This window comes from Triturus cristatus, chromosome 1_2 (assembly GCF_964204655.1).
Source record: "Triturus cristatus chromosome 1_2, aTriCri1.1, whole genome shotgun sequence".
Classification (NCBI taxonomy): domain Eukaryota; kingdom Metazoa; phylum Chordata; class Amphibia; order Caudata; family Salamandridae; genus Triturus; species Triturus cristatus.
In genome coordinates, this window is record NC_140580.1 from 900,744,947 (window position 1) to 900,817,035 (window position 72,089).

Below are 72,089 nucleotides of genomic sequence, written 5' to 3' on the forward strand. Positions count from 1 at the left end.
CTCTTTGGAAAACGTACTACCTTGAAGACTTGGATTTATTTATATTATATGAATAGAGTGGTGCATTTGGTGCTGTGTTTTGACCTCTGAAATTGAGTTTGAGTTTTGTTTGGCCCTTCTAATTTTGGACGGTGAATACAGGGCCAGAGGAAGGTTTATAAAGGGCATTCGTCCCCAAGCTGGAACATGTATTTAGAGATTTTAGATGAAACCGCCCCTGTTTAACAAGGAAGATGCAGTTAATGCTACAAGATAGCACCAGATGTTGTGTCTGTGTGTCTTACCTTTCCATGCAGGGCCTGTGTTTTTAATCTTAGAAACAGTTGCTCGTCGTATGGGAGGCTGAGTGACATGCCCCTGCGAATGATCCTGTATCCCATGCACTTGGTGTTTCCCATATGGCAAACTTCCTTCCAATGAACTAAAATGGTACACACTGATTTACCTTTTTTTAAATATACCAACATTTCTTCTATTTTACTGTACCAGAAACTAAAACGTTTATGATATTTCAATGTTTTTATTCCAAATAATAAGTTTGATACACTGCGTTTTCAAATGCCAAGTGATTCACTCTGCCTCCCGCAAACTGAACGTTGTAGAGTTGTTTAAGGGAGTGCTCTCATCCAAACGAGTGGTTTCAGAGGGTGGGAAGCTGAGAGGTAGGAGGCAGATGCATACTTAATTTTTTATGTATTTAGGAGTTTGGTAAAGGACTGGATATGTAGCCTTGCGATCACTACAGAGCGCTGAGAGGCAGAGGAGACCAATGGAGCGTGCAATGATAGATTAGAAACAAACCTTCATATCCCACTACAGCATATTGCTTAAGGGAAAGAGTAAACACCCATTTGGGCCCACCTGCACTCAATCAAGAAACTGATCCATGTTTTTGAAAAAAAGTTCCCCGGAAATCCATAAAAACATCAATTGTGTCCCTCTTTTGCTGCTTAAAAAGATACAAGGAAGTACATATATTTTACTCAATTTTACATAAGTAACTGAAGCAGCTAATGTCAGGGTGAACACTGCTGTCCTCTATATTATTTCAGAGGGTGCAAATATGACACAAAATATTTTTTTCCTATTCATACTCTGACAATATTTGATGCATCCCGTGACATGGGTGGTACTACTAACCCTGGCACTAAGGGTCTTTATATTTTTTCTGTCATTCTTTTGGCCCCGGGTCAGCAGGAGTTGTGTCACCTGGATTAGTCAAGGTCTCCTGTCGGAAGCTCTGAAAGTAGAGGTGCACGTTAAGTTCTGGTCTGCACATTATGATGTAACACCGCGGCATGAAGTAGGCCACAAGAACACCAAAAACACTTATTAACCCTGAGCCGACTTGGAAGAATGGGACATTCTTCCCCTTGGATGTCACATGGACAGGGATGAAAAATGCCCAGGCAATGAAGTAGATGAGCATGGAGAAGGTGATATTCCTGGTCGTGGGGTAGGTTTTACCTGGGCTGCGTCCCATGAAGTTCAGCATGAAGCAGGTGATGGCCAGAAGACCATTGTGAGCGATCAGAAGGCCGAACCCGGTTAAGGAACCCTCTTGGCACTCGACTAGAAGAGTGGATGCTGAAATGTTGGGGTTTTGAATCACGACGGGTGGATTCCAGAAGTACCAGGAGAAGCAAAGTCCCACCTGGATGCACAGGTTCATAAGAACAGAGACAAACATGTAAGAAGGGCCACAAAGGCAGGTTCTGGGTAAACTCATGCTGGACACCTTCAGTGATTTTGAAAGAAGCACTGAGAGACAGACGGCAAAGCTTCCGGAAAACAATGGCTGGCGGATTCGACACTGGAGAAGACTTGGTTCACCAATGAAGAAATAGAAGCTGCAGCAGACACATGTTAAAGAGAAGAGCATCAGGAGTGACGGGAGGCATCCTGCGCTGTGGACAGCTGGTGTGTGGCGGTTCCGGATGAAGATGACTGCGATGGCTGCAGTGAGCAGAAGACCAAGGGCTGTCAGGATGGCCACCAGGATGCTGGCAGCATCCTCCCAGCCTGGATACTCAAGGGTCCGATCCCGGCATTTGGTGCTCTTCTCATCAGACCACTGGTGGGTGGGGCAGGGAGTACACCTATGCGGGTCTAGGAAAGACACAAATGGAAGGAATTTAAATAATGTAGAGTATTTCATGGATAATCCAGTTATGGCAATACTACCTGGATAATTCAAACCAATCAAGCTGCTTTTTTAATATTATTTAATATATAATTTTCATAGAACCAATGACAACTTCAAATTAAATGTCAGATATGTAGCAATCTCGTATACAGAGAAAAGTTTGCAAGTCATTCAAGTATATTTCGTACAAAAGAGTCACTTTATATACATCTTGCAAATGGTGTCAATCCGTCTCCCTCTATGTCATAGCATCTGCAAATATCAGTGCAATGGATTAAGCTTCACACAGCAACATAATAGTTGTCAGATTTCTCTACCTACTCCAGATGTGTCCTCAAGTATGTACGCAATATACACCATACAGCTACTGATAGGGATCTGATGTGGAGAGATACGTTCCATACATCCCAAGGATGAATATTGTCAAGATGGATGGAGGAAGTTTGTTGCAGAAAGCAACATTTCCAATCTTGTAGTATTGTGGAGACATCTCTACCCTAAGATCGGCCAGAAGAAGCACCCGAGCCATCAGTTTTCTCATTGGCCTTGGTACCGCAGCTAGAAAGCCCAGTAATGCACCCAGAGGAGGGATGGTGACCTTAAAATATTTTGACATGTCACCAGAAATATTGATACAATAGTCTTGAGCACCAGGACAACCTCACTACAGATGTAGACAGTCAGGCTGCTGAAACACACATCTGAAACAAGCGGACTCCTCACTGGATTGTTACTGTCATTCGCGTCAGTCATAGAACACGTGTGTCAGAACTTTGTAATGCAATAATTTATGCCTGTAATTCAAAGAGATGCATTCAGCCTGGGACCTCTCAAATGTTCAGCCCATAATTTCCGTGCGGGGTGTGTAATGTACAGACAAACGTTCACTAACAAACTATACAGCTAATACACACAGTGCTGCCTGTATGGGCCAAGTATTATTTATGCTAATGGGGTTTATTTAGCAGGTTCTGCAGGAACATTGCAGCATATGTCCCTCACTGCCTATTGTACCTGAAATTTGACCATCATCTCGAATGGGACACATCTAAATCACCCCTTCAACGATGAAGTGACAGAAATAAGACCTCCCCAGACAAATTGTCCAATCTAGATCATTCTCTTTTTTCAGTGCACCCAACACTCTTTCCACAATAGCCAGGGGAACATGGAATTACCAATCTGCAGAACAGCTGGAGAATATGTAGAGCTGTAGCCTGTTTTGCTGCCAGCTGATTTCCAGGTCCATGCAGTACATCACAACATTTGCATTAGCCAGGCTGGTTTGGGGAGCTTGTCAGCCGCCATGGATTGAAATGTGCCAGTGTCTGATTGGTCTTCAACAGACAGATGTGGATTGCATCTATATGGACGATAACAGTATTTTGCAAAGTGGGTTTATGCAACAAGATAATATTATTTTAGGTCTGCCACCAAAAATCCCTCCCTTTTGAATGGAAGCGATAAGCTGGCCCGCTTAGGGCATGATTGTTTATCTGCTCATTTTCAACCTTGATGAGGAGCATAGTTTTTTTAAATGCACTATTCTGCAGGGTTGGTAAATTGATAAATAAGTATAGAAAGGTTGGCACTCTCACCATCTTAAAGATAGTAATTCACCTTGCTAGGGAAAGCGGGAGCTTGATCCAGTGCTCTACTTGGGATGTGAATTGTTCCAGTGCAGGATCATAACTGTCTGATAAAACCACTTCCTAGTCTTTATGTGCACTTTGCTAGGTGTCCATCTCTATGATTTGAAGTGATGGCTCACTGTCAGTAATTTTGTCTTCAAACCCACGTCAGAGTTCCTACTGGGTCTTTAGCCTTCACCGAATCTATGTGCCTCTGTGTCTTTACTCAAGAATCTTACCTCAGGGTCAGTTGTCCCTCCAAATGACAGATTTGTCTGACTAATTTCAGCAACTGTGGGGCTGCCATGTTTTTCAAACACGTCTGAAGATCAGATACAAGCTTGTCTTGACAATTCAGTTGATCCCTAATGGATTTAAGTGTTCGGGTCCGCTTTTGCAAACATATTCTGAGAATATGCACCCTGCCACATCTAGCAGACTCTCTGCCTCTGATGGAAACCTAAACCTCACCAGCAGGTAGGATCCCTAAAGTTATTCCCTTGTACAGTAAGACGGGAGAGTGATCCGAGAGTGTATGTGGCAGATAAGACACACCATCCACCCATGGTGAGAAGTGTTCTGCCAATCGCCACATATATACCCTCGAAAATGAATCTTGGATCAATGACTAGAAAACCACACATGTTCTTCTCCATTATGTGGATTCCACATGTTTTCTAGATTGAACATCACTATCAACAGAAGGAGGATGCCCTGCACCCTGGTGGGGTGTGCCACATGTGTTGTGATTGGTCACTGTTATTGTCCAATATAATATTGAATATCCCAAAAAGTATATGAGATGTATTATATTGATGGCTCACATACAGTACCTTGTCAAACGATTCTGCCAAGTCTGTTTTTAGAGAGTAAATTGCAAGAAATATGATGGGAAGACCTCAGTCTTGTCTTTTATCAACAGGGGTTCCTGATTTCATCACCTAAAAATGCTACAGAAAGTGATCCCTCTGCTCCCGAAAGGGAGTAGAAGATCGGTGAGTTGTGCTGTTTTCTTATCCTGCTGCACCTCTTTGTATTTAGGACTTCCAAACAATGTGGTTCAAAGCTTGAAACAGATACAAAATGTTGCATTTAGAGTGCTGCTAAATTTATCTCCGGAGTGCAGTATATCAGATCATTTAAAGACCCTACATTGGCTCCCTGTCCAAATAATTATTAGGTTGAAGAGTCTTTGCTTGTATCATAGAGTTTTGCCTGAGAGTAGAGTTAGGGCCTGATTCACAAAGGTAAACTTAGAGCTGGCTGAACTCTACATATAGACCTGAAGTGTAAGTGTAAACTTGAAGTCGAGGTTTAGACCTGAAGTCTACGTAAGTCTACGTTTAGATCTAAAGTCTAACAGTCCTGCCTGTGCTTATATTAATTTTGTGTTTGCTCACAATTCAATGTATGACTTTTAAACTGTGACCAGTGACCCTAAAAGGTAGTTGATGACCTGAAGCTAGTTCTTACCGGTGCTTACCATCACTGATGTTCTGGAAGAATCCAGCCGGACAACTCTCACATTCGTAACAACAAGAGTTGTATTCCTTCACCCTCTTCATCTGGCCTGGCTGACACTTTTGAGAACAATTGGATGGAGGGGCCTCAGAAAAGAAAAAGAAAAAAAAATATTTATGTTATTATCAACAAAGAAAGCACATTAAGTTACACTCAGTATATGGAAAAACATACTTTGCACAAACCATTCTTATATTTTTAGTAAATTCACATGTTTATTTAAACATTCTTTTTAGGTCTCGCCTGCGACAGCACATGCACTGCATGCGCTCTCGCTTCCTGGAGATATTGTATACAACAAGGGGCTTGAAGCCTGCCTACTGCTTAACATTCGTTGGCTTCACTGTCACTCTTATTTGCTGCATTCTAATTGGCCAGTGTGTGGTGGCTTTACTTCCTCTCCTTTTCGCTGGAGCATGGACTGAGTACTGATCGCTTCAGCTTGATTGCTGTCTTTCCTCTGAGCGCGTTGTGATTGTGGTGTCATTTTCATTTTTTCTTCTTCCCTGTTGTCCTTGTTGAACCTCTTGCCATTTCTGGCTATGTTTTACAATGCCACACACACTTCGAAGAAGCTGTTTTCTCCTTTGAAATGGATGTTTTTTGTTCCAAAAAATGTTATCTGTTTTTATTGTGACAACAGATGTTATCTGCTTCCAAATGTACTTTCACTAAGACATGGACATGGGCGCAATTGCTTTCCTTATGTCATAGGACTTTTCTGTTATGGAATCTTTTGCCAAATGACATGGTTATTTTTCTTTTTCATGCAAGGGGAGATTAACTGGCTTGCTCAGAATTACCAAGGTGTTGGGCCGAGATCTAACAAGAAATGGCAAAGCAAATAGATCTCGCCTTTGAGACTACTTTCTCTGCTATTGCCTTTTGTTCCTGTTGTACAGCATGGACATTGCTGACTTTGGCAATGACTTGTAGCCATGCAGTATAGCAGTCTGGCTGCAGAGCAGCATGGCTAAAATAGTAATTAAAAAAGAGACTATGATGCATCCAGCGCTAATGCGCTTTAAAAAAAGTGCACTAGCCTTGACTGCATAATAGTGCTTTTTAAAATTAGTTTTGGCTACACTGCAAAGCAGTCAAATTGCAGAACAGCATGTCTACAAAACATTGCCAAATCCAATAACTCTCATAGTTGAGACCAATTGGCTTTGCCATTGCTTGGTTATTGAACTGACTTTGTCCATCCTTGACTCTTTGCCCCTTACAAACCACACCCCCACGAGTAACAACTACCAGTCCAGGGAATATGTTTCAAATTATTCCAGACCGAAGTGGCTATGCCCAGTAGCTAACAATTCACCCAGCATTTTCTCACAAAAGAATACCATATACCATTGCATTCCACTGTATGCATGGCAGTGGTTAATTTGTAAAAATAAAAAGTGCAGGGGCTCTCTTCAGGAGGCAACTTGCACCAGCCCATTTCTCTTGTTAGCGCCGCCTAAAACAGAACTCCCGTGCCTACCAAAAATGAATGTGTCCATGCTCCAATACCTCTGGCTCGAGTTTGCGCTATAAGCGCCGGCGTTCATGATTAAGCGACGGTGCTGAGCACTGGACACCTCCAGCTCAAATTAAGCACTGATGCATGGCCAACTGATGTTTCAGAGAAAGCATAATGATGTATTAAACCACCAACGCAAAAAATCTTACTCCAACATAGTTTTGACCATATGTTAAGAATTCACGGTAAAGCATGTGACCTAGATGGTGGCTATCCTTCTGGGGGGGGAAACATCGTTCACATCGCGGTGTTTACACCGCAATACCTTTACAGCGCTGATATTACAACGTATGACTTGCGCTGGATGGCGCTCTAACATAAGGAATAGTATGATTTACTAATCCAACACCTTCCCCACTCTACGTAGACTGGAGTTGGAATAGTAAATCACACTAATCCTAAATCCAGCGCCCTCCAGCGCAAGTCGTTGTAACGACTTGAGTTGTAATGCCTGCGTTGTAAAGGCATCGCAGTGTAAACACCGCGCTGTAATGTCATATATTCTTCTGGGGTGGGATGTCCCCCATGTGCTTTAGATGGGGAAAGACCTGGAAGTCCCAAAAGGGGAGTAGGGGGAGCCAGGATTTCCTATTAATCTAGAGGCTGGGAGGGGGGGGGGTGTCTGGTGTCTTAATTCAGTTTTTAAAAATAAGTAAACCCAATCATTCCATCAGCACTCACCCATCCTAAAAAAACCTTGGAGGTGTATGCTATGGGACAGCTTGGCTGCAATTGCGGTTTCTCGAAGCGGAGCCTTTTACTTGGTCTGAGTATGGCAGCACAAAATGGAACCAGGGAAGGGCATGAAAAGCAGAACAGGATAGTCCAGCTCTTCAAGGGGTGTGGCTCAATCATTTTGTGCACGATGCAGAAGTCAATGGACTGTAGATTAAAACGGAATGTGTAACAGTGGATTTCGTAAACTGAGTTCACCACGAACAAGCAGAGATTTACAAAGGATGAACATGGTGAAGTTTTACAATCATTTGAGTTGTACTATTCAATTACCAGATTCTTACTTACATTTATGTATGTGCTAGCCAATGAATGAAGGATATTCAAACCTTGAACAAAGATGGATGACATTATCATCAGCATCTGTTTTGTTGGCATGGCTCCATCGAAAGATAATCATGATGCCTCTGGGTCTGGAGCACCTGTACAGGTGATCACCATAGAGATGGCTTTCATTCAAAGCACCAAATTTAACGTAAAGATTCAGGGCCTTATTTATGAGAAGTGACGCATCGGTGCGTGAAAACAGCCATGCGTCACTTCTCAGTGCGCCCTCCTTGCGACATGATTGATGTGTCATATTTACTGAATGACGCATCATGTCGCAAGGAATGACAGATACGTGAGTATTACTGACGTATTTGTTGGCGCAAAACTGACGGAAGCGTGACGCAACTCCAGCAACGCAGAGGAAGGGCTATGAATATAGCACTGCTTCACCCTTACCCCTGCTGTGAGGCAGGAGTAAGGATTTTACACAATGGCATCCTAGAAGTGGCACACTGAAATCTTATAGATTGCAATGCACCACTTCTACGAGGCTTGGATGCGGGGCAACGCCCACCCTGCATACATTATACCTGAGGCAGGTATAATGTAGCGCAGGGGTTTACAAAGTGACGCATCTGCCTAGATGCATCACTTTGTAAATAGAGTGCAACATGGCACATGTTTTACGCCACCGGTGCGTCCCAAAAATGGACGCACCGGTGGAGCTAAAGTGTTGCGAGGTCTCATAAATAAGGTCTTCAGTATTCCACTGAACTTCACATAAAGGAAGCCATATAAGTTGTAAAGAATAGAAGAGGGAGTGGAGTAACGGTCTAGGGGATACGTTTACGTTCAGTGCTAAGGGATTTGTTTACAGTCACCCCAGTCAGTGCTAAGGGATTTGTTTACAGTCAGTGCTAAAGGTCTGAAGATTAGGGTAAAGTTCAAATCAGGATCAAGGTCTACAGTGTGCAGAAGTAGCGTTAATGGTATGGCTAAAGTTTAGGACTCATCCATGTGGTACTTCTTTGACTACAGAGAGAGAGAGCAATAGACAGAGAGAGAAAGAGAGAGAGAGGAAGATAGAGATAGAGAAAGAGAGAGAGTAAGAGATTTTTAAAGTACAGGATAAGAATTATACCCATCTCTACAGGGAGGTCCAATGTTTCTAAGCATGGCAATATAGTGCTTTGTTAAAATAATAAAGTGCAAAGTAATACATTCTTCTACAGATTACTATGAACCTAATTTCATCCTCAAACATCTCATTATAGAAAAGAAAAGCCCATAACTTTTTAAACAAATTGCACAGCCCCATCCTTTTAGAAAAACATTCCCCACAATGTATTGGTGCGGTCATTTTTGCACTCCGTCTGTCTACAGGAAAACCTCAGATGATATCAATTACTAACTGGCTAATTACGAGTTAAACCCATAGTGGCAGTTCGGCTAGTTGGGTTGTTGGACTGCCATAGGACCGCTGCTGGCATTCTTGCAGTGGTCTGAGGCCCACAATATGCTTGGCGGTGCCGCTACGGCACTGGCAAGTATATTGCGAGTTTTCTAAAGCCACAGTTTTCATGTCGGTGAGTCCGCCATGAAAAGTGTGGCAGTGAGGAAACTAAGAGGCCCCTACTGTTTTCACCCCCAGTTCCAGCAGGGCAGGGACTGCACAGGCCATACGGTGCTGGAACGCACTGCGGCTGTGCCTTTCTAAGGCTTACATACAAGCCTTTGAAAGGCACCTCCATGGAACCACCACCACAGGACTGCCCACCAGGATTCTACTCGGAATACAGTGGGCGGTCTGCATACGGTTTCGGCAGTCTTGGAGCGGGGCGCTGGCATGGCGGCCCACTCCAGGACCGCCAAACTCATAATCAGGCGCTAAGCGATTACAGAACTTGCTACTAGGGATCCCTTAAAAACGAAATAGTCTGATTCTCTTTGAATTACTAGAAGAGCTACAGCATCCCAAATTCAAGTCAATCTTTTCTCTGGTGGGATTGTAATCCAGATGCTAACTTGGAATAAATCTTTGTCCCAAAATTTCTCCAACAATGGACAAAAAAAAATGTGTTTCCAAGACTCAGATGCCTGCCTGTATGAAGTGCATATCTTGGGAGCTTGCCACCATTCATGTGCACTCTTTCAGGAGTAAGGTTTAATTGACACATGGTTTTGTTCTGAATCCTCCTTAATTTGTTGGCACTCTGTACCATGTGCGTATCCAGGAGGACTCAGCTCCATTCCTGTTCAGTTATTTGTATTCCAGATTTATAATTGATTTAAGCACTTAAGGTTCTGGGAAATATTGCTCTCTTATTGATTTTTTAAAAAGTTGGTTGTACATATTGGTATTTTGCTCAGTTTCATGGTTTAGTCCAAAATAACGCCAGAACTGCAATTTAAAAGAAAAAAAACACACACACTGAAAGGCTCCTGCAATGCAGAAAAAGTCGAAAAACTCCCAGGAGAGGGGAGGAGTGCCCAGGAGAGTTCAACAATTTCCCTAGTTCCCCAATTCTCAACAGCCGTCTCGGAAGGAGATTACGTTTCTTCTAAAGGAAGTCCATACCTTCAAACGTTCCCAGCTAATGTCATCTGTAAAGGTGCAAAAATATTGAAGCACCAGAACTTGCCAATTTTTCAAGCATTTGAAGCTCCTAAATCTAGCCAAATTCACAATGCTACACCATCTGCTGCCAAACATTTTTATAATGACACTATTAAATGACCAGAAACAACACCAAATAGCAGCCTAAATTAAATACTTTACTGAAGGTATTATATCTGGCGTGTCCATCCTACTAAATTGAATACCCTTTTAAGCTTTTGTAGGCTGATGCACCAGCTCTTCCTACCTAAAAAAGTGTTCCTGGGACAACCATTTAGCTTATGAAGAAATAAGGATTTTAGATGCACCGGGAGGACATGGAAAAAATTTGCATTTTGCTCAATAATATTTTTAATCAAATTAATCAATTGGTCTAATGAAATATAAATCTTTTCATTTAGAAATTGTACTTAACAAAACTTAATAATTCATATGTGCAACTTTTGAACAATTTTGTTAACTGCGATTCCCTGACATTTAATGGATTTTGAATAATCCGTTTGTTGGAGAACACCTAGCAGATCACATTGCATATATGGAGAAGGATACACTTGATTTTTGCTATATTTATACTGTACAAAAGAATATCCTTTTATTTGTTTAAATATTGTGGAGGGATTGACTCAGCCCATATATAAAAAAGAGCAACATTGTTTGCAAAGGACCTTTCATGCCCCTATTAAAGTAGGGTTACGGTGTATTATAGGATCTGTGCAGATTTTCCTGCCTAAGTGACTAATGAAGGAAGAAAATAATTAGGGAAAGAGTGGGCATCCCGGATAGCTCCTTCTTAATCTTAAAACTACCACAAGATGCTGTTAATTACCGATATCAGCTCACCAAGTCTGTGGGTTCTTCTCTCACTTTTATTGCTATGAACGAATCTACGATATGGGTGGTTCAGACTTTCAGTAGTTCTATGAATCTTTCATGCTCTTTATCAGAATTGTTTTATCCCTCAAGAGGCTCTTTGGATAATATGCAGGCCTGAACAATTACTACTCACATACTATAAAATGCTATTTAAAAACTACATGGGGAGGTGCCCTGTGTTTTCTATGTGGACATCTCTGCCTGATTACGTAGATCACCACACATGTATGCCTATGTTTTAGTGGTAAACAGGAGTGTGGGAAGAAAATGGGGCATACCTACACAAAACTTTAGGGATTAAGGAAAGGATAAGAAAAGGGTTTAGAGAAGGGGTTTAGGGTAAGCCAAAAACCCACCCACAAAATGATAAACCCATTACTAGTTACAACTTGCACATCTAAAGGAACAACAACCAAAAAGAAACAGTTAGACGGTCATAAATGTGTTCCAGCTCAGACCTGGAGTAAGTCTCACACTGACACATGGCTACTCATAGGTCCTGCAGCACACTCCCAGAGCAAACAATAAAGAAGGGGCTTTAAAATGACAACCCATGGGAAATAATGTTACATTGAATATTTCAACTTTTAAACTATTTATACATTTTAGTTAATGTTAAACAAAACTATATATAATTAAAAAATGCAAGATTTTTTATTATAGTTTTTTAAACCTTTATAAAATGTAAAACTAAATTTAGCCTAATTATTATAAATGTTTGTTATTAATTTAAATTAATTCTATACATAACCTTTAGTAATTTTTAATATGTGTTAAATAAAAATAAATATTTTACCATAGGTAAGAGTAAAAAAAAAAAATATATATATATACAATAATTAAATATTCAAACTAATATTCAAACTAATTATTGTTTAATATACCTTTAATATAATAGTGCTGCAATGTTTTTTTATTTGTCCTAGGTTTAAAAGAAAACTTTTTTACTTTTCCTTATAATTTACCATAGGGAGACCTCCGCCTACAGGTGAAAAGATACTAATATAACTTTACACTCGTAAATTTGGCTTCACTCCCTGGTTTCAGAGGGTGGGAACAAGCACATGTAGTAACGTTACACTCGGAAGAGGTGAATAGCTAAACATAGTAACAGTACTACAAAGTGTAAGAGTGAGTGTGAGTAAATTTACAAGTGTAAATTTATCATCAATGTTTCCGTCTTCTTAGGCTTGTCTTAGTAGAAAAGAGTCATATTCTATTTTTGTATGTGGATCAAAACAAGCGTTGAGCGTTGTTACAGCCATTGCTAAGTTGTCATTTTTTCTTGTCTTTGGAAGCCTTTTGAACCATCTTCAAAGCATAATGAAGGAACCTGGATCTCTTCATGGTGTCTTTAACATTTTCATGCCCCTTAGGAAGTTATTCAATGTTGATGCAACAGAATCCACTTGACAACAAAGGTAGAATGTGGGGGTGTAAAAGCTTATGCCAACAGGCCTCATGAGGTCCTCTTACCTCCAGCATCATCTTCCTCAAAAATAGTTACTGTGGCTGCAGGTGATATGGCCTTGGAACATCACAACACATGTGCCTGCTGGTCCTCAGGTCAGGCAAGTGGCTGGATCCTCCACGCCATCACCGCCAGTTACTACAATGTGCGAGGGCTCTCAAAGGGAGACATGATACCTCAGGGGGAAGATGAGAGAGCTGCAGGCAGCACCAAGAACATATACTGGGTACAGTTTGTGACTGCCTGAATGTGTACAGCAGTCTCTTTGAATGAGATAATCTGGTAAAAGTGCTTTATTTGAGCCGGTGGTTGCAGTTGGGGCTCATCGGCACTCATTTTTGGGGATTGGCACTTATTTTTTCTCTTCAGTCTTCCACTCACAGCACGAGAGAAAAAAACTCCAAACGGCGAAAGAAAAAGGAATAGAAAGAAGAAAAACAGTCACAAATGGAGAAAGCAGGATTGAAAAATAAACTGCAAGAGTAAGGTAAAGGGCCACCGAGGGTCTGGTGTTGGATGAAAGAGGCATGAGGTGAAAACAAGACTTTGCCGTCCTGGTACTCGGTATTCGTAGCTCTGGCCGCCGGCTTCTGAGCAAGAGTTTGGGCCCCGGGTATTTTGTGGGCATCAGTTTGCAGTTGTGATTTCCTCAGTAGCTGTGCGATCATCATTAAAAGTTGGTCTCTGGTATCAGCAAGTACAGCGTAGCCCTTCAAGGCTTTGCAGAAAACTGCCTAGGGAAGAGTGAGTGTGCCTCAGGTCAAATGTGAGCCTGAGGGCTAGTTTGCTGAAGGAGAGAGAGAGAGAGAGATAGAGCGAGAGATAGCTCACCTTGAAGCAGTGTATTCAAGTTAACTAACAAGCACTCTGTCTCCGCGTAGTACACACAGAGTGACAGAGTGAAAAAGAACTGTCTGGACTGAACCGAACACTCTCAGGTGGATATGATGTCGGAAAATGCTGTCCATGTCGACACTACTTAACCTATGAAGATAATATGCGCCTACTAAACAAGTACTGGTTATTCTAACAACATCATATTGCACAGTCATCAGAAGATATTGATGACCTCTCAATCTAGTCTGTTTCTTCTCACCTCATCACTTCCTGTGAACCAGCGAATCCCATCTCCGTTGACCTGCAGTGAGTTCTGCGTTGAGTCGTATTGTCCAACCACGTGAAATAAAGGCACGTGACTCCTTCCCCTCCAATCCCACATGATGAGGTCATAGCCCACTGGCAAGTCTCCATCCTTGCTGAAGTAGACGGGTTGCGAGCCAATTGTTATGTTCACCTTGGCCAACTCCACTAGTAGCTGCAAAAGAAGAGGAATATTGGAATAATAAAACAAGTGCTTATACTGTTTTTCCAAGCAGTGCTACTGTATACAGCCAGGGCCGGACTGGGCGTAGCGGGCATCGGCCTTTTTCCTGAGAGTCTGGAAGGGTAGGGGTCGGTCTCAGCAGTGGAGCAATATTGCCACCAGTAACAAAAGCAGCAGGCCTCCACCCTTCGCACCCCCCCCCCACTCCCACCTCTCAGGGGCTGGTCCTTCAAAATATAAGGGTTGCTTTGGGTTCCCAGTTCGCCCCCGTCCACAGCTGCATGAGGGGTTATATTTGGGCCATCTCCTCATGTAGTGAAAAAGATGAGGAGCGGGCAGCTGTGTATGCGGTGGACAGACAAAATGCATTAAATACTGAAGTAAAGCTGCAACCAAATTTCTGAGTTGTGAGTTGTTACCAAGGACTCTGGTCAGCAGATAGGCACCCTGCAAAGTGAACCTCTGCAAATGTTCGCAATTTATCAAACCAGTAGAGAAAAGCTGATCCCATAGGCTCACCCTTGCCCACGTGCCTGCTAGGAGTCTAGATCAGTCTGCCAAAGTGGTTGGTATCCACTCTTAAAATCACCAACTAGACGAAGATGGGTATTCTGAATGTTTGTTTATCTTCTTCACTTCTCACATGATGTGTAATCCCTGTGCCTCTGCTCTGTATCTTATTTTTATGTCTAGCCTCAACATGAGTCTCAACAGTACAAAAACGTGTCTATAAATTGTCATTACAAAGAAATGAATAAAAATCCAGTGAATTCTTCTGTTTGAAACTGAAAAGCTAAAGTAGTAACATGTTTCGGCTGCAATGCAGTAATCTACTTAGACGCCTTCTTGAGGACACACTTTGCTGTCCTTTTCAAACCCTACTTCCAAATATTTTTTTTAAAAAGCCATTACCCAAAAACAAAGAACAGCCGTGCTCATCTGATATGCTGAAAAAGGTAATTTAGGTATTGGCAATCACCTCCCCCCACTGACAGAGATCACCACGCCCAATTATTGTACAAAATCACCCATTAAGGGTCCTCACTTAAAAAATGTTTTTAGTTTTGAACTTTGGTATGAGCGAATCCTTACGTGCTACGGAAACTCTAAACCCTCACTTGACCTCATCATTTCTTTCTAGCTTTCATAAATGGAAAATCTGCTGTGAGTCAACTAACTCCGTGGGTCAATGCACCAGCTGCAGACCGCTGTCTGCAGTATGTGCATCAAATATTCAAACATGGGCTCAACACTTGTTATACATTAATTAATGAAACAATGAACACTAAGGGCCTCATTACGGGTTCGGCAAACACGTTGTGGCGGGCAAACCACCGGCAAACTACCGGACCGCCTGCAGTATTACGACTCTGGCGGTCGCACCTCCACACGACCACTGCAACTGCAGGGGATCAAGGATACCGCAGTGATCGCGCAGCGGTCAGGAGCACTAATTTGCTGGCGGTGCCACTGCTGCAACACCAAGCATATGAGAAGTTGCCTGTCCACTGCCCTTTTCATGCCTGTGAGCCCGCCATGAAAAGGGTGGCAGAGAGGCTACAAAGTAGGCCCTAACAGGGTCCCCTGCCATGCCTGTGCCTGGGGGTGCATGCGGGAGGCACATGTAGTGCCCCCCTGGTTTTGCACCCTCATGTCCCACATGGTGTGGCAGGAAGGTGCAGTCGAGGACTGCAAAAATCATAATAAGGCCCTATGTAATAACAACATCTGCTGTTTGCGATACCTTTACCAACATTATAACAGTCCTGAATGGCAACCCTAGAGACTCGGTTAGAGTGAATGACATTCTCTTGGAATCCTTTGACTTAGGGAATGGAAAGGAAATGTTATCCACTCTGACCAATCTTATTATTGGCTGCTGTAGAAGCACTTCTATCCCAGTCTCAAACGCATTTAGATATATTAAAATTTGAGACAAAGCATACAAACCGGAGACCACTGTGGATGATATCCCATTATTCACACCTGACACATCATATTCTATCTTTATATCATAATAAATAGTGAACGACTAGACAGAAGACTTGGCATATGCCCTAAATAAGGTTAAGACTTGGGTCCCTATTCTAAACACCCTCTGCACGTACAATGTGCTTGGAAACACTGCCCTTAGGTCAGTGGTCAGTTTGCAAAAAAATAAGTGCTGGGGTTCTCATCAGGAGGCAGTGTGCACAAGCCCAATTCATCTGTTAGCACTGCCTAAAACAGAACCAACTACTAACAATGAAAGTGAAGAGAGGATGTGGTGTAATGGCCAGAGCTGCCGACTTCGAAGCTGGAGAACCAGGTTCAAGTATCGGCATCCACTCAACATCCTGTGATGATTCTGGGAAAATCACTTAATCTGTGTTGATGATTAAGTGCTGGTGCTGAGCACTGGAAACCACCAGCTCAAATTAAGCACTGCCTTAGGTTAAATAACTTAAAATTCCTTGGAATATGGTGCACAACTTGACCAGGCACAATGAAAAAGAGATTACTCAAAACATTACGCATTTGGTCTACCAAGCGTTTATCCTCTTAGTGCATAGGTGACGTGATTGATGTAGCGCCTAAAGGTTTTGAAATTTGTAGGGGTGCATCATATTCACTGTTAGTTGGCATCCGCACATAATCAATGTATATTTAGATGTGTTGTGCGAAATGTATTAAGAAATGTATTAGCTATATCGCAACATAGAAGTGTTAGAGATGTGAACACATATTGTGAATGTATTCAGTAAAATGCATGACGATTAGTTTCCATTCAATGCAATGTATTAGGTTAAACGTGTGACATGATTAACCCCTTCGGTGCTCATGACGGAACGGTTCCGTCATGAGCCACGGTTGAGCTGTGCTCATGACGGAACCGTTCCGTCATGACCACGCCCGCGCAAGAAACCGTCAGCACAGCGGCGGAATTTGCGCAGCATGGAAGGGGTTAAAATTACTCATGTAGGTCGCTTATTCATGTATATGAAAGTAAAGCACTAATGCTTAGAATGTAATTTAATAGTGTGTTTAACCGAGTAGAGGCCCGAATGCACATATATCGTTTAGAAGAAAGGCCTGTTATTTCTTATGTTAGCTGAACGCGGTAGGCCGCAAATGATTTATTCTGGTAGAGGTTTTGGGCTGCAGTAAATTGTAAAGTTTAAAGATGCGAAGTATTTTTCCATCCCATGATCTCACCGCAGGTGCAAGGACAGTTGGTTCGTTAGTAGAAAAGGTCTTTGTCTAAGAGTTGAATTATGGGGGAAGCCAGGCATGGGAGTACTTTGGAATGTGCCAATCGCAACTCCTAGTGCGGACGGTGTCTGGGACCCAAGGCCAAGCTGATGGACGATGGAGGATGGACAGCTCTGGATGGAAAATTACTGGAAGAAGACCTGGTCGAGGAGGTGTGCCGAAGGGCGTGTTCTATGATTTGGGGTTTTGTATTAGGGACAGCGCCCCGTGGGTTGAGCAGAGAAGAGGTGGGCGAGGAGCTAAAGGAGCATTTTAGATCAAGCTCTCTCTAAGTGAAGACTTCTTAGGAAGTTTTACTTCTGACACCTTTTCACGATTTCTTGGGTCTTAAGGGAATGTTAAGCAGGGATGTCATCTAGCATAGAGTAGGGACAGAGATGCTTTTGTTTAATGATTCCTAATATCGACATTGGCTTGGTAGTTATCTACCTCATGCTTTTAGAAGTTGTACTTTTGTTTATTTTTTAGTCGAATGCGGATTCTTCGTAGAGTAGCATTTGTGTTAGTGCCTATTTACCTGTTGTGCCTTGTGCTAAGGTGCTTGTATCTGCAGATGTTTTTGTTGATAATAAAATCTCGAGAGAAATAGAGATTGAGTTTCGAGTCCTTAATTATGTCAAATTGCGGAAAATATTCTCTGATAATTGTGTTTGCTCCCTCTACGCTATTGGGCAAGTAAAAAGGTTCAATCGACCAGAGTGGGTTCTTGGAGATAAATGGAAAACAAGACAATTGGGCCCCAGCAGTTGGTAGCAGAGTCGGATGGTTACTTCCGATAGCGAGGGACGATTAGAATAGGATAAGTGATCCTTGAGACCCATAGACGATAAGTGATGGTGAATCATCAGACTGTGAGCAGCAGACGACGGCGGATGATGAACATTGACGGCGAGTAGCAGTGCGGCAGGAAGCAGCAGTTCGTGGAGTATGAATAGGATGAGATGTTGTAGATTGCGGTGTTGATTTGTTGTGTGATGTCTTGCGGAGTTGGAGTGAATGTTGAGTGATTGTGAGATCAGGCTGTGAGCGCGCGCAGCCCGGGAATTGTGGTGTGGAAGACACCCGTGGTAGATTCTGTTGACCCCCCAAAGGAGATCGTGAGGTACCATCGATCACCTGGACCGAGATAGGGGGAGCGAATGTGTGAGTGCATGACAGCTCGACGCTGGTCGTGGGTTGCTGTGTGTGGATTTGGGTATTTGTAACCTATCAAGAGGCGATCTGTCTGGCCGGACGGGGACAGACAGTTGCCAACTGAGGTCAACAATTTCGAGAGACTGTGGACGAACAGTCAGAGGCTGTGGACGGACAGCCAGAGAAGTAACTTGTTTGGGACAAACGGTTATTTCAGTGTATGAATGGGACGAGTGCAGGCGTGAGACGTAAAGAGTAAGGAAAGGGAACTGCTGCGAACGAAGGAAGGTGACGTCAGAGAGTGTCGCGCTGTTATAGGCTGGTTGGTGTTAGTCGCGCTGTTATGAGAGGGTTCGACATCAAGAGGTAAACAGAGTGTGGGATCGAATTTTGTCAAACATGAAGTGTTTTCAGGTTTTTCGAGAACTGTGTAGAGGTGACAAACATGTAGTTTCTCGAGGAGGAGAAGAAGCTCCTCCTGAGGATACTCCAGCACATTACATGGCAAGGAATGTGGGATTGCATACAATAATTTGGCTTGAGAATTGGCATAAAATGACTCAAAATGAAGGAGAATTAGCATTCCCGAGGTATGGCTCATTCAGGTTAGCAGTGTTGTACCAGTTGAAGTCCGTGATGGCGGCTTTACGACCTTTGCCAAGGCCAACACAATTTGAAGCACTACATGCGTGGATTAGAGCAGCGCATGATAGAGAAAGAGGAAGAAATCAGGAAAGGGTGAAAAGGTCGATCAGGGCTTTTCAGGATGCAGCGGAGAAAAGATGGAGAGTACAGGCAATAGAGGGAGATAAACTGTATCCCTTATTGATCACTTCGGAGGGGGTAAAGAACGTAAAGTCAGAAGATGAGGATGATAGTGATACCGATGATAGCCTATTGGAGAGGTTGTTATCAGAGAGACCACCTCCGTATAACCCAGAGGTCCCAGAAGAGACGTTGGTTCGGATAGAAGAGACTAGAGGAGTAACAATCCAACCAGAGACGAGAGTAGAAGGAAGGATCTCGATAGGAACAGAGAGTACAAGGAGCCAGTCTGTGGCTAGCGTAAAGGTCGAGAGAGATGTGAGGTTACCGGATGCTCTAAAGGTACCGGTCACTATTGGACCTATTGTTTCGATTTACCACCCAGATTCAGAGGAGGTTGCGAACCCAGACCAGACAGCCGAGGGGGTAAGGAGAGAGGTCGCAGGAAGGGGCCTAGTGGGTGGAATGGCTCGGACTCCGGACCCTATAGAATGGAGTACACCATTGCCAGCCATGTCAGACTCATCTAGGGGACAAGGAGAACAGAGACCAGAGAGGCCGAGGTCTCTGATGGAGTCGAGATCAGATTTACGATCATGGGTACCACCAGTGAGAAACCAAAGCCCAAGAGTGATGACAGCAGAGAGAGAGCGGGTCATTTTCATGAATCGGTCCGCTCCAATGGGTATACCAGAAGAGAGTAGGTCGCAGGAGCAAGAATGTGAGGACAGCGATAGAGAAGGGGTAGTCTGCCGAGAAGTGCTGAGAGGAGCCCTGAAAGGGGGGATGATAGATGTAGTTAGGTTAAAGGCGGAAGTGGATGAAATAATAGGTGGAAACTTACCCCTTGAGAGAGTATTAATATATGGACCAGATGAATTACTCTTCGTAGCGAAGGATGTGACTCGGAAGGCACGAGTTGCACATGAGAAATTGTCAGAATTGGCTAAGCGATATGAGGTGGATCTGTCCAAGATGAAAACATTGCAAGGAAGTCATAGGTTACATTACAGTGACCAGGAATTGGAGGAGAAAAGGGTTACCGGACTGAGGACCCATATCAGAGATCTGATCACAGCCATGCGTGCATGGATGATGCTTGATAAATGGGAAGAAAGATGGTGCAAGAAGAAAAGCTCTAGGAGAACGATAGGAGAGACCCCACCTCCGGGTGGAGGGGTGTCGGAGATAAGGAATTTCCCTTTACGGGAAGTGCAGAATGGAGGATACGTGCATGTACCCTGGAGCAGGGGTGATTTGGCGGCGTTTACCAATGATTTTCCCCGGCTTAGGGAGAAGCCCGCAGAGTGGTATAAGCAGGTTGACCGCTTTGTAAAGATCTCGAAGGTATTGTGGATCGATCTGAATACCTTATTTGATATTGTGGTTCCGGGAGATTTGTGGGCAGCATGCAAGATTGCCGTTGAGTGGCCGACTTACGAGCCTGAAAGAAACGCGATCACGAATGGTCCGTCACCGCTAGTGATGAGGAAGTACGAGCAAGTGATTACTTAGTTGAAGTCGAAAGTCTCACCACAAGACATCGATTGGGTGAAGATAGACAGGACAGTGCAGGAACCTAAGGAGACGGTACATGAATTCTATGAGAGACTCTTGCAGGCTTTTAAGCAGTACAGTGGCCTAGATGCGTTGGACACGAAAGATATGGGACAGTTTGTTTCAAAGTTTGTGTTGGGATTGAGGCCAGAGGTTAGTCTCATGATACAGCAGCATTTGATTTGTTGGCAGAACAAGCCTGTTGATGAGATTTTACGGTACGCCCGATATTGCACAGATGAGATTGAATCCAAACATAGGAAGTTGAAAGATAACTTGATGCTTGTTCAGATGCAAACCGCTCAGGGACAGCCTAATGGGGGAGCGTTGGTAAGGAGACAGGGAAATTATCAGGCAGGAAATCAGAATGTTCAGGGGCAGGGAAGGCCAAGACCAATAGACCCTAGAACAGGTATGGATGTGGCGACATTGAAAAAGACTACAGCATGTCATCAGTGTCACCAGGTTGGACACTGGAGACGCGAGTGTCCCCTGAACCCATGGAATCAGATACAGCCGGAAGGAGAAGTAGTTCAGGTCCCTGGGGCAGAGGCGGTACCGACAGTGACTAGACCCAGAACGATAAAAGGGGGGACTGGTGTTCCGCAGATGCAGGTTCCCCAGCCACCCAGAATACAGAATGTACAGCAGGGAGCTCGAACCTATTTGCAAATGCCAATGTTTGAAGTGAGTGAGGAAAACGATACAAGCCTGTTGGCACGATCATGTTCAAAGAGAGATAAGGATTGCATGCTTAGAGCCATCCTAGAGGTAGATCAGAAAGGACCCTTTGTGGAAGCAGACCTTGACGGTCACCCTACAACCTTCTTGGTTGATACGGGGGCTACCAGATCGACTATAAGATCGGCAGTGGTTCCAGGTCTAGCTCTTTCTGGACAAAGTATCCAGGTTGTTGGTGTGGCAAATAAGAAACTGATTAGTCCACTGACGGAGCCAATTCCAATCAGGATAGGAAATTTCAGTGATCGACACCAGTTCGTGGTGTGCGATTCTAGTCCGATTTGCCTGTTAGGGAGAGATCTATTGTGCAAACTCAACTGCACGATCTACTGTACCCCGAAAGGAGTGGAGGTACAGACGAGAGACGATGACGCGACCTTTAAGGTTGCAAATCAGCGTGTGTGTGTGGAAATGTACCCAGCATTGACGGTGGAGGAGCTTCCACTTGATCTGAGGGACTTAGTGTCTATTGACGTATGGGACCTTAGTGGTGAGGAGATTGGTTTAGTCAAGGGAGTAGACCCAGTGAAAATCCAGATTAAACCAAACATAGAGTTTCCGAGGACACCCCAGTATCAGTTATCTCCTGAAACTATTGCAGGGATTAAACCTGTGATTGAGTCTATGATCAAGCAGGGAATACTGATGGATATTATGGGTAGCCCATGTAATTCGCCTATCATGGGACTACAGAAACCAAGTGGGAAATTTAGGATTGTGCAGGATTTGCGAAAAATAAACGAAATAGTTGTTCCATGTTGTCCAGTGGTAACGAATCCATCTGTGATCCTATTTCAGATCCCATGTGAAGCTGAATGGTTCACAGTGATTGACTTGTGTCAAGCTTTTTTCTCGATTCCTCTACATGAGGAAAGCCGATTTCTTTTTGTATGTCGGCTGGAAAATAGTGTGTTAACGTGGTGTCGTATCCCACAGGGGTATACAGAGAGCCCATCTATTTTGAATCAGATCTTGAAGAAAAATCTTGAAGGTCTTGTGTTGCCACAAAACTCTGTGTTAGTGCAATACATTGATGATCTGCTTGTTGCGTCGGAGACGGAAGACGCCTGCAGAATTGATACCGTTGCTCTGTTGAATTACCTGGGAGAGAATGGTCACAAGGTGTCTCCAAACAAGCTGCAATACTGTTTGAGCGAGGTACAGCATTTGGGGCACCGAATTGAGAAAGGCGAGAGAAAGGTGTCTCCAGATCGCATTGATGCGATTCTGAGAATGCCGGTTCCCTCGACTCAGAGGGAAGTCAGAATGTTTCTGGGAATGGTGGGCTATTGCCGCCAGTGGATCCCAAACTTTTCCTTTGAAGCGAAACCTTTACATCGGCTGACGCGTAAGGATGTGAGTGATCCGGTACCATGGGATGATGACTGCTTAAGGTCATTTTTGAGGCTGAGAGAAGCTTTATGCAGCGCGCCAGCTTTGGGAATGCCAGATTATAACAAGGCATTCGCCTTATTCTGTTGCGAAAAGGAAGGTTGCGCATTAGCAGTGTTGACTCAGAGTCACGGAGGTGTCCGTAGACCAGTTGCCTATTTTTCAGCTACTTTAGATCCAGTAGCTTCTGCGTTGCCCGGATGTCTCAGATCCGTTGCTGCAACAGGTGTCAGTATCGAAAGATGTGAGAGCATTGTGATGGGTCATCCGCTTACTGTTCATGTGCCACATTCTGTTGAGTTGTTGATGACTAGGACTAAACCACAGCACCTCACAAATAATAGGTTGACTCGTTCTGAGCAAGTCATCCTTGCTGCAGACAATGTGACGCTGAAGAGGTGTTCTGTTTTAAATCCTGCTACACTGTTGCCTATTCCAAATGTAGATGATGATGAAGATTGTGAGGACCATGATTGTCTCGATGTGACGGAATTATGCACCAAACCGAGACCTGACATTGTCGATGAACCGCTCCCAGTTTCAGATGAGATTTTCTTTGTGGACGGTTCATGTTTAAGAGACAGTGTTGGTCGACTGAGAGCAGCGTTCGCTGTGTGTACCATCACAGGGGTGGTTGAAGCCGCTTGTCTAGAAGGAGTAAACTCCGCACAGGTGGCTGAGCTGATTGCCTTGACCCGTGCCTGTTTGGCCGCTGATAGGATCCGTGTAACGATTTACACGGATAGTCAATATGGGTTTGGTGTAGTTCATGATTTCGGACAGCTATGGTCCCAGAGAGGGTTTATGACATCTTCTGGTTCACCCATCAGAAATGGGGATTATGTACGACAATTGTTGGAAGCATTGCAAGGCCCAGATGAAATTGCTGTTGTTAAATGTTCTGCACAGACTAAAGGAAACGATTTTGTGTCACTGGGTAATAATTACGCAGATGAAGTTGCTCGATTTTGTGCAGAACAGGGATGTAATTTTACTGAGAAACATGTTGTGGAAAGCGAAGAAAAAACAGATTACAATGTGATGTTAGCTATGGCAGTCTCATGGGAGGAACTGAAGCAGCGGCAAGATGGAGTCTCTGATCAGGAGCGGGACAGCTGGATACGAGCTGGATGCGAGAAGGGAGATGTGGATATATGGGTTTCGAATGATGGACGAGCTGTGTTACCGGAATGTTTGCTGAATCCCATGGCGAGGTTGATACATGGTGCTGTACATCTTGGCAGAGATGCAATGATGCGAGTGTTTCGCCAGACGTGGTACAATCCGAAGTGTCGGACAGTAGCTGAAGCTGTGTGCCAGAGGTGTGTTACATGTCAACAGATGAATGTAGGAAAGAGGACCGCTGTAACGTTGAGTCACATAGGTAGGTCAGTTGGACCTTTTAATAGAATGCAGCTGGATTTTATTGAAATGCCGAAGTGTAATGGGTTGAGGTACATATTAGTCATAGTATGTGTCTTTTCCAGGTAGGTGGAGGCTTACCCGACACGTAGGTGTGACACACTACCGTAGCTAAGTTACTATTGAGAGAACTAATCCCGAGGTACGGTTTTCCGACCTCTTTTGAATCAGATAGAGGAACGCATTTCCACAGTGAAATCATGAATCTGCTTTATGCTGCCTTGAATGTAGACCAAAGATTGCACTGCAGTTACCGACCAGAGGCTTCTGGGATTATGGAGCAAGTTAATGGAACTTTGAAAGCCCGAATGGCGAAAGTGTGTTCTTCGACATCTTTGAAGTGGCCAGATGCATTACCTTTAGTTCTCATGAGTCTCCGTAGTGTCCCTGATAGGAGGACTGGATTGTCACCCCATGAAATTCTCATGGGAAGGGCGATGCGCTTGCCAGCAATACCTGCCACTGCTTTGATTAACATCACCGATGATATGATTTTGGACTATTGTAAAGGCCTGGCTGACGTGGTCCGTTCTGTGTCTCAGTAGGTGCAGACAGCAACGGTTCCAGCCGCAAGTGACCTGTGCCACGACTTGTGCCCAGGGGACTGGGTATTGGTGCGCAAACACGTGAGGAAGAGTTGTCTGGATGCTCGGTAGCGTGGGCCATATCAAATCATTCTAGTTACGAACACAGCAGTGAAGTGTGGAGGATTGCCGAACTGGGTACACGCCTCCCATACCCGTAGAGTTCCAGCACCCTTGGAAGAAACAGCCCCTCTCGAGAACGAGAACTCAGCTGAGGTGGCAGAACCATCTGAGAGGGCAAGTCAAGCTGTAGGGGTTGCTGACGCAGCTGGTTGTGCACTAAACCAAGCCGAAAGGGAACGTGAAAGTAACACTGAAACGGACTCGGAAGAAGAAGAAAGAGCTGCAGTGGGCAGTACCGAGTCGAATTCTGCTGAAGAAGAAAGCAGTGCACAGGGTACCAGTAGGGAGAGTGGAGGTGCCACAGAAGCAGAAAGGGTTTGGCCTGTGAGTCAGAGACGGGTAAACTCGAGATCGGCACCAAGAACAGATCTCGCCCCAGTTTCCGAAGAAGCAGAAGCAGAGCAAAGTGACGAAGATCGACCCCAAGGTGCTCTGAGAAGATCGAAGAGAACAAGAGTGCCGAGCCAAAAGTACGCCTCACCAGAGTGGGCATACACAGTGACTGATGCCAAGTTTACTGAACACGGGAAGGTTGAGATCGATCACACTGGTCAGCAGTTTCCCTTTTCCGAGAGTGGAAGTGTTGTTGAGGATTCCAGGATTGGAGATCGAAGGAATATTGACCATCAATATTCCGAATCCGCCGCTTTTGAGCATCATCCGTGGTCTGATTTTGGAAACGCTGGACTTCCCAACCTTTGCAGTCATACCAGCTCCCCAAGAACTGACAACCCTTAAACTTGAAATTTTGCAGGGAGTCCTGGAGCTGCTGGGATCGGCAGTTATTCTGGACTGATCATAAAATTGCTGTATATGAAGTTTGAAAAGAAGATAACCTAGGCCCGAGAGGAAGAATACATTTAGGGATTTTCCGTTGGAAGGCGAAGAAGAACTAGGGAAGTCTTCCTGATCCAAAGAGATGAGAAATTTAACTTTGTTAGAGGTTTCCCCGGTTTAAGAGAGCAGCTGAACTGAATTGCTGGATGAGAAAGAGACTTGTGTCAGCAGAGACTGTACTGAACATTGAGAACATTCCAAAGATGGCGGAACCTGGAAATACACACCGTAGAGCCAAAATAGTGATAGGCACACTGTTAGGGGTAGTGATAGCTGTTACATTTGCAGTAGTAGTAACTTCGTACATGGTGGCCCATAGACAGGAGGGGGAGGTTCAGGGAACACCCACACCTACCACTCTAGGACAGGGAGGGGTCACTATTAGAGATCAGAGAGCTCGGACGCTTGAGGAGAGTCGTATGTTTCATATAGATTTGTCTAGAGCTGATTTTAAACTTAATGCTTATGCGAAGCTGTTGTATGAGTATGTTGATGCGATGGATGCAAAGGATTGTTATGTGTGCATGCAGTTGCCTGCTTCAGTAGACAAAGGTATTAGATATCATCATCTCCCATTGACATACGGGATTTCTTGTTGCCTATTGCTTAGTTTGTTTTATGAAAGGAAACAGTTTGAGTATTTCTTTTCAAATTATGATACAGTACTTCCTGAAGTTCCGGCATATAAGCACTTGAATAAGTATGATTATTACAAGTCAGAGGATAGACTTCGGAAGTATTTCATACCGACTGTGAAGCTAGATACAGCTTATGCTCATAGACATAACTTGATATGTTGGTTGTCCGAAACGGAAAATAAATTCATAGCTCAGATAGAGGATAGGTATAGAAAACTGACCCAGACACGAGATACAGGAGATAGTCCAGTGAATTGGACTGATGAGGAGAGATTGCACAAATCTAAGGGAAGTTATGGACCGATTGCATTAGATGAAGTACAAAAGGGGAAATTGTGTGTTGCCCGTCCTCAAACACCTAAGGAGAAGGTTCCAGTGGGGCATAGTATGTGTGATCATAACTTTACCATGGAAGACTCTGCTAAGAACTTCTTGCAAGGTCCGGTACAGGTGATTCCGACTGTGTATTATGTATGTGGGAGGAATGCATATGTGAAATTGCCTGCGAATTGGTATGGCACGTGTTATTTGGCTATCATATTCCCAAAGATTTATCATGATGAAGATTTGAATCTACTAGAGACGGGACGTCATTCTAAGGTGCGTAGAGCTGTAAGTGCAGGAACGGTGATTGGTGATATATTCGGAGTGACTATACCTAGTTTGGGTGTGGTCCTGAATGATGTAAAAATAAGAAGATTTGCGACTGTGGTGGATGAATTGTCAATGAATTCGGCGAGGTCATTGCTGTTGGTGAATGGAGAAATGTTATCGATACGGAATATGGTTTTACAGAATCGACTTGCGTTAGATGTATTATTGGCAAAAGAGGGCGGAGTCTGTAAATTACTGAAGGTCCAGGAATGTTGCACGTATATTCCAGACAACAGTAAGGACCTGGAGAAATACATAGACAACATTACCACAATCCATAAGGAAATAGTAGATTTGACAGAAGAGAATGTGTGGGAAAAGATTGGTCAAGGATTTGGTCGAGTGGGGACTTGGTTTGCGAACTTGGGAATGGGATTTCTTGGATCTGTGTTGAAGCCAATAATAATTGCTGTGGTTTGTGTGATCTGTCTGTGGGGACTCGTAAGAGCCTGGAAATGGTACAGAGGGAATAGGGTCGAAAGAGCCCTCAGAGCGAATGAGCAGAGAATGGCGAAATTGCAGGACCGTCAATATCAGAATCTTAAAAGGATGGAAGGGATCCGAAAGAATAGACTGGTAACAAGTACCGTTTAGATCAGCTTCTTATTTCAGGAGAAATGAGAGTATGAAGGTGTGATGACAGTTGTCATCAAAGGGGGGAACTGATGTAGCGCCTAAAGGTTTTGAAATTTGTAGGAGTGCATCATATTCACTGTTAGTTGGCATCCGCACATAATCAATGTATATTTAGATGTGTCGTGCGAAATGTATTAAGAAATGTATTAGCTATATCGCAACATAGAAGTGTTAGAGATGTGAACACATATTGTGAATGTATTTAGTAAAATGCATGACGATTAGTTTCCATTCAATGCAATGTATTAGGTTAAACATGTGACATGATTAAAATTACTCATGTAGGTCGCTTATTCATGTATATGAAAGTAAAGCACTAATGCTTAGAATGTAATTTAATAGTGTGTTTAACCGAGTAGAGGCCCGAATGCACATATATCTTTGAGAAGAAAGGCCTGTTATTTCTTATGTTAGCTGAATGCGGTAGGCCGCAAATGATTTATTCTGGTAGAGGTTTTGGGCTGCAGTAAATTGTAAAGTTTAAAGATGTGAAGTATTTTTCCATCCCATGATCTCACCGCAGGTGCAAGGACAGTTGGTTCGTTAGTAGAAAAGGTCTTTGTCTAACAGTTGAATTATGGGGGAAGCCAGACATGGGAGTACTTTGGAATGTGCCATTCGCAACTCCTAGTGCGGACGGTGTCTGGGACCCAAGGCCAAGCTGATGGACGATGGAGGATGGACAGCTCTGGATGGAAAATTACTGGAAGAAGACCTGGTCGAGGAGGTGTGCCGAAGGGCGTGTTCTATGATTTGGGGTTTTGTATTAGGGACAGCGCCCCGTGGGTTGAGCAGAGAAGAGGTGGGCGAGGAGCTAGAAGGAGCATTTTAGATCAATCTCTCTCTAAGTGAAGGCTTCTTAGGAAGTTTCACTTCTGACACCTTTTCACGATTTCTTGGGTGTTAAGGGAATGTTAAGCAGGGATGTCATCTAGCATAGAGTAGGGACAGAGATGCTTTTGTTTAATGATTCCTAATATCGACATTGGCTTGGTAATTATCTACCTCATGCTTTTAGAAGTTGTACTTTTGTTTATATTTTGTCGAATGCGGATTCTTCGTAGAGTAGCATTTGTGTTAGTGCCTATTTACCTGTTGTGCCTTGTGCTAAGGTGCTTGTATCTGCAGATGTTTTTGTTGATAATAAAATCCCGAGAGAAATAGAGATTGAGTTTCGAGTCCTTAATTATGTCAAATTGGTTGCGGAAAATATTCTCTGATAATTGTGTTTGCTCCCTCTACGCTATTGGGCAAGTAAAAAGGTTCAATCGACCAGAGTGGGTTCTTGGAGATAAATGGAAAACAAGACAATTGGGCCCCAGCATGATCAACACTATGATAAAACTAGTGTGTAATTACTTGGCCAGGGTGTTCCCAATATACTTTTTGGATGCATTTCTGAAATTGATAAACAAGCCAGTTTGCAAAGTCATCCGGAACGACATACAGCCCTAGAATCTCCCTTCTCAAACTGGATGTAGGTAAAATTCTTTAACAATAAGACTTCAGGATCCCAAAGGGAGGGTAGCCCCACGACAGAAAACTTAGATCACTACAAAGTTCTGGCACACGGTGGCAATATCTTTCTACCTCCGCCTTATTGCTCATAAATTCAGAAAGCTGGCTGATGGGAGAATAGTGAAATAGACGTTTTCTGAAACCTTGTGTTTGACTAGCTTGAAGGAATAATCTATGAAATTCCCACAAGTGATTCACCCATTCCATGGCCGAGGTGCTCAGATTCACTAAAAGCCGACCACTACACCTCTTTGTGAACATCTGCAGCGCTGCATTCCACGAATGAGAAAAAATAGTGAAGCACCAAATTTACAGAGTTGCATGCCGATGGTGTAATCATTTGCCCTTCTCACAAAAAAATGCCTTTACCAGGGTGCAGAGGCAGTGAAACTGTGCATAATGTTAGGATTTTGCTCACGCTATACATTCCAGTATAAATGAGTACGCGCTGACTGACAATCGTTGAAGGACAAGGTACATAAAATGCATAAATGCCCAGAAATTACACATGCAATGCATGGGAATATCACTTGATATTCTGTCTGCCTATTTGTTGTGCCTGGTTCAAAAGGACTGTGAGCTCCTGCTACGCCAGGTCATGCTACTTCAGTAGATCTGCCTTGCCTGGAATCATCTGAGCGTTTTCTAAATGCAAACTGTTTCAGCCGTGGTGCTTGTACCAATTTTTTAAGCAAAACAGGTTTTGCCCACAAATGTTGCTTGACGCTGCCATTTGTGCCCACTTTGCATTGCAAAGTCCCTCTTAAGAACAGATGTACTGGGAGTTCACACAATGCAGGGTAACACACAAAGTTGTTGTGCTGTGTTGCATGAACTGGAGAAAGCATTACTGCACTATATATATGATGGAGCAGGTAGTGCAAACTTTTGTATACCTCCTCTATTTTGCATGAAAATATTAACTGAATAACCTACTTATTATAATTTACTAATTGTGTGCTGTGATTTATTAAAATTAACCAATTTGCATACACAAATTACACGTGGGAACTTGCTATACGCATGGCAAAAATAATTCTAATAACTAAAATATGTACGCATACTAATTGTAGTATATGTGGTAATTAGATATCGCATGATTTATGTTGCTTTCGTGACGTTTACATCTTCGTGGAGTACCGAAAAGGTGAATATACCGCTTTAAATGTCGCTATATGCTAGGAAAATACTAATACATAAAGGGATTAGTGATGGTATAACATTAGCAGCATCATTTCTTTGTATTAATTTCTCTTTTATGTTTAAAACGTTTTTTATTGAGACAAAACAAACCATGGGGGAGGGGGATAGGAGGCAGGGTACATGAAATACAGTCAAAGAAGAAGGGATGCATCTCCAGAGGGTTGGCAATAGGTGGCGCGGTGGCTCAGAGGGAAGAACACAGTAACTGAACGCCAGAATTACAAGCTGTGGAATCCCACGCGCGTATCCGACACCCCAAAGCTGAGCAAGAGCGTCCCCCCCCATCAACACCTCACCAGAACACAATCCCCCCCCTCCCATCCCCCATCCTCCCAGTAACAAAACAACAACCCTCCCCCCTCCCCCCCGTCCTATGGTCCCGCATCAAAGTAGCCCTAACCAGGAAGCCCCGCCTCCCCCCCCCTCCACGGGGGTCCCCATCTCACATGTAAGCTAGTCCGCCGGGGTCATCGGCGGCCTCAGCCTAAGAAGCCTAAGGTACCTCGGGCAGGTGAGCTCCCGGAATTCAGTGGACAGCAGCGCTAGAAAGGGTTGCCATAGCTCTTCAAATTGGTCTATCTCCCCCGCAACCGTGAGCGACAGCTTCTCCATCCCCAGCACATGCCAGAGCCTATGCAACCAACCGGTGATGGAGGGGACGGTGGATGTGCGCCAGTGGATCAGAATGTTCTGAACCGCAGACCCCAGCGCTATTGCAATTTGCCTACCCCTGCGGGACTTCAGTGGGTACATTAGGTCATTGGGGAGGCCCAGCAGGACATACGCCGGGAGTCGCGGCAGCTCTATCCCAAAGTGCTCATCCACCTCGTCCAAGACTTCTTTCCAGTAGGCGGTCAGCACTGGGCAATCCCATAGAATGTGTGTAAGGGTACCTTCCTGCCCGCAGCTCCGCCAGCACCCCTTGTCAGTGTGTTTATGCATTTCATACAGTCTCTCCGGGGTGTAGTACCAGTATGTGGACACTTTAGTGAATGTCTCCGTAAGGCCCGTGTGATATGCAGAGTGCCGAGCCCGATACGCAATTTGGTCCCATTCCTTGTGGCTGAGTGTCCTACCCAATTCCCTGTGCCAACGCTCCCTCCCCGGGTTATAGTAGTGAAACGGCGGGGGTTGGAGGTGTTTATACAGATCAGTGATCAGTTTAGCGTCGGAGGTCCGAGTAGCCAACCACCGCTCGTACGGTGTAATTGGACGGGCAGCGGTGGCACGCACCTGAGGCTGGAGGGCCCAATGCCGAACTTGCATGTAGCGCAATCTGTCCAGCTCCGTCAGGCCGAACTCCTGGCGGAGTTGCTGAAAAGGAACCACGCCTTCCGGGCCATAGATCTGAAAGAGTGCCCTGCAGCCCGCCCGTACCCAGTGGGAGAAGACCCCTGGCTCCATCCCTGGGGAGAAGTCCGGGTTGCCCGCAATGGGCGTGAGCGGCGAAGGGAAGGTGGTGAGGCCCCGGGTTTCGCAGACCGCGTCCCACACACGCAGGGGGACCCGCGTAACAAAGGAAGCGTAAAGATTAGGGGGGCGATGCGTGCGGCGCAAGAATGGAACCTCTTGTAAGGTGCGGCCCGCCACTGCCTGGTCTTGAAAAAGCCAATGTTTGTCGGATTCCCACCTGCTCCACTCCACCAGATAGCGAAGCTGTGCCGCCTGAAAGTACTTACGGAGGTCCGGAATGCCGAGACCCCCCGCCTCCGGAGCAAGCGTGGAGAGGACCCTCTTCATGCGCGGCCTGCGGCCCTGCCAGACAAAGCGGGAGATGTCAGCCTGCATTTGTCGGATCCAGCCCACCGGGGGTTGGAGCGGAAGGGCTCGGAAAAGATATAGTATCTGGGGCAGCACCGTCATTTTGACCGCCGCGATTCGCCCCAGCCAGGACAGCAGGCCTTTGTTCCATCGGCCAAGCTCGTCCTTGATCTTCCTGCTGAGGGAGGCATAATTGGCCGTAACCATCTCCGATAATGTAGGCGCCAGCAGAATCCCCAGGTACGGCACCGTGGACGAGGACCACTGCATGGGGAAGAGCCGTTGAAGATCCCTCCTGGTTTCCGCAGCCAGGGACACGTCTAATGCCATCGACTTGCTCATATTCATTTTGAAGCCGGCCACCCCCGCAAAGGCGTCCAGCTCTCGGAGGCAAGCAGGCAGCGACCTCCTAGGGTCGTCCAAAGTCAGCAGGACATCATCCGCGTAGAGACTGACGGTGTGGACGTACTGGCCCATCCGGACCCCGACAGCATCCGGATTATTACGGATCCTCTGAGCGAACGGCTCCATGTAGAGGGCAAACAGGAGCGGCGAGAGAGGGCAGCCCTGCCGCGTGCCGCGCTCGATGGCGAAGCCACCAGAGCTACACCCGTTTACCCGCACCGACGCTGAAGGATGCTTATAGCAATTAAATACCATGGTGCGGAACTTATCGCCGATTCCCAGTTTTTTGAGGACCCGCTCAAGATACGGCCAGTGAACTCTGTCGAAGGCCTTCTCCGCATCAACGGACAACAACATCCGCTCCCCCGAGATCCTGGAGGCCTTCTCCAGAACATGCGTCACTCTCTTGGTGTTGTCAACCGTCTGTCTACCGGGCACAAAACCAGCCTGGTCCGCCTCCACCAGGTCGGGGAGGTGTGGACCCAGCCTGGATGCGAGAATCCCCGTGTACAACTTGAGGTCGACATTCAGGAGCGAGATGGGCCGGTACGAGCCGCAGAGGGCCCGGTCCTTCCCAGGCTTCGGGATTACCGCGACCGTCGCCCTCAGGAGATCCGGAGGGATGGCTCCCGGTTCGGAGAAGGAGTTAAACAGCCGCGTAAGGACAGGGGCCACGGTCGTGCAGAAAGTCTTGTAGAATAGCGACGTGTACCCGTCCGGGCCCGGGGCCTTGCCATGTTTCAGCCGCGCGATAGCCAAAATCACTTCCTCCACATGGATGTCCCGCTCCAGGTGGGCAGCCCGAGCCGGGTCCAGTACCGGGAGGGTCACCGACTCCAAATAGCAATCGGCATCCCGTGGCGAGGAGGGCTCCTCAGCATACAGCGCCTCGTAGAAGCCGCGGAAAGTCTCCGCTACCTCCGCGTCCCCGGAGACAACCCCCCCGTCCGCACCCACCAGTTCTTTCACCACGCTGCGCTGTTGCGCGACCCGGAGCCGGTGTGCTAGGAGCTTGCCACATCTGTCCCCCCCAGTGTAGTAGGCGTGTTTCAAGCGTAAGGCGGCGTACTCCGCTCTGTCAAGGTCCAGAGCCGAGAGGAGCTTCCTCGCTGCCTTCAACTGCCTCCATACCCTCGGCGCTCCCGTACGGCGGTGGACCTGCTCAAGCTCCCGGACTTGAGCTGTCAACTCCTCCCTCTTCAGTTGCCGCTCCTTATTCTCTGTAATAGTGGAAGGCCAACAAGGGATTTTGTTTAAACAAAATTCTATACAATTGTACTGTACAAAGTAACCATTACATAAGTACTAGAGGGAAGTTCATCCAAACGTAATTCAGTTGGATACAGTAAATGATAAAATATAATGCAAACACACACGGGGTATTTTTTCAAGTGAAAGAATCACTGATTTTTATCTAGAAACAATTCATAAAAAGGAGTACACAAAACAAATAAATGTATAATGTAACATGAAGGGAAAGAAAGTTCAATATTATCCACAAATCATGACATTACAAAAAATCCAATCCAATAACTATAACAGAGATATATCTCGTGGTTAGAGAACAATCAGCTGTGCAGCTATGCTGTGGAAATGGACCATATAGTCGACGTTTCGGTCTGTTGAGGCGTCAGTCAGTCAGACCATCTTCAGGACAGATGAACAGTACAAAAAGACTCCTGCATAAATATGATATCTATTAATTACATGAAAAAAACCATAAAATTCTCTTAGTGGTCAATAGAGAAATTCAGGGGATAGCCCGTGTGTGAAAGAGCAATCTTCTTTAAGGGGAATTGTGGGAGAAACACCTTAAACCCAGGAAGAATAGCGATGTTATGTTACTACATCATTCAGTGAAAAAAAAAGGGGGGTGCTTAAATACATTGATAGTGGTGTCTACTTAAGTTAGACTGAAAAAACGAGATGCGCTTACTCGTAGTTTGGTGTGGTATTTTAAAGGAGTAATCACTTCCTCATTAAGCATAGATTGTGCTTCATCTAGAAAGCGAAAGACAGTGGTCATGATGTGCCTTTGAGCCAAAAAATGTATGTATTTATTTATTAAGTATATCGTACCCGATCATATTTGGATAAGCGTATACCAAGTGAGGCCTGTAGCAGGACAACAGTGGACTTCAGAATGTTGCCTATTCTGGTATTCTATGATTTAGAAGGCCAAGCGGTCCTTCTTTTGAGCGATTTTTCACTCCAGGAAATCTAGAAAATTGAAGTCAATCATAGTGAGAATTAGATCATCGACGGGCGTATAACGCTAAAATTCTGTATACAGCCATTAATGTTTGAAGGTATACTAGCGAGGATTTATAAAGAATTAGCCAGTAATTGAGAAACCAGGAACTGGGCAGAATAATACATGACACGACCCATCTATATTAACATATGCTTTGCGGGGGAAGGCAATTGATGTAAAAATTAACATGGTGGCGATTACGTCCAGTCTACTATGAGGTGACATTTTATCAGGTCAGTCAAACGCACAGACAATGCATAGAGCCATTGGCATTGGGAATGTGCTGTTTAAAGATTAAAAATTAAAAAAGGGCAGTTAGTGACTGAACCAAGACTGACAGAACAATACATTCAAAGATCTACCCATATTTAAAAAGTGCAGGCTGGGGAAGGTGATCTAGTTAGAGATTAATAATCTCGTGATTCAAAGCAACCTTCTAAGCGACGTGGTCAAACTTGACCCTACATTATGGGATGGTCAGGACCATTACTTACGGTTTTAGTCTTACAAAGCCGAGGAAAGGTTAGAGTGCCATCCGTCGGTGGGAGCTCGGTCAATTTCCAAAGTTCGGCGGCGTGTATTTAAAGGCGGTTTAGTGACCACAGCTGTTAACAATTAGAGTGTGGGTTAAGCTAATCAAAAGCTAATCGAAATAAGGTGGACATCTTGTAATGTCTGAATAGATAGAAGCAATGGATATTTTAAACTTTTTATAATTTTTATACCATCATTGCGAGTAGCGTCTACAGTAAATTGCAGAATTGTTAATCAACGCAATCAGTGACGGTTAAGATGAAGAGTGTGAGGTATAATAATTCTGTATTTTTAGAATTACTCGAGAGAGGCGCCTTACATGGCGGACATCTTGGAACAGTTAATGTTAGGTAAACAAGGTCGGAATAAGTTCAGGAGAGAAACCCGAAACGGCAGACATCTTAGAGCGGTGGCAGTGTTGCGGGAATTTAACTATTTAAATCATTACACATAAGGAATTACAATATGTGTTATGTGTTTTAGATGACAGTTGTTTATTTTAAATGACAGTGTAGAGCGAATCATCGCTTGCCTATTATTAAATTCTTCTGTCTTTGGCTAAGGATCAAACTAGAAAAGAGCAAGACTAAATGGTGAAAAAGAGTAACAGAAGGCATATTAGCAATACAGAACAATGATCATTGAAGATCTACTCAACAACAGACCTAGACCGCATGCTGTTCCAACTGAGTTTATCACTGAATGTATTAGGATTTCACTATGTGAAAACTTCTTTTTATACGAACGTACATTTTACCAACAACTCAAAGGTGTCGCGATGGGGGCAGTTTTTGCCCCGGACATAGCTAACATCTATGTCTCTGAGTTCGAGCGAAGACACATCTATGACCCACTTAATCCCTTTGCAGCCAACATTACCAGCTGGCTGCGATATATAGATGATGTCTTTCTTATCTGGAAAGGTAGCAAAGAACTACTCACCGAATTCCACGACTGGTTGAATTCCAGAAATGTCAACCTGCAATTCACAATTGATTCTAGTAATCAAAGTATGAACTTCCTAGACATCTCAATCAAGGTGGGCGAAGATAATATGCTCTATACCACTCTCTTTACGAAGCCTACGGCACGCAACACGCTTTTAAAATATGACAGCCACCACCCGCAGTCACTAAAGGATGGACTCCCTTTTGGACAGTTTCTCCGGTTACGGAGAAACTGTTCCAAAAGGCAGGACTACTTCCTTGAGGCGAAGAAACTTAAAGAAAAGCTGCACTCAAGAGGTTACCCAAACAAGTTGCTGAAGAAATCTCTAAAGAGAGCATGGTATAATGACCGCAATGCCCTCCTCGAAGTTAAACAAAAGACATCAGACCCAATGTTAGTCTGTGTAACTACGTTTGGTACTGCCACAAACAGAATAAAGAAAATTGTAAAGAAACATTGGACACTTTTGTCATCCCTACCTGAGCTATCAGAGCCACCACTCTTTTCGTTTAAAAGAGGACCCAATATCAAGGATAGACTAGTTCACACATACACCACACCGCAACATCATCTTGTAGATGGTATGCAACAAATAACACCTCTAGTTGGACACTACAAGTGTAGTAATTGTGCAGCTTGTCCCAGCACAAAGAAGTTAAAATCCTTTGACCTCAATGGATCCTTGATAGTACTCAAATCTTTTTCCAACTGTAACACCAGAAACGTGGTTTATTGCATCCAATGCCCGTGTGGATTAAACTACATTGGTAAGACTACTCAAATGGCAAAAACACGCATTCTCCAACATCAATCTAGGATTAGATGTAGAGTTGAGAACGCGCCACTCGTTGACCATTATACACGTTTCCAACACACTGAAAAAGAGATGTTATGGCTAGTCATTGAAGTAGTTAAACCCACTATCAGACAAGCCAATGTCGATCGAATATTAACGATTAAAGAGAATCAATGGATCTGTAAGAGCGACAACATAAAGAAAGGTCTAAACACGGCTACAGAATGGCATTCTTTGGCATGTCTTACCTAGATCTGTCTCTTAAAGTCTCCACCCAAACTTGATTTATATATGAGATAGTACCCAAATTGTTTATGCATATGTATATTTGAAGTATCTAATGTTTCAGTGTTCAATAATGCTATATAATAGGACAAATTTCTATGAACATGTGATAGTGATTTTACATTCCATCTTTGTAAGCATCTGTCAAATGCATGTATTTTTTGTACTTTTTATATCGTTTTGTTAACACTGTCAATCCATGTATAACAATCAGTTAGCTTGCCATAAGATGTTCAGCATTTTGACTTATCATGCCACATTAGTTGATGAGTCGACTCTGTGAAGCATCATGATAACTTGTTCTGTATTGCTAATATGCCTTCTGTTACTCTTTTTCACCATTTAGTCTTGCTCTTTTCTAGTTTGATCCTTAGCCAAAGACAGAAGAATTTAATAATAGGCAAGCGATGATTCGCTCTACACTGTCATTTAAAATAAACAACTGTCATCTAAAACACATAACACATATTGTAATTCCTTATGTGTAATGATTTAAATAGTTAAATTCCCGCAACACTGCCACCGCTCTAAGATGTCTGCCGTTTCGGGTTTCTCTCCTGAACTTATTCCGACCTTGTTTACCTAACATTAACTGTTCCAAGATGTCCGCCATGTAAGGCGCCTCTCTCGAGTAATTCTAAAAATACAGAATTATTATACCTCACACTCTTCATCTTAACCGTCACTGATTGCGTTGATTAACAATTCTGCAATTTACTGTAGACGCTACTCGCAATGATGGTATAAAAATTATAAAAAGTTTAAAATATCCATTGCTTCTATCTATTCAGACATTACAAGATGTCCGCCTTATTTCGATTAGCTTTTGATTAGCTTAACCCACACTCTAATTGTTAACAGCTGTGGTCACTAAACCGCCTTTAAATACACGCCGCCGAACTTTGGAAATTGACCGAGCTCCCACCGACGGATGGCACTCTAACCTTTCCTCGGCTTTGTAAGACTAAAACCGTAAGTAATGGTCCTGACCATCCCATAATGTAGGGTCAAGTTTGACCACGTCGCTTAGAAGGTTGCTTTGAATCACGAGATTATTAATCTCTAACTAGATCACCTTCCCCAGCCTGCACTTTTTAAATATGGGTAGATCTTTGAATGTATTGTTCTGTCAGTCTTGGTTCAGTCACTAACTGCCCTTTTTTAATTTTTAATCTTTAAACAGCACATTCCCAATGCCAATGGCTCTATGCATTGTCTGTGCGTTTGACTGACCTGATAAAATGTCACCTCATAGTAGACTGGACGTAATCGCCACCATGTTAATTTTTACATCAATTGCCTTCCCCCGCAAAGCATATGTTAATATAGATGGGTCGTGTCATGTATTATTCTGCCCAGTTCCTGGTTTCTCAATTACTGGCTAATTCTTTATAAATCCTCGCTAGTATACCTTCAAACATTAATGGCTGTATACAGAATTTTAGCGTTATACGCCCGTCGATGATCTAATTCTCACTATGATTGACTTCAATTTTCTAGATTTCCTGGAGTGAAAAATCGCTCAAAAGAAGGACCGCTTGGCCTTCTAAATCATAGAATACCAGAATAGGCAACATTCTGAAGTCCACTGTTGTCCTGCTACAGGCCTCACTTGTTATACGCTTATCCAAATATGATCGGGTACGATATACTTAATAAATAAATACATACATTTTTTGGCTCAAAGGCACATCATGACCACTGTCTTTCGCTTTCTAGATGAAGCACAATCTATGCTTAATGAGGAAGTGATTACTCCTTTAAAATACCACAACAAACTACGAGTAAGCGCATCTCGTTTTTTCAGTCTAACTTAAGTAGACACCACTATCAATGTATTTAAGCACCCCCCTTTTTTTTTCACTGAATGATGTAGTAACATAACATCGCTATTCTTCCTGGGTTTAAGGTGTTTCTCCCACAATTCCCCTTAAAGAAGATTGCTCTTTCACACACGGGCTATCCCCTGAATTTCTCTATTGACCACTAAGAGAATTTTATGGTTTTTTTCATGTAATTAATAGATATCATATTTATGCAGGAGTCTTTTTGTACTGTTCATCTGTCCTGAAGATGGTCTGACTGACTGACGCCTCAACAGACCGAAACGTCGACTATATGGTCCATTTCCACAGCATAGCTGCACAGCTGATTGTTCTCTAACCACGAGATATATCTCTGTTATAGTTATTGGATTGGATTTTTTGTAATGTCATGATTTGTGGATAATATTGAACTTTCTTTCCCTTCATGTTACATTATACATTTATTTGTTTTGTGTACTCCTTTTTATGAATTGTTTCTAGATAAAAATCAGTGATTCTTTCACTTGAAAAAATACCCCGTGTGTGTTTGCATTATATTTTATCATTTACTGTATCCAACTGAATTACGTTTGGATGAACTTCCCTCTAGTACTTATGTAATGGTTACTTTGTACAGTACAATTGTATAGAATTTTGTTTAAACAAAATCCCTTGTTGGCCTTCCACTATTACATTCTATTTGCCCAAGCCCTCAAGGGTGTATTGGGTGTTACCCCTCAATTTGAATGCTCCTTATTCTCGGCTGCAGAAATAGAGATGAATTCCCCCCGTAGGACGGCCTTCAGTGCCGCCCACTGTATCGCCTGCGAAGTGTCAGTGTTGCTGTTGTGAGTGAGATAGTCCTGTATGACCTCCCCGACGCGTTGTACCACCGATTTTTTGTGTAGAAGTGTGTCCCGGAGGCGCCACGCCCCCCGAGAGGGGGAGGCCGCCGGCCACCGGAAAACGCCGGTGACTGGAGAGTGGTCAGACAGGGTCAGGACCCCGATGTCCACCGCCGTGGCAGCGGCACGCATCGGTCCACTCACCAGGAGGTAGTCCAGCCGTGAGTAGGTGCGGTGTGCGTGCGAGAAGAAAGAGTAGTCCCTATCCGTGGGGTGCAGGGAGCGCCAGAGATCGTGCAAGTCCAGTTCCGCAATCCGGGCCTTCCCAGCCTGGGACAATTCCCCCGTCTGCGGAAAGCGCTGCGCCGATCTGTCCATCCCAGAGTCAAAGACAATGTTGAGGTCTCCGCCCAAGATAATGTGTCGGTCTGGGGAAGCAGTGACATCCACCAGCGCGGAATCTAGGAAGCGCTCTTGATGCTCGTTTGGGCTATAAACGGAGCCAACCGTAAATGCTATGCCTCCCAGGCGCATGCGATACGCAAGGAGCCTCCCCTTCTGTTCAGCACACTTATGCAACACCTCCCCCCGAAAGGAGCTCGCTAGGAGAATGGCCACCGCCGCTGTCTTGTTCGCTGCCGAGGAAAAGAACTGGGTGGGGAACTTAGCAGAGCGCATCCTATGGCAGTCTCGGGGCAATAAGTGTGTCTCCTGCAAAAGGCAAATGTCCGCCTGCGTCCCCTCCAGCAACGACAGGATCGCTCTGCGCTTCACCGGGTTATTCAGACCCTGAACATTAAGGGTCACGACCTTTAGGCCCGGCATTCCTCGCAGGGATCGGGAGCGCCATGCAATGGGTAGGGAATCAGCGGGTGGGGCGCGCGGGGCCGCAGCGCGGGACAAGCCAAAACAAAGCGGGCATAGACAACATCGGACGGGACCTTCCCAACCCCAAAACAACCCCCTCCCCCACCCAAAACCCAACCTCGGCAACTAGCCCTCCCCAAACTCAAACACCCCATAGTCTCAGTCAAGCCCCAAAACGGGCAAGTCCGTAGAAAAGAGCAAAGTGGACGTCCAGCCACTTACCTCCACCCGCTCCCCCCAACCCCCCCGCCCCGTGCCAAGCATGTTAAGAAGCTAAAGACATCTCCCCCCGGAGTGTGTGTTAGGCCGTCAAGGCCACGCTAGAGGAGCCGGTCGAGTCCCCGGCCGCCGCCCTCAGGGCGTCAGCCCTGTCTGCCCTAATGGTAGGGGAGTCCGGGCGCCCTGCACTGGTCGCTGAGCGCCGCCTCGTTGACCTCCGCCGATTCCGTCCTTCCGAGGACCTCCACGACGGCGTAGCTCCCTCCTCCTCCGCTGCCGTGAGCCCCAGGACACCACAAATGTCTTGCAAGGAGCGTAGCTGGTGTAATACTCCGTTCTACCGAAAAATCAGGCGGAAGGGGTGACCCCAAGAGTACGGCGTCTCATGCTCGCGCAAAAAGTCAGTGGCAATCCTAAAGGATCTGCGTTTCTGCAGAGTGATGGCGGAGAGGTCCTGGTAAAGCGCCACCGGCCGATCCCGAAAGGTCAGGGGCTGTTTCTTGCGGGCTTCAGCCATGATACGCTCCTTTAGTGGAAAGTCGGGCAGGAAGGCCAGAATGTCCGGTGGGGGTGCCGATGGCTGGCGCCGACGGCCAACCCTATGCGCCCTGTCGATGCTGATGGGAAAGTCCGTGGCCTCCCCCAGGATCTCTCGGAACAGGGCCCGCAGGTAGCCCCCCAGATCGGACCCCTCATCCGCAGTCGGCACGCCACGAACTCGGATGTTGTTCCTCCGAGATCTGTTCTCAAGGTCCTCAGAGTGGGCCTGGAGCTCCACACACTGTTCCCGGAGGCGAAGAACGTCCTGCTGGAGATGGACTATCTCCTCCGCTCGCTGTTGGCCCTCCGTCTCCGCCGCTTCCACACGCTCACCTAGGCCCTCCACCTCTCTGCGCACTTCTCGGACCTCGCTGGCCACCTCCCGCTTCAGTGTCTGGAAGTCCTCCCTGAGGGAGCTAAACAGTTCCTCCATAAAGGCCCTCGTGACGGGTGGCTCCCCTCCAGTCACATCTGCCGGAGCCCGGGAGGGCCCCGGTGAGGGCTGTGTCCTGTCCCGCAAGTGCTGGGCCCTGCCAAGCATGTCCGGCAGAGTACGGTCCCCTTTCTTCGGGCCTCCTTTTCCAGACATCGCCAGCACCGCAGTCAGGCACTGAGCCAGGCGCCCCAGGGATGCTCAACCGCCGGCAAGCACTCAGCCCGGGTATCCCCCACAAGTGAGGTCGCTGCGTCACAGGTGACAAAATGGCGGCCTAGTCCGGTCACCGTCAGCCGCAAGAGCTAGCGTGAGACAACCAAGGGGGCCGCAGAGGGGGGGTCCCAACAGCTCATCCCTCCGGTAGTCAATCCAGCAACAGCGGGAGGTCGCCCGCAGCCAGCAGCCAGGACTCCAGCGGAGGCCGCCACCCCTGCTCCTTCGGGGACAAAATGGCGGCCGGTCGGGGCAAGCCAAAACGACTAGGCCCGGCGACACCTCCGGGGCCTCCGAGGCACCCCGCAGTAAAATAAGTTCCACCCCCGGCCCCCGATTGTCAAGCACAGGGGGCCAGATGGTCCGACCCCATCAGAGAGTCCGCCGCACCTCGGCTAGGGGTCAGGGCTTCCGCAGTGCAAGGTGTCGCCATCGCCAGTCCGAGTGCCGGGGCACCCGTCCCAAGCCTTCCACACCGTCGGGCCCCTTCCCGCCAGGCTCCTTCAGTCACCGTCGAGCGGCGGGCCAGATCCCCTCCAGGCCGCAACTTTCAGCACCAGGCCCAACCGAGGCGCCCGGACAGCTCTCCAATACGCTCCGCCCCTCGGGCTCGCCGCCGTCGTTCCTGGATCTCGGGCGAACTTTTGGGGGGGTTTCCCCGGGGCGATCTGGACAAAAACAGCACCGGTGTATGCCCCTGATGTTCCGCCACGCTCCTCTCCCGCGCTGAGCCTCAGCGGGGGGAGAGAAGCATAGGAAAAGGGCTTTAGCTTGGCCGGGCCGGAGGAGCTACGGGAGGAAGCGTCCGCTCACCCCGCCATCTTGGCCACGCCCCCTTAATTTCTCTTTTGTTACGCTTAAGTTGACATTTGGGCCTATCGAAATATGGCGGCAGAAGCCGAGTTCAGAAGTGGCCACCATCTCGTGAAGCGCGAAGACTACTGCGCAGACTCGGATGGCTCAGTGAACATCCTAATGACCTCTGTACATGCCGTTCCTGTCAAGGATGGGTTATTGGTGGACTGCCAAAGACCCCGGAAACTTGGAACTGGTAAAAATGAACAATAGACGCTTATTAGAAACTTTGCAACAATCAGAATTGGAGCATAACCGGAAATGTATCAGCAAAATCCGTGTGAACCTGGACTGTCCAAAAATCGGACGTTTTCCCCTGACCAATTGAAATCTTTCTCCACCCAAAAATGTTTCATGCTATTCCGAATTTTATTATAAAAGAGAAGTAGAATAGGGAGGGGGAGCAGCAGCTACTCTATAACATTTGGCGGTTACTATGAGTGCACACCCTCTTTGACCCCACAGGCGATGACGGATGCTGGCACGACTTCTGGTCCTTTGACTATCTTTGGGACTGTAACGTGCTGAGCAAAGGACTTTCGGTCTCCGAGCTTTGGCCTGCTTATTTGGACAATTTAACGATGAAATTTGGTTATGCAGAGCCAATGAATTAGAGAAAACCCAGATAGCCAGAATAGGAAAATATGATGTTCTGCGATTCAAATAATTTGATCTAGAAATTCTATACTTTTGAAGAGACAAATGCTAATATTAATTACAATGAAATTTTAGATAAACAAATATTGATTAACAAAAATTAGGAGTTTGTGGTTCTTCGTTAAAGAAAATAAAGGATTCTGAGTTTTAAATGTGTTTTAGCTGGTTCTAAATCACCATCAACCAATCCAACTAATTGGTCCGATCGACCAAATGGGCGGAGTGCCTTGATGTTTAGGATTAGGAATCTATAGGTGGCGAATGTTAATGTATATTTTGTAAAATAACTTTTCTTTCCCTATAGGTTATAAGGTACACCCACCCACATGTCCAGCGCATCGTTCCCCCTCCTGTGTGCAGACCTGTGAAAGAGAATGTGCAAGTGTTGGTGTTATGGGCCCCACCAATGAATGCGTGTGTGAATAAGTTAGTGTGACGGCGGGTCTGCGACGCAGGGAGGATTTAGTAAATTTCGCCCCCCCTTGGTCTTGCGCTGGATCAGTTTTTCCTGGTAGCAGAATTATGGTTTTATTGCATTGGTTTGGTGATTATTGCTTATAGATTTGATTATTGCTTATTGATTGTGGATAAGTATTGGTTTATGTATTAACAGTCTATGTTGAGTCGCGTTGCGTTCCATGTTGTTTGACGACTTCTGGGATGTAGGAAGTCGGAAGTTTCTAACGATTCCGTAGTAGAGCAGAGGTAAGCGCTGCTCTCGGGAAAGACGAGATTGCTGTTGCCCTGTAGGTACACGGGGAAAACGTGTGACGATTGAAGTTGCACGACGCATTGTCTGTGTTCGATTTGGTAACATCATCGTGTGTTGCCATTAGGGACATTTTCTGTATGAGAGAAGTGTATGGTAGCGAAAGTCATCTGTGAAATTTTTGTCTTAAGTACCAGGAGTCCAAAAGGTACTCTGATTACGCTTATCACTGGAAATGTAATAGGTATTCTCTAAGCTTGTTAGAAGGATAAAGAAGAGGAAAGTGCTACTTTATTAACAAATGAAATAATTCTGTAGTAGGGCAGAGGTAAGCGCTGCTCTCGGGAAAGACAGGATTCTGTGTGAGTGAACTACATTTTCCATATGAATGTGTGTAAATGAAATAGCATTCAGGTTAATTGTGAAACTCTGGTTTTAATTCTCAGGAGCATTGGGTCTCCAACAGGTGTTTTATTAGTGGAGAAACGGTTAGCTAATGCTTGCTAGAAGGGTGAAGTAGAGGGAAGTGCTACTTTATCAACGGACGTAACGATTCCGTGGTAGGGCAGAGGCAAGCGCTGCTCTCGGGAAAGACGGAATTCTTGTGAAAAAGGTCAGGACTATCCTTTTGTTAGCGAAACAGACAATGGTGGCGTTTTTATGTCGTTACTAACAGAATTTTAGTAAAAAGTGAATTTAAAAAGTTTGCCGATAAATTTTGTAAAGAGGGGTCAGCAGAAACAGGAGTAGCTAGAAAAGCTGACGTCAGAAAGACCGCGCTGGGATTGGACAGTCAGTAAGAGTCGTAGACGCTCCAGATTGGTGCGTTAGTGTGCGCTGCGCTAGGAGTGGAGAATTACAGGGTGACGTAGACCCTCCGGATTGGTGCGTTAGTGAGAGTCGTGCTGGGATTGGAAAATTGCAAAACTGACATAGACGCTCAGGATTGGTGCGTTAGTTTGAGTCGTGCTAGGATTGGATAAAACAAACAAAATAGTCGTAGAAGAAATCTAGCGATACAGAAAAGAGAAAATGATGTATTACGATCCACCAGAAAAATAGAAAAAGTCCAAAATCAATAACTTATTTAAAAAGGACAAACAGATTGTGACTAGAGAGGGACAATTGCTCCCTCCAGCAAAATCACCTGCATCTTTTATGATTACGAAATATGGTTATCATACATGTATTTGGTTAGACAATTGGGCAAAGTATACAAAAGATGATGGAGTTTTGGCATTTCCAGAACATGGTTCATTTCATTTAGCGGTTTTGAGAAATCTGAGAGAAAGAATGATGAAATTAGAACCGAGACCTAGACCTACACAGTTTGAAGCATTGACAGAATGGGAAGATGAGATGTACTGTAAACATTAAGAACTTCTCGGGTCTAGAAGGGCTTTAAACAATAAAATAAAGAAAGAAATTAATGTTGAAACTGAGTCTCATTCCCAAAACCATAATAGGGGAAGGAATCCCTTTTTAGGACAAATGCCCTCACTCACCATAGGTGACATGCTTCATCATTTGGGCTTTCTCCTCTCAGTGGGATAACCTAGTCCCACTGAGGGCTACAACCACCTCTCTGAGAGGTGGGAGCTCAGGGATGTTTTAAGTTGTACCTAAAGTATGGATACTAAAATCCCAAAGACGAGCAGTATGGTGATGCAAGGGTACAGCGTAATACGTGAGTGAAAAATAGTATAGAACTAAAACTGCCTAGTGCAGATGAAAAAGAACTTTATTAGCTCATCTGTAATGGCAGGATTAAAAAGCAGTGCAAAGCAGGAACTATTGAAAACTGCTAGATTTAGAAAAAGGTCGACATGTTTCAGCCATTAACCATCTAACAAGTATGTCTGGCTTTCTTCAGGACCAATAAACAAAGCTGCTACTGTGAAGTGCAAAAATAGGTATGTATAAAAATACTTAATACAAAACCAGTAATCCAAAAGCAGATTCAGCATCACTGGAACTTGTCCAATTTAAAGGACAAGTGAGCCCACCTCAACCTGGTTACAACTCAGGGAAGGGAGCCCCGTTCTCTCCGTCGGTACTCCGTTGTGGTACAAAATTGCGGTTAATTTTGTACTACAACGGACCCGAGAAGTTCTTAGTGTTTACAGTTGTTCATAGGGGTATAACTTCTTGCAGGTCTTTAAATATTCATACGCTTGGACCCCCTTTTCAAAGTTTTTGGTGTGTTACAAGAAGAGATGTATGACAGAGAAATGCAACGAAGTGGCGGAAGGTATAGATATATGTTTGGTAGATCATATGGACAAGAGAATCATGATGATAGAATGAAGAGATGGCGAAGTGCAAATATGACTGATGGGTTGTTTCCTATGAGAAATGTTGAAAAACCACTAGTAGAAAATGTACGGAAAAGAGAAATAATACAGGATCAGAAAGTTATAAGTATGGTGTGCATGAGTTGGAGGATGATGTGCTGGAAGACATGTTTTATAAAAATCCACCCCCGTATCAACCAAATTCCACATTGACACCGAGTGCCCCAGTAAAAGAATCACCACAGAATAAAAAATTTGAAACAGTACCACATGAGGCAGGAAGAAATACTCCTTTTAGAGAAACAGAAAATACTCAAGTTAGTAAAATGGCTAATGAAAATTCAGCTGAATTAGCTAGAACTACTTTAGAATTGACTGAGAAGATTACAGAATTAGCTAAAAATATGGAAGCAGTAACTGTTCCTGTAACAATAGGACCTGTAATGCCGATTTTTGATAAACAGAAGAATAGTGAGCCTTGTCCGACAATTCCTTATAACAGTAACAGAGAAAACGAAATACAAAGACGAGATACAAGAGAAAATTTGTGGGGACAAACGGTAGGAATTTCTGAACAAAGTACTCCTAAAAATTTGAGAGTAAATCAGAGTTTAGTAAATAGAGCAATAATGATGGCAGAGTCAGTACCAGGATCACCAAAAGGATTAGAACAGACACGAAATGAAATGATTCCTGTAGGTCCTACTTCTGATGAATTAAGTGAATGGCTAAGAAGTTTATAACAAAAAGATGCTGAGCCTAAACCTTTAGATGTGTCCAAATTAAAAATGGTATTAGAAGAATTAATAGTAGGGACTATTCCAACAGAAAAATTAAAGAGCTATCAGGATAAAGAATTAATGTTTCTATGCAAAAGCATAACATGGAGAGCCAGAAATTTACATGAAAGACTAGAAGAAGTGGCAAATGAAATGGGTATTGATTTTGAAAAGGTAAAGTCATTACAAAAACCATATAGAGTAGATTTTTCTGAAAAGGACATTGAAAATTTAAATACGACAGGACGAATGATTCAGATTAAAGATTTAATCATTTTACTGAGAAAATGGGGCGATGTAGACAAATGGATGAGTAGATGGTTTTCGAAAACGAGACGATGCAACAGATAAAACGCTTGCAGCTTACCCAGTAAGAGAAAAGGAAAAGGTAGTAACTGAATGTCCCATATGAGAGATTCCAGGTGGAGGCTATGTGCATGTCCCCTGGACTAGACAAGATATTTTGTCATTTACCAATGATTTTCCCCGACTGCGCGACAAGCCAGTTGAGTGGTACAGGCAGGTAGACAGGTTCGTGAAATTATCAAACGTTTTATGGATTGGTTTGAACAGTCTTTTTGATATAATAGTACCTGCAGATTTATGGACAGAATGCAAGGTAATGATTAACTGGCCTACACAAGAATACCCTAGAGATCCAAAAACAGGTGCCCCTGATCCAGAAGTAATGAGAAAATATGAACAAGTAATTACTTTTCTGAAAACTAAAGTACCTCCTATAGAAACTGATTGGGTCAAAATTGATAGAATCGGTACATGCCTACTATGAAAGATTGATCCTCGCCTTTAAAAAGTATAGTGGTGATGAAAACTTGAGTGAAAAAGATTTGAGTCATTTTGTATATCGATTTGTGTATGGGTTGTGACCTGAAGTAAGTGAAATGATTAAACAGCATACAGTGGATTGGCAAAATAAAAAGATAGATGAAGTGCTAAGACATGCAAAGTATTTTAGTGATGAAATTGAGGCAAAGCAGCGTAAATTAAAAGAAAAAGCCATGTGGGCTCAAGTAAAAGTGGCAGAAAGACAGGATGCTCAATTGATTGAAAAAGCGACTGGTACGGGTATGAAGCAAAAATGTATTATTGGAAAAGGGAAAGGGCAATTTAATATAGATGAAGCAAAAAAGCAATGGCCATGTCATAATTGCGGAAGAATGGAGCATTGGAAATCCGAGTGTAAATTTCCCCCAAGTGCTAATGGTGATAATGCATCATTGAATTCACAGGTGCAGAAAGAGGTGAGTTGTCAACCGCAGCAACAGCAGCAGGTTTTTCCCCAACAGAATCAGGCCCCAAAACTGCCTTTTCCACAGAGTGTAAATCATCAGAAATACAGTAATGAGACAGGATTCTACAACGAAGAACAGGTAACTAAGCTGCCGCGCGCTAGTGCTGTTTCGCAGTATTGGCTACAACGCAATGAGAGTGAGTCAGAAGAAGGTTATTGACGGTGCCGAGGGGAGGAAGAGGAGTGCGTACTTGGCGCAACTATAGAAGTAGACCAGACAGGCCCATTTGTGGACGGAAAGGTAAATGACGAAAACATTACTTTCCTAGTAGATACTGGTGCTACTCGTTCAACTGTTAGTTCAGCTGATGTTAAAAATCTTCCTCTCTCGGACGAAACAATCCAAGTAGTTGGAGTATCCAACAGACAGATAAAAACGTATCTCACTGATCCAGTAAAGGTTAACATAGGGAAATTTTCTGAAATGCACCGCTTTGTTGTGTGCGGTTCAAGCCCTGTAAATTTACTAGGGAGAGATTTGCTGTGCAAGATGAATTGCACCATATTTTGTACTCCCGATGGTATAGCATTTGAGACTCCAGATGAAGATGTATTGTATAAAATGAATGACTATGGCTAATATGGAACCTGAGATTACTGAGGCATTTGCTGTATTTAACCCTGAAGAGCTGCCTCAAGAATTGAAAAAGACAGTAGAGGCGGAGGTATGGGATTTCACAGGAGAAGATGTGGGATTAATGAAAAATGTAGATCCCGTAAAAGTTGCTGTAAAAGAAGGACTAAGTTACCCAAATATTCCACAGTACAAATTGACACCCGAGATAATTGCAGGAGTTACTCCTATAATAGATAGAATGATCAAGCAAGGTATTCTGAGAGAAATAATGAGCAGTCCATGTAATTCACCAATTATGGGCCTGAAAAAGCCTAATGGAACATTTAGAATAGTGCAAGACCTGAGAAAAATAAACAAAATTGTTGTGTCATGTTGTCCCATTGTACCAAATCCATCAGTGATTTTGTATCAAATTCCCCATGATGCAGAATGGTATACAGTAATTGACCTGTGTCATGCTTTCTTTTCTATCCCATTGCATCCTGACAGTCAACACATTTTTGCGTTCCGGTTTGGCGAACGTATCTTGGCATGGTGCCGAATCCCACAGGGGTACACAGAGAGTCCCTCAATATTTAATCAGATATTGAAAAAGTCTCTAGAAGATTTTAAAATGCCTGAAAGTTCACCTCTGGTACAATATATAGATGATCTGCTTGTGGCATCAAGAACTCGAGAAGCTTGTGTAGTGGATACCATTGCACTGCTGAATCATTTGGCAGGTGGAGGACTTAAAGTATCCCCATCGAAATTGCAATTCTGTCAGAAAGAAGTACAATATTTAGGCCACAAATTTGAAAAGGGACTGAGAAAAGTAACTGCAGACAGAATCAAGATAATAAAAGGAATGAGAGCCCCAATTACCCAAAGATAAGTAAGAATGTTTCTTGGACTGGTTGGATATTGTCGTCAGTGGATAAGTAACTTTTCCCTGATTGCAAAGCCTTTGGTATGCTTGACGAAAAGCGATGTAAAAGATCCAATTGAATTAAATAAAGAGGAATTAACGGCTTTTAAACAATTGAGAGACAGTTTGTGTGAAGCACCAGCACTTGGTATGCCTGATTATGAAAAAGAATTTGAACTCTATTGCAGCGAAAGAAATGGATGTGCACTTTCTGTATTAATACAGAAACATGGAAAGCTAAGGAGGCCAGTTGTATATTTCTCCGCTATATTAGACCCTGTAGCTGTAGCATTGCCAGGTTGTTTGAAAGCTGTAGCAGCCACTTGCAAGAGTTTGGAACAAAGTCAAGGAATTGTGATGGAATATCCTGTGAGAGTGTTTGTACCACACAATGTGGTGATCCTTTTAACAAGGAGCCGCACCCATTTCATGACGCACAGTCGTCTGACTAAATAGGAGAAGGTTATCCTAGGTGCAACAAATGTGAGCCTTGTAAGATGTCTGAATGTGAATCCTTCAACGTTATTACCTGATGCTGAGAATGTGGAAGTCAGAGATGATGTGGATCATGACTGTTTGGAAGTGCTCGACTTCTGTACCAAACCACGACCTGATATAAAAGATGTACCTTTGACAGAAAGTGACTATGTGATGTTTGTGGATGGATCATGCTTGAGAACAGATGAGGGAATTCTGAGTGCAGCACATGCAGTATGCACAGTAGCAGCTGTATTGGAAGCATCGTGTCTGAAAGGAGTAAAATCAGCCCAAGTTGCTGAACTATTTGCTTTAACAAGAGCATGTAAGTTGGGAAAGAATGTGAGAGTGACTGTGATAACCGATAGTCAATATGGCTTCAGTGTAGTGCAGAATTTTGGCCAAATTTGGTCCCAAAGAGGATTTTTAACATCAAGTGGAACTCCTATAAGGAATGCTGAAGTGGTTGGAAAATTGCTTGAGGTAATACAGCTGCCTAAGCAGTTAGCTGTTGTGAAGTGTGCAGCCCACACAAAGTCCAACAACTATGTATCAGCTGGCAATCAGTTTGCCAACGATATGGCTCAATATTGCGCACAAAATCGAAATTCCATAAATAGGGGAAGAGAAAGAGAAATGAATTAATGTCCCTTGTTGTTTACTAACACTGTGAATACATGGGAGGAAGTAAGGCAGTTGCAGGAAGAAGCAGGAGATGAGGAAATGAGACAGTGGGTAAAAGCAGGATGTGCACCACGGGAAACAGATCATGTGTGGGTTTATCGGGATGGAAGACCAGTTATGCCTGATAGCATGGTGTCTGCCATGGCACGGATGTATCATGTATAAACACAGAAGTCCAGGGGTAAGAAAAAAACAAAGAAAAAACAAAAACCATATAGTGGAGAATATAGAACCTTGATGATACTTAAACTACTACCTGGCCAAAAGAGTCCTCAAAAAGAGGACGTAATCCCATCACCCACCGTGGTGGCATGCTTTATCATGTGGGATCTCCTCTTAACCAAACCTAGTATGGTTAAGGAGCTACTACTCCCAAGCTGAATCTACGGGAGGAGCTCGCGGATGTTTTTAATCTACGCTAATGGAAATGGATCTCCTAAAGATCGATGAAGATAGACTAAGTTAGGTGAGACCATGTTGTGCAGTGTAAACCAAAGTGATGTAAAATTGACTACTGGAAAAGAAAACTATTTAATGGAAATTTCCCAGTGATAATATTAAAAGCAGAATAATAGCGCGATCTGAGCAAATTTACGAACGCGCTAACAATAAAACAGAAAAAGGTCTACATGTTTCAGCCAATGAGGATCAGGAAATTGTGATCATGGCGGCCGCTGTGAGCAACCAGGAAGAAAGCTCGGGGCAACGACGGAGAGAGCGTTGCCTCACGCCCTGAGTTGTTACCAGTAGCGGCAGGCACAGTCCCGATTCAATATGGGTACTTACCTTCTTGGCCGGTAAGATTCTAAATTTTAGAATCAACTCTGAGGCACAAGGTTGGTCGTATCGTTCCACTTGACTTATTTTGACACTTTTTCACGTTAGTGTTTTAAGCACTAGTTTATAGTTGCAATAGTTTTCTGTTTGGTCCTGAAGAAAGCCATGATAAAAATGTCCTGATCCACATTGGCTGAAACATGTAGACCTTTTTCTGGTTTATGGTTAGCGCGTTCGTAAATTTGCTCAGATCGCGCTATTATTCTGCTTTTAATATTGTCACTGGGAAATTTCCATTAAATAGTTTTCTTTTCCAGTAGTCAATTTTACATCACTTTGGTTTTCACTGCACAACATGGTCTCACCTAACTTAGGCTATCTTCATCGATCTTTAGGAGATCCATTTCCATTAGCGTAGATTAAAAACATCCGCGAGCTCCTTTCGTAGATTCAGCTTGGGAGTAGTAGCTCCTTAACCATACTAGGTTTGGTTAAGAGGAGATCCCACATGATGAAGCATGCCACCACGGTGGGTGATGGGATTACGTCCTCTTTTTGAGGACTCTTTTGGCCAGGTAGTAGTTTAAGTATCATCCAGGTTCTATATTCTCCACTATATAGTTTTTGTTTTTTCTTTGTTTTTTTCTTACCCCTGGACTTCTGTGTTTATACATTACAAGTAGGGGGTCTCGTCCAGGCTGGTTGTGTGTTTCTCTCAGACCCCATCGTTTAACTGGTTGTTATAATACGGATGTATCATGGACAAGCACATGTAGGAAGAGATGCAATGATTAGACTTTTTAAACAGACATGGTACAACGCAAAATTTAGACTTGTAGCTGAAAGTCTTTGTCAGAGATGTCTTCTATGTCAGCAGTTCAATCATGGAAGAAAAACAGTGGTAAGTCTAGGAACAATAGGTCGAGAAGGAGGGCCTTTTACCAGAATGAAGATTGACTTCATTGAATTGCCCCCCATGTAACAGGTTAAGGTATGTTTTAGTGATGGTTTGTCTGTTTTCATGGTGGGTCGAAGCATACGCAATGAGAAGAAGTGATGGGATTACAGTAGCCAAGCTATTATTGAGAGAGTTCATTCCTAGGTTTGGTTTTCCAGTCACAATTGAGTCAGATAGAGGAAAACACTTTCATAATGAAATCATGAAGTTAATTTGTGAGGCATTGAATGTACAACAGAAACTACATTGTGCTTATCGCCCAGAGGCTTCTGGTGTGGTGGAACAAGTAAATGGCACCATTAAAAACAGGTTGGGAAAAATGTGTTTAGCCACAGGTTTGAAATGGCCTGATGTCTTGCCTCTAGTACTCATGACTATTAGATTAATTCCAGATAGGAATACATGTCTGAGTCCCCATGAAATTGTCATGGGAAGAGCAATGCAACATGTTTTCATACCAGTGAACAAGCTATTGCCTATATCTGATGACTTGGTGTTGGATTATTGTAAGATGTTGGCTGATTCCGTTCATTCTGTGTTCCATCAGGTTGGATCGGATGCCACCACTCTTGAAAAGAAGCCAGCTCATGATTTGAGCCCAGGGGACTGGGTGAGAATAAAAGTGCACAGAAGACAAAACTGTTTGGTCCCACGTTGGGGAAAACCACGTCAGGTGATTTTGACTACGACAACAGCAGTAAAATGTGCAGGATGAAAGAATTGGATTCATGCTAATCACACATTGCGAATTCCAAACCCCGTGGATAACAAGGAGGGAGAATACTTTGAAGAATCAGATACAAACTCTGAATCAGATACTGAAGAAATAAGAACTAGACAAACTCCTGAAAGGGGGGAACCAGAACAAAGCCCAGCTATTGCACCAGAGAACCTTCCTTTAAGAAGAAAGTTACACATTTCTGAGACCAGCTCAGAATCAGACACTGAACCTGTCCAACCACAGAAGGGAGAGAGTAAAAACAGTGAAGAGACTGTAAAATAAATTTTTGATAAGACAGTCCCGAACGAAAGAGAACCTTCCTTTAAGAAGAAAGTTACACATTTCTGAGACCAGCTCAGAATCAGACACTGAACCTGTCCAACCACAGAAGGGAGAGAGTAAAAACAGTGAAGAGACTGTAAAATAAATTTTTGATAAGACAGTCCCGAATGAAAGTTCAAGAGAAATTCCACCTGAAGTAATAAAATTGGATGGTAAGGTACCAGATACAGAGAGTGAGGGAAAGATTTTTGCGGAAGACCCCCGAGGAGTTGTAGGGAATTCACACATCCAGTTAGAGGAAGGGACGGTTAGTCAGCAGGAAGATTGTGTGGAAGAACCACGAGGAGGGACAGAAGTAGGTAATAAAAAAGAAGTGGTGGAAAGAAGAACTACTGAAAGTAAAAGTCAAGTTGGAACTGAATCAGAGGACAGTGATGAAGAAGTACCAGAAGGTCGAGTCCTGAGAAAGAGAACATGGAGAACTGAGAAAAATGATAAAGGAAGTAAGTTGAAAAGGCCAGCAAGGGATGAAATTTGGCCCAACAAGATAAAGAGATTAAGATACAGATTAACACAAGTAAATTCATCTAGAGCCGAACAGGTGAATGAAGTGTCTAGCCAAGAGAATTTAAAAGACGTGGAACAAACGACAGCAGAAGAAAATAAGAGAACGAGAAAACCTAACCAGAAGTATAAGTCGCCGGAATGGTCATATGTGGCACTGCCTGAAATAAAAGAAGAGGCAGACAGCCAAGGGGATCAAGAGGTGACTGTACCAGGAGTGGTTGAGGAAGACGAAGAATCAGAAATCCTGAGAGTTATCTTATCCGACATCGGAGAAGAGACGGATGTTCAGGAAATTCTGCAACAAGACTACGAAAGAAAAGTGAAAGACGATCAAATGCCAAACTGAAAAGATTACAGTGTTCAAAATGGAGAAACAATAAATTACCAGAAAAGACATAAAACTGAAAAGAGCCAAGTAGGTGCTTAGAGACTTGGGATAGACAAAACTAGTTGTGAAGTAGAAGAGGCTAAGTCAAAAGACACTGATCATTTTTCGAAATGGCAAACACAGAAAATAGAAAATCTAAATGTGTGTTCCTTAGAAGATGGTTTAAGATGTGTTGTTGTTGTACAGGATTATTAATGCTTCTGTGGAGTGCGTTAGCTCTAATGGTTTCATTTAAAGTTACACTAGGAACAATACAATACATAGTAAGAATAAAACTAATGTAGAAAAGATTCAGAAGGTATATCCGACTAAAATAGATAGAAATTATTTACATACAGATAGGACTATAACTGATTTTTCTAACAATGTATTTTCAAAATTAATATATGAATATGTGAAGACGATGGACGTGAGGGATTGCTACGTCTGCATGCAGTTGCCGACGTCTGTATCTGAGGGAGTGACTTACCATCACCTCCCAGTAACATATGGAATAACATGTAGTGTACTAGCAAGTTTGTTTTACAAGATAGGGAAATTAGAATACTATTTTTCAGATGTAGATAATGTATTTTCACAAGTACCTGTAGTTAATAAGTTGATAAAGTAAAACTTGCTAAAGTGTTAGGAGAATCTTTCTTAGAAACTAAAGAATTAACATTAGAGTCAATATTTAGAAACAATCTAACTTGCAGTTGAAAGAAGGAGGAGAAGATTTTCTTGGATATGGTTGAAGAAAGGAGATAAAAAATGGGATGTTGAAAGAGAAAAACATTTAAAGGGAGAAGCTAGTCCAACAATGGCTTTGGATTGGCCTCAGAAAGGGAAATTGTGTATTAGAAGGGATCAAACTGCATATGATAATTACTTTGGGCCATATGTAGGTAGCTAAATACCGGTCGGTAACGGCCGAAATTCGGTAAATATCCCGTTACCGACCGGTATTTAGTCAAGTGAGATGTAGGAGGCCAAAAACCAATTTTTGGTAAATATGAAGCGGTAAATACCGATTCATATTTACCGATTTCTAAAATACCGATTCATATTTACCGAATACATATTTTCCGATTCGGTAAATATGAAGTGGTAAATATGAAGTGGTAAATATGAAGTGGTAAAACGGAAAAAGACATGTAGGTAAATTTGGTAATTAAGAAATCCATGAAATTCGGTAATTAAGAGTCGGTAATTAACACAGATTGAAAGCAGGTGGTAAGCATCAACAGTGCATATAAGCAATCCCAAAATGCAACAGCATGGACAACATGGCCGCTCTGTATGTCATTGCAAGGCGCCTACGTCTACAGGCAGCAGGTCTGAGGATTTGGAGACGGGAGGAACGCATCTACAGACAGCGCATCACACTCTTTCAACAGACTGACGCAGAGATACATGAAAGGTACAGGCTACACCCACAAACCATCATGGACCTGATAAGGGACCTGCACCCACTCCTGGACCAGCCAACAAGAAGGGCGCATGCCATACCACCACATGTGCAGGTGCTCTGCAGCCTACATCTACTCGCATCTGGCAGTTACCAGGGGGTGATAGCTGCGGTGGGCGGTGTATCCCAGAGTTGCCTGTCCCGTTTCTTCAGGAAGTTCCTGGATGCCATGATGCAGAGAATGCACCACTACATCAGCTTCCCAAACACACAGGCTGAACTGCAGAAAACTAAAACTGACTTTTATCACATGGCACTGTTCCCCCATGTCATTGGCTGTATTGATGGCACACACATCCCAATCTGCCCACCAGCTGCCACTGAGCACATCTACAGGAACAGAAAGTCCACCCACTCCATCAATGTGCAGGTAATCTGCGATGCAGGGAACATCATCACTGATATTGTTGCGAAGTTTCCTGGGAGCACCCACGACTCCTACATCTTCCAGAACAGTGGGATCTACACACGACTGCTTGCCGGAGAATTTGGAGAAGGATACCTGCTAGGTAAGTAACAGTGACGCCCCATGATACTTGCAAATCATAGTGTATTGAGGCATGTGACTGATGGTTCCCTTTTACTCACCTAGGCGACAGTGCATATGCCGTGCGGTCATTCATCCTCACTCCCTACCTACACCCATCAACCCAGAGTGAGAGACGATATAACGTGGCACACAAATCTACACGCAACGTGGTGGAGCGCACGTTTGGACTATTGAAAAGCAGGTTCCGCTGCCTCCACAAGAGCGGAGGCGCACGCCAGTACACACCCATCATCTGTTGCAAGATCATTGCCACTTGTGCAATGCTGCACAACCTTGCAACGAAGAGAGGTACAGAGGTGGAACTAACAGATTTTGAGGACAATGAGGATGAGTCAGGTCAGCCAGAGGCCAACGCAGCTGGAGTGCCAACAGAAACAGATGGGAGAGAGAGACGGGCAGAGATCACATGCAACTATTTCTGAGTAAGTAAGGGGACACAGCCAGTTGTTGGATGTCATGACGTAGTTTAATAATGCGGCACTACGCCACAACACCAAGAAAATGCCATTCTGGCAACATTGCGTAATGACTGCTAGCAAGTCCAGGGTTACGTCACCCAATTGTCTTAGGCTATGCCGTGCAGCATTACTGTTTGCGGCCACGCGCTACAGTGTGGGATGCCACGGATTGTGCCTCCTCACTAGTGGCGGTACAAAAGGGGGTGGTGATGGACGGAGTATCAGAACCAATCAAACACTCACACCCAGTCAACAGATCTGGGTTTGATCCATCACCGTTTTTTAGCCCACTCTGCCACCCCAGTTCAGACATGGCCATATGCAAATCAGTCTGACCCTGTGCCTCATGGGAACAGTCCAGCCCGAACTGCCAAGCCATGCCTTCCCTGGACCGGAAACAAGCTTCCTAGGACCGGTTTCTGGCATTTCAGCCGTCTTCAGCCAGGCTTGCTTGAATCCAGTGGCAAAGTGAGCAAGGGACTCACGTCTGAGCATACCCTGCCAACTTATGGCGAACAAAGCGGTACAAAGGGGGTGGTGATGGACGGAGTATCAGAACCAATCAAACACTCACACCCAGTCAACAGATCTGGGTTTGATCCATCACCGTTTTTTAGCCCACTCTGCCACCCCAGTTCAGACATGGCCATATGCAAATCAGTCTGACCCTGTGCCTCATGGGAACAGTCCAGCCCGAACTGCCAAGCCATGCCTTCCCTGGACCGGAAACAAGCTTCCTAGGACCGGTTTCTGGCATTTCAGCCGTTTTCAGCCAGGCTTGCTTGAATCCAGTGGCAAAGTGAGCAAGGGACTCACGTCTGAGCATACCCTGCCAACTTATGGCGAACAAAGCGGTACAAAAGGGGGTGGTGATGGACGGAGTATCAGAACCAATCAAACACTCACACCCAGTCAACAGATCTGGGTTTGATCCATCACCGTTTTTTAGCCCACTCTGCCACCCCAGTTCAGACATGGCCATATGCAAATCAGTCTGACCCTGTGCCTCATGGGAACAGTCCAGCCCGAACTGCCAAGCCATGCCTTCCCTGGACCGGAAACAAGCTTCCTAGGACCGGTTTCTGGCATTTCAGCCGTCTTCAGCCAGGCTTGCTTGAATCCAGTGGCAAAGTGAGCAAGGGACTCACGTCTGAGCATACCCTGCCAACTTATGGCGAACAAAGCGGTACAAAAGGGGGTGGTGATGGACGGAGTATCAGAACCAATCAAACACTCACACCCAGTCAACAGATCTGGGTTTGATCCATCACCGTTTTTTAGCCCACTCTGCCACCCCAGTTCAGACATGGCCATATGCAAATCAGTCTGACCCTGTGCCTCATGGGAACAGTCCAGCCCGAACTGCCAAGCCATGCCTTCCCTGGACCGGAAACAAGCTTCCTAGGACCGGTTTCTGGCATTTCAGCCGTCTTCAGCCAGGCTTGCTTGAATCCAGTGGCAAAGTGAGCAAGGGACTCACGTCTGAGCATACCCTGCCAACTTATGGCGAACAAAGCGGTACAAAAGGGGGTGGTGATGGACGGAGTATCAGAACCAATCAAACACTCACACCCAGTCAACAGATCTGGGTTTGATCCATCACCGTTTTTTAGCCCACTCTGCCACCCCAGTTCAGACATGGCCATATGCAAATCAGTCTGACCCTGTGCCTCATGGGAACAGTCCAGCCCGAACTGCCAAGCCATGCCTTCCCTGGACCGGAAACAAGCTTCCTAGGACCGGTTTCTGGCATTTCAGCCGTCTTCAGCCAGGCTTGCTTGAATCCAGTGGCAAAGTGAGCAAGGGACTCATGTCTGAGCATACCCTGCCAACTTATGGCGAACAAAGCGGTACAAAAGGGGGTGGTGATGGACGGAGTATCAGAACCAATCAAACACTCACACCCAGTCAACAGATCTGGGTTTGATCCATCACCGTTTTTTAGCCCACTCTGCCACCCCAGTTCAGACATGGCCATATGCAAATCAGTCTGACCCTGTGCCTCATGGGAACAGTCCAGCACGAACTGCCAAGCCATGCCTTCCCTGGACCGGAAACAAGCTTCCTAGGACCGGTTTCTGGCATTTCAGCCGTCTACAGCCAGGCTTGCTTGAATCCAGTGGCAAAGTGAGCAAGGGACTCACGTCTGAGCATACCCTGCCAACTTATGGCGAACAAAGCGGTACAAAAGGGGGTGGTGATGGACGGAGTATCAGAACCAATCAAACACTCACACCCAGTCAACAGATCTGGGTTTGATCCATCACCGTTTTTTAGCCCACTCTGCCACCCCAGTTCAGACATGGCCATATGCAAATCAGTCTGACCCTGTGCCTCATGGGAACAGTCCAGCCCGAACTGCCAAGCCATGCCTTCCCTGGACCGGAAACAAGCTTCCTAGGACCGGTTTCTGGCATTTCAGCCGTTTTCAGCCAGGCTTGCTTGAATCCAGTGGCAAAGTGAGCAAGGGACTCACGTCTGAGCATACCCTGCCAACTTATGGCGAACAAAGCGGTACAAAAGGGGGTGGTGATGGACGGAGTATCAGAACCAATCAAACACTCACACCCAGTCAACAGATCTGGGTTTGATCCATCACCGTTTTTTAGCCCACTCTGCCACCCCAGTTCAGACATGGCCATATGCAAATCAGTCTGACCCTGTGCCTCATGGGAACAGTCCAGCCCGAACTGCCAAGCCATGCCTTCCCTGGACCGGAAACAAGCTTCCTAGGACCGGTTTCTGGCATTTCAGCCGTCTTCAGCCAGGCTTGCTTGAATCCAGTGGCAAAGTGAGCAAGGGACTCACGTCTGAGCATACCCTGCCAACTTATGGCGAACAAAGCGGTACAAAAGGGGGTGGTGATGGACGGAGTATCAGAACCAATCAAACACTCACACCCAGTCAACAGATCTGGGTTTGATCCATCACCGTTTTTTAGCCCACTCTGCCACCCCAGTTCAGACATGGCCATATGCAAATCAGTCTGACCCTGTGCCTCATGGGAACAGTCCAGCCCGAACTGCCAAGCCATGCCTTCCCTGGACCGGAAACAAGCTTCCTAGGACCGGTTTCTGGCATTTCAGCCGTCTTCAGCCAGGCTTGCTTGAATCCAGTGGCAAAGTGAGCAAGGGACTCACGTCTGAGCATACCCTGCCAACTTATGGCGAACAAAGCGGTACAAAAGGGGGTGGTGATGGACGGAGTATCAGAACCAATCAAACACTCACACCCAGTCAACAGATCTGGGTTTGATCCATCACCGTTTTTTAGCCCACTCTGCCACCCCAGTTCAGACATGGCCATATGCAAATCAGTCTGACCCTGTGCCTCATGGGAACAGTCCAGCCCGAACTGCCAAGCCATGCCTTCCCTGGACCGGAAACAAGCTTCCTAGGACCGGTTTCTGGCATTTCAGCCGTCTTCAGCCAGGCTTGCTTGAATCCAGTGGCAAAGTGAGCAAGGGACTCACGTCTGAGCATACCCTGCCAACTTATGGCGAACAAAGCGGTACAAAAGGGGGTGGTGATGGACGGAGTATCAGAACCAATCAAACACTCACACCCAGTCAACAGATCTGGGTTTGATCCATCACCGTTTTTTAGCCCACTCTGCCACCCCAGTTCAGACATGGCCATATGCAAATCAGTCTGACCCTGTGCCTCATGGGAACAGTCCAGCCCGAACTGCCAAGCCATGCCTTCCCTGGACCGGAAACAAGCTTCCTAGGACCGGTTTCTGGCATTTCAGCCGTCTTCAGCCAGGCTTGCTTGAATCCAGTGGCAAAGTGAGCAAGGGACTCACGTCTGAGCATACCCTGCCAACTTATGGCGAACAAAGCGGTACAAAAGGGGGTGGTGATGGACGGAGTATCAGAACCAATCAAACACTCACACCCAGTCAACAGATCTGGGTTTGATCCATCACCGTTTTTTAGCCCACTCTGCCACCCCAGTTCAGACATGGCCATATGCAAATCAGTCTGACCCTGTGCCTCTGGGGTGGTGTAGTGGGCAAAAGAACGATGGATTTAACCCAGATCTCTTGACTGGGGGAGAATGTATGCATTGTCAGCATTCCGTCCATCATTTGTTTGTTGTAACGCTTTTCGCCCTAAGTGGGATGGGTATTCCCAGACGTGGGACCCATGCTCACTACGCCACTGGAGTCAAGCTATCCTGGCTGATGACGGCTGATAGCCAGAAACCGGTCCTAGGATGCTTGATTCCGGTCCAGGGAAGACATGGCTTGGCAGTTTGGGCTGGACTGTTCCCATGAGGCACAGGGTCAAGACTAATTTGCATATGGCCATGTCTAAACTGGGGTGGTGTAGTGGGCAAAAGAACGATGGATTTAACCCAGATCTCTTGACTGGGGGAGAATGTATGCATTGTCAGCATTCCGTCCATCATTTGTTTGTTGTAACGCTTTTCGCCCTAAGTGGGATGGATATTCCCAGACGTGGGACCCATGCTCACTACGCCACTGGAGTCAAGCTATCCTGGCTGATGACGGCTGATAGCCAGAAACCGGTCCTAGGATGCTTGATTCCGGTCCAGGGAAGACATGGCTTGGCAGTTTGGGCTGGACTGTTCCCATGAGGCACAGGGTCAAGACTGATTTGCATATGGCCATGTCTAAACTGGGGTGGTGTAGTGGGCAAAAGAACGATGGATTTAACCCAGATCTCTTGACTGGGGGAGAATGTATGCATTGTCAGCATTCCGTCCATCATTTGTTTGTTGTAACGCTTTTCGCCCTAAGTGGGATGGGTATTCCCAGACGTGGGACCCATGCTCACTACGCCACTGGAGTCAAGCTATCCTGGCTGATGACGGCTGATAGCCAGAAACCGGTCCTAGGATGCTTGATTCTGGTCCAGGGAAGACATGGCTTGGCAGTTTGGGCTGGACTGTTCCCATGAGGCACAGGGTCAAGACTGATTTGCATATGGCCATGTCTAAACTGGGGTGGTGTAGTGGGCAAAAGAACGATGGATTTAACCCAGATCTCTTGACTGGGGGAGAATGTATGCATTGTCAGCATTCCGTCCATCATTTGTTTGTTGTAACGCTTTTCGCCCTAAGTGGGATGGGTATTCCCAGACGTGGGACCCATGCTCACTACGCCACTGGAGTCAAGCTATCCTGGCTGATGACGGCTGATAGCCAGAAACCGGTCCTAGGATGCTTGATTCCGGTCCAGGGAAGACATGGCTTGGCAGTTTGGGCTGGACTGTTCCCATGAGGCACAGGGTCAAGACTGATTTGCATATGGCCATGTCTAAACTGGGGTGGTGTAGTGGGCAAAAGAACGATGGATTTAACCCAGATCTCTTGACTGGGGGAGAATGTATGCATTGTCAGCATTCCGGCCATCATTTGTTTGTTGTAACGCTTTTAGCCCTAAGTGGGATGGGTATTCCCAGACGTGGGACCCATGCTCACTAGGCCACTGGAGTCAAGCTATCCTGGCTGATGACGGCTGATAGCCAGAAACCGGTCCTAGGATGCTTGATTCCGGTCCAGGGAAGACATGGCTTGGCAGTTTGGGCTGGACTGTTCCCATGAGGCACAGGGTCAAGACTGATTTGCATATGGCCATGTCTAAACTGGGGTGGTGTAGTGGGCAAAAGAACGATGGATTTAACCCAGATCTCTTGACTGGGGGAGAATGTATGCATTGTCAGCATTCCGTCCATCATTTGTTTGTTGTAACGCTTTTCGCCCTAAGTGGGATGGGTATTCTCAGACGTGGGACCCATGCTCACTACGCCACTGGAGTCAAGCTATCCTGGCTGATGACGGCTGATAGCCAGAAACCGGTCCTAGGATGCTTGATTCCGGTCCAGGGAAGACATGGCTTGGCAGTTTGGGCTGGACTGTTCCCATGAGGCACAGGGTCAAGACTGATTTGCATATGGCCATGTCTAAACTGGGGTGGTGTAGTGGGCAAAAGAACGATGGATTTAACCCAGATCTCTTGACTGGGGGAGAATGTATGCATTGTCAGCATTCCGTCCATCATTTGTTTGTTGTAACGCTTTTCGCCCTAAGTGGGATGGGTATTCCCAGACGTGGGACCCATGCTCACTACGCCACTGGAGTCAAGCTATCCTGGCTGATGATGGCTGATAGCCAGAAACCGGTCCTAGGATGCTTGATTCCGGTCCAGGGAAGACATGGCTTGGCAGTTTGGGCTGGACTGTTCCCATGAGGCACAGGGTCAAGACTGATTTGCATATGGCCATGTCTAAACTGGGGTGGTGTAGTGGGCAAAAGAACGATGGATTTAACCCAGATCTCTTGACTGGGGGAGAATGTATGCATTGTCAGCATTCCGTCCATCATTTGTTTGTTGTAACGCTTTTCGCCCTAAGTGGGATGGGTATTCCCAGACGTGGGACCCATGCTCACTACGCCACTGGAGTCAAGCTATCCTGGCTGATGACGGCTGATAGCCAGAAACCGGTCCTAGGATGCTTGATTCCGGTCCAGGGAAGACATGGCTTGGCAGTTTGGGCTGGACTGTTCCCATGAGGCACAGGGTCAAGACTGATTTGCATATGGCCATGTCTAAACTGGGGTGGTGTAGTGGGCAAAAGAACGATGGATTTAACCCAGATCTCTTGACTGGGGGAGAATGTATGCATTGTCAGCATTCCGTCCATCATTTGTTTGTTGTAACGCTCCTCACTAGTGGCAGCCCCATGCCGCCTGCTGCTCCTGCGTGTATCTGGGACCGGGGGGGTTATGCTGCTCCTGCTGCTGGTTTCGATGCTTTCCGCAGCATCCCCAGCACCAGTTGTGGCCGCCTGGCTTGTCAATAGCACTTCCAGTGCACTGGTGACCTGCACCATCCCCCTAGAAACGTCGCTGCTGCAGTGTGTCAGGCCCTCCTGCATAGCCACAGAGCGCCTGCAGAGTAGTGACGTGGCAGTTGCCAGCCGGTTGAGTGCCCTGGTGTGACTGTCTCTCCTCTGCCGTTCCCGGCGCCGTGCAGCTCTGTCTGCATCATACTTGCTGCACAACAGCTTGATGGACTGGGACATGTCCCGCATGCCCGCTGCCATGTCACTCATCCCCACCGCCATAGCGCTGATGCCCCTGTCCATGTTGTCAAAAGTGGCTTTCAGTCCCCACATTTGCCGCTGAACTGACATCACTGCCTTTGTTTGTAGGCGCTGTATTTTCAACATGTTGCCCTCGAGCCCCGAAAACACCCCATGGCTGTCAACGTGTGCTGGTGGACTCTGCACCCGCGACCTGCGGCGCCGTCTGGCACCCGTGTGTGCTCCCTCTGAGGTGGAGGGCACAGTGGCATGGCTCCCATCCTGGGGCATGGTGTTTGGATCCGGGCCCCTGCTGTCGTCAGATGAGGTCTCCAACACTCGCAACCTGGCAGCTGCATGCCTCCTCGACCTCACAAATACAGTCGGTGATGTGGCCGGTGACTCAAGCATGAGTGGTGATGCTGGCTGTAGTAGTGGTGATGCTGGCTGTGGTGGTGGTGATGCTGGCTGTGGCAATTATATCTGGGCAGAACTTGTGCTGGCCAGCCCTGTACTGTCTTGCCGGTGTGCCCTCTCTCCTGTTGCATGTGCAGTCCTGCGCGATGTTACATCTGTGGACAGAAATGCAACATCAGCTCAGTGTACCTGAAGGCCTGCATTGCAAGCATCACAATACATTTCTGTAACACTCTCACATTGTCCTCTGCCTGCTTTTGGCTAATGTGTGTACCATGCCTTGTTGTTCTGTGCTATTCAGTTCATGGTTGGGGTTTCCCTGACTACATCTCCCATAATGCATTGCCAGTCTGCACTAACACATGGACTGGAGTGGGATACTCATTTCACAATGGGGGATGTGGGATAGGGGTAGGGGGGGCTACATTGCTGTGTATTCGTCTTACCTTGTTGGGTGGCGGCTCTGGCAGAGCTGTCGGCATCCCCAAGCCCCACAACACTCTCGTGCTCTATTGTGGACTGCACCAGCTCCTCCAGTTTGGTGAGGGCAGGTGCCCTGTTACTCCCACCTCCTGTCCGGCTGGCCTCCTTCTGCAGTTCCCCCATCTTCCTCTTTGTGACGATCCTCAAGTCGTACCAGCGCTTTTTAAGTACCTCAATGTCCCTGGGGGTCACTCCAACAGCATTGACCTGCGCCTGGATTCCCAGCCATATATTCCGCTTCTCCGACTCTGGCACTTGCAGGGACTGCCTCAAAAACAGCTTCTGGTGCTGCTTCACCACCTCCTCCACTAGTACCTGGAGTTCCTTGGGGCTAAATTTTTGCTTTCTCCTCCTTTCCCCTCCATCTCTCTGTGTCTCCTGGCTGGACATTGTGATTTTGAGCTGCACAATCAGGCACTGGCTCCCTGCCTCTTCTCTGCACTCCCAGCCTCTCCAGAGTCTGTTGATTGTGTGCACCTGCCTGGGTGTGGCCACTTCCTGGTTGGGTGGGGTTTGGTTGCACAGGATTGGCTGTTTCATCCAGTCATGTGATTTTGTTTTTCCGATTCGGTAAATACCGATTCGGTATTTACCGAATCGGTAAATACCACCTCGGAATTTACCGATTCGGTAAATACCACCGCGGTATTTACCGATTCGGTAAATTCCGATTCTTGTCTACCGAATGTTACCGAATCGGTAATTATTACAGAATGATTACCTACATATAACTTTCCGATTCATAAATACCGATTCGGTAAAGTTCGGTATTTAAGAATCGGTAAATTTTATTTACCTACATATGGCCCTTTGTAGGCACAAGTGATTGCCATGATACTTATAGAATTGGGTGGATGGGGATTTAAAGGAGGAAATGATCCAGTTTTTCCTGGACTATATTTTATCTGCGGGACCAAAACATATTATCGATTACCAGATCATTGGTATGACACATGTTATCTAGGCCTGGTTTTCCCAAAGATATTTCATGTGGGAAGAGGAAAGGATGGTGCACATGAGTTAGGTAGTCAACTAACACGCAGGAAAAGAGAATCTTGGTCAGAAATTGTAGGAGACATTTTTGGAGCATTGATACCAGCAGTGGGAATATCTCTGAATGCACACAAAATTAGAAAACTATCAACAGTAGTGGATCACTTGTCAACAGGCACCGCTGGAAGATTTTTATTGGTAAATACTGAAATGGTTGCCATGCGTGCCATGGTAATGCAAAATCGACTTGCCCTTGGTATAATTTTGGCAAAAGAGGGTGGAGTCTGTGGAATACTGAAAGTTCAACATTGTCGTACTTACATTCCTGACGAAAGTCAAGATTTGAAGACATACATTAAGAATATAACTGATTTGCATGAGGAAATTGTTCCACTGGAGGTTGAAGGTATTTGGGAAAAGATTGGGAAAAAGTTTTCTACTATTATGAACTTTTTACTAAAGCTAGGTAGAACCTTTATTGGTAAAATATTATTTCCAGTAACATGTGTGATTATTTTAGTATTAATTCTAAGACTAGGGTGTTTATGTAGCAAGAAAAGGAAATTACGAAAACACATAAAGAGAGAAACTGTAAGAAACAAAGGGAAATAAAGAAAAGAAAGAGAATTTGAAGAAGTAGAATTAGAAGAGTGGAAAGACAATATGTATAGAAAAACAAGAGAAGAAGAGACAGGGGAAACAGTAATGTAATCTAACCAAAAGATCAAGAGAACTGAATTAATTTCTTCTACTACATTTTTTTCAAAATTTGAAGGTAGTGTGGTGATGGTAAAAATCACCAAAGGGGGGATTGATGAGGCAGGTAGTGCAAACTTTTGTATACCTCCTCTATTTTGCATGAAAATATTAACTGAATAACCTATTTATTCTAATTTACTAATTGTGTGCTATATATATTAAAATTAACCAATTTGCATACACAAATTACACATGGGAACTTGCTATTTGCATGGCAAAAATAATTCTAATAACTAAAATATGTACGCATACTAATTGTAGTATATGTGGTAATTAGATATCGCATGATTTAGGTTGCTTTCGTGACGTTTACATCTTCGTGGAGGACCGAAAAGGTGAATATACTGCTTTAAATGTCGCTACATGCTAGGAAAATACTAATACATAAAGGGATTAGTGAGAGTATAACTAAGCAGCATCATTTCTTTGCATTAATTACTATTTTGTGTTTGTTTCGCCTAAATTGACATTTGGGCCTATCGATACATGGCGGCAGAAGCCGAGTTCAGAAGTGGCCACCGTCTCGTGAAGCGCAAAGACTACTGCGCAGACTCGGATGGCTCAGTGAACTTCCTAACGGCCTCTGTACACGCCGTTCCTGTCAAGGATAGGTTATTGGTGGACTGCCAAAGACCCCGGAAACTTGGAACTGGTAAAAATGAACAATAGACGCTTAGTAGAAACTTTGCAACAATCAGAATTGGAGCATCACCGGAAATGTATCAGCAAAATCCGTGTGAACCTGGACTGTCCAAAAATCGGACGTTTTCCCCTGACCAATTGAAATCTTTCTCCGCCCAAAAATGTTTCATGTTATCCCGAATTTTATTATAAAAGAGTAGTAGAATAGGGAGGGGGAGCAGCAGCTACTCTATGACATTCGGCGGTTACTATGACTGCACACCCTCTTCTGAGTCTTAAATGTGTTTTAGCTGGTTCTAAATCACCATCAACCAATCCAACTAATTGGTCAGATCGACCAAGTGGGTGGAGGGCCTTGATGTTTAGGATTAGGAATCTATAGGTGGTGAATGTTAATGTGTATTTTGTAAAATAACTTTTCTTTCCCTATAGGTTATAAGGTACACCCACCCACATGTCCAGCGCATCGTTCCCCCTCCTGTGTGCAGACCTGTGAAAGAGAACGTGCGAGTGTTGGTGTTATGGGCCCCACCAATGAATGTGTGTGTGAATGAGTTAGTGTAACGGCGGGTCTGTGACGCAGGGAGGATTTTGTAAATTTCGCCCCCCTTGGTCTTGCGCTGGATCATCTACACAAATATGGTTCAATTGTGCTCTCTACATGCTCTCGCACACTTTGTGCAGCCTAGTGCTAACACAGACACCCTTGCGCCATGGTGCAAGTGTGTTTGTGTTGTGGTCAGATAGTTTTTGTACAGGAAGGACTGCCCTGCTGCGCAAAAACTTTCCTTTAAGGCAACTTCCTTTTTGTATGTGGGCTGCATAATGTAGTACACATGCAAAGAGGAAATAATGTGGAGAAATAAAGAAATTTCTCCTCATTATGGGAGCCTCAGACGGGCCCACCATTTGACACAAAACCATGTCTATAACTTTTTGTTAATATGGGTTATCATCAAAATCCATGGGTGTATGCACGAACCACCCATGGATAGCTATCTGGCGCAAAGTAACACAAGTCAGAGCACTGCGCTTCCTGGTGTTACGTTTTCTTAAATAAAGCAATGCAAATTGACATTTGCATGGCTTTGTACATACCAAAATGATTTTTGCATCTGGTCTGCGTCAAAGAATTCACGCATACCCAACACAATATCTTTGTAAATCTGGGGGCAATTTTACAAGGAGTGATGCATCGGCATCGATGCATCAGAAATCTTGTGCCTGCCGCAAATACCCTAATGACCCCATGGATGAGTTGTATTTACAATACCGTGCTCCATGGTCCAACAATTAACAGATGCGTCAGAAATTCTGCCTTATCTTTTTTCGCTAAGGTGATGCATTGCTGGAGTTGGTCGTAAGAATGACGCAACTCCAGCAATTCGTCAGAACACAGAGGTGAGTCCCATGTTAAAAGCCCTGCGTCGGGGAGGAGCCTAGCGCGCAACCAAGATGGCCGCGTAGGTGCGAGGCTCCCGAGGACCTCCGCGACCTCCTACGTTTATCCTGTCTTCATCCTGCATCGGTTGAGGGGACTGTGTCGGTGAGCCTGAGCCGAGGTGGTACCCGTTTCCCGTTTTCGAATCGGACCTCGGGTGCCGGAGTGAGCACCGATTGAAGTTTGCGGCCTCCTTCGCTCCTGACCCCGGACTCGCGTTTGGGGGCGACCCGGTGACGAGTGAACAACAACGGCGGGCTGGGCCTGGCGAGTCGCGTACCCCGCACTTTCACTTTCACTTTCGCGCCCCCTTGCCGTCTTTGCAAGTGGGATCGCGGCGCTCTTTGTGTTGGGGTGGCCTCGCTGGGTGACCCAGCCTGCCTGCCTGTTGTGGCCCGCTCCGCCGTCCTGGGGTGACCCCCCGGAGCCCGTGGCCTTGATTGCTTGCCTTTTACTGCGTGGCTGGTGAGGGTGTGAGACCCGCGACGATGGCCACGAAACAAGATGGCGATCGGTTGAAGGCCAAGTCGACCCGGCGTGGCGCCGCACATCAGGCCAACATCATGGACCGCTACACCCTCCCGAAAGGATCTCCCGGTGGACCGCACAAGTCCTCTGAGTGCCCTCCGGATGCCCCGGATTTGCCCACAGAGTTGACTCTGCAAGACGTCATGGGCGCCATTGCTGAGATGAAGGCCTCGGTGGGCCAGCGGTTTGACACCTTAGCCCATAAAATCGACGCGGTCCTAGTTGATGTCAACCTGGTGAGGGCTGATCTCTCCAAGACCAACGACCGGGTCGATTCTTTGGCCCACACCGCGTCGGGCCTCACGACTGAGGTGGCGGTCCTCCAAACGGAGGTGCACCGACTTCGTCAGGCGAGTGCGCTTATGGATCGGCGCCTGGAAGATTCCGAGAGTCGGGCCCGGAGGAATAACATCCGCATCATCGGAGTACCCGAGGGACGGGAGGAAGCGGCGGCGGATCTTTTTGTAGAGGACCTGATCGCTACCCATCTCCAGCCTCGGGGACTGAGTAAATTCTTTGCCGTGGAGAGGGCCCACAGAGTTCCCGGGGGAAGGCCGAAGGTCGGAGCCCCTCCGCGGCCTCTCATTGCCCAGATTTTTAACTTTCGGGACAGGGACGCGATCTTGCAAGCCTCCAGACTGCAAGGGCCGATTAAGCTGGAAAATATGGAGGTGAACTTTTATCCCGATTTCACTCAAGCGGTCCAGAAACAGAGACTGAGTTTCCTGGGTGTTAAACGCCGGCTCCGGGACATGAACTTAAAATACGCCATGCTCTTCCCGGCCAAGTTGCGGGTAGAGGTGGATGGTCGCACGCACTTTTTTGATCGTCCCGAAGCGGCCGGGGACTGGCTGGACACTCTGTCTGGGGGTAGTGCTCGAGATGGTGGGGGGGGGGCGGCGGGAGGAGACGGCCCACTGGATCGGGACTGAGGGGTTGATATTGGGCCTCACTCTGGACGACTATGATGCCACTTTCGACCAAGCTTCTGTCTTTGTTCTTTCCCCTCCCTTGGAGGTTGTGTGGGGTCTAGAAGGGGTACTCTTTCCTCCTCTAGGGGGTCTAGCTAGTTTTATTATATAGGGGCGAAAGCACACTGCAAGTTGGGGGGGCTGTCTGGGCTCATGCAGGGGTGCAGGGAGGGGGGAGTTTTGTTGGGGTGGGTGGGTTGGGGTGGGGTGTTGTTCGTTTCTACCACAAGGCAAAAGCATCGTTGTATCATTTCTAAAGTGCTCTCTGGGGGACGAGTGATGGCTTCTGTTTATGATGGGGGGTAGGGGACTGAGTCTGTTGTCCTGGAATGTTAATGGATTGGGGGACAGGATAAAACGAGGTGTGGTCCTGCAGTTCTTGAAGCGAATTTCGCCCGATATAGTTTTTCTGCAGGAGACACACCTCATTGGCAACTCCTTTTGTGCCATGAATCGACGGGGCTACCGCCTTGTGGCCCATTCGGGCTTCACGTCTGGTTCAAGGGGTGTGGGCATTATGGTTAAGAACTCGCTCCCGTTGGAGATTGATGAGGTGCACCATGACGACAGGGGACGCTACACGGTTTTGGTGGGTAGAATGGAGGGCAGAGTGGTCGTTTTCGTGTCTGTCTATGTCCCACCGGGGCTGCGGACGACCACCTTTGCGGATCTGGGGCGCCTCCTCCTTGGCCTTCCGGAGGGGATTCTAGTGGTGGGGGGGATTTTAATGCTGTGGTTTCCGGAACTGTGGATCGTCACCCCCCTAGGGATCTCCCCCGTGCCCAGGCATGGTTGTCTGGCCTCTTGGATACCTTGGGGCTGGTGGATTGTTGGCGTTTGAAACATCCCACGCAGCTGCAGTACACCTTCCATTCAGGGGCTCATGGTAGTCTCTCACGGCTAGATTATGTCCTGGTTCCGGCGGCGC

The 72,089-nt window shown here is 45.5% G+C and overlaps 1 protein-coding gene across 1 annotated transcript; it reads right to left on the reverse strand.

Annotated features, from left to right (window-relative positions):
- Positions 1-1,171: 1,171 nt before the first annotated feature.
- LOC146868266 (taste receptor type 1 member 3-like) lies at positions 1,172-34,761 on the reverse strand. The gene is made up of 4 exons (XM_085624099.1): positions 34,672-34,761; positions 13,886-14,104; positions 5,261-5,384; positions 1,172-2,109 (listed from the first exon to the last, which is right to left on the reverse strand). The coding sequence occupies exons 1-4, from the start codon at positions 34,759-34,761 to the stop codon at positions 1,172-1,174; spliced, it is 1,371 nt and encodes a 456-aa protein (XP_085480225.1).
- Between the last annotated feature and the right edge of the window lie 37,328 nt (positions 34,762-72,089).

Coding starts and splice junctions, on each gene's coding strand:
- LOC146868266 (XM_085624099.1), bottom strand. CDS start 34,761: ATGACCACTGTCTTTCGCTTTCTAGATGAAGCACAATCTATGCTTAAT. Junction 5,385..13,885: donor GGTTCACAGGAAGTGATGAG/GTGAGAAGAAAC, acceptor TTCTTTTCTGAG/GCCCCTCCATCCAATTGTTC. Junction 2,110..5,260: donor CTTCCAGAACATCAGTGATG/GTAAGCACCGGT, acceptor TGTCTTTCCTAG/ACCCGCATAGGTGTACTCCC.